A 72,089-nucleotide genomic window follows, 5' to 3' on the forward strand; every position below is an offset into this window, starting at 1 on the left:
ATGACGTAAAATCGTTCCAATATACATCAATTATCAATTTATGGCTCACACAATCACATTTATTGAGCTACAGCAAGGAAAGCGAGCGTTCATTCGTTGCAGTCAAACGCGTTCATTAGTTTCTGAGTGGGCAATTGGATTAACGTTCGTTCGTTGCATCCAAATGAGTTTAGTAGTTTTTGGGAGAGCAGTTGATTTATGACTCACACAATCACACTTCCTGTCGGCTTAGCAATGAGTTCGCGAGCGTTTGTTCGTTGCAGCCTAACGCGTTCAGTACTTTCCAAAAAGGGAAATTGGCTCACAACTCACCCAATTACACTTTTTCCCGCCACTGTATTGAATTCGCATTCATTTGCAGCAGCCAAACGCTTTCAGTAGTTTCCGAGTTTGCCTACACCAAAAAAAATAATTTGCCTTGTTAATTTATGCAAGAAATTGAATAAGCGATGACAAGTGTTTTCAAAATACTGTGACGAATATTAGCAACACTAAGGGATATTATCATCTCAAAGCCGATGCTAAGCAGTGGCTTGTATGCACATCAATAATTCAATCATTATGTCTACACATATGTACGTACACGCAGCGGAGAAGCAACGCACAACCACATGCATAAATCTGAGATACTCACGAAAGTATGCAATGGTTGTGCAAGTGTCGCTCACACATACAAGAGCATGGAGTTTGAGAGAAGCTATAAAATCATGCATCTGTAGTTACTAGTAATTTTATAACTGATAACTAACCAGTAAGTTCTGGAAATAGAAAAGCCTAGAAATATGCAACAATCAGTTTGATTTAAGACGCTATCTAGCGAGCAATAGTTGTGTTATTCTGAAGTACTTTAATATAGATTATTTTGCATTATTGAATAGTGGAGTTATTTATTCAACAGTTTAGTGATTCGAGCGTTAGCAGAAGATTGCAAATAAGGGGAATTGCAGTAAGTTCGTTACAATACGTTTAACTGCTAGTCTAGTGCCGAGTAGAAAGAGATAAGACAAATTAATTGAGGTTAATCGGAATAAAACGGAATGCTACTTAAAAATGCATTTAGCTCAAGAAAGAGTTGAAATGAGAAATTATTTGTTATACTTGAAGTTCTAAGAAGGTGTGGTGCTCACTGGCCCCTACGGTGTTTAAGGGGATGCGTTTCCAATAGCTCACTTTGTCTTACTGTACATATTAGGAACTTTTCCCATTCACGCCTCTTCTCTCCTACGAAATGAATACTTGGGCTAACATTTTTACTATTGCCTATTCAAGTTTGACTAAGACTTTTTCTAAATCAACCACATAACTAATAACTCATTTCACAATTTTATTACTTTTTAATACCATTTATACTGCCCCAAAATTCCAGAACAATACACCAAAACCAATATTCATGGCAATAAAACAACAATAGGAAACTTTGTAATGTGAAAAGCAAATTAATTTCCGAATTGAATAGATGAAAATATGGAGCATTAAACGAATGATAGCGAGAGAGTAATTGTATTTGTTGTTGTTGTGCCACACCAACAATAGAATTGACTAAACGCCACACACGATTGAATCCATTATTAACAGTTCCTTAATAGATTTGACAGCTGTTGTCGGAATATAATTGACAATTGTATTTTGATGGACAGATGAATTTGCTGGGTTGGCTAAAAATTAAGTACTTTTATGTGTATGTGTGTATGAATGTTTGTATGTATGTTAGAATGAATGAGGCAATACGATATGCGGGGAGTTTAGTAATCAATCGAGTGACAAACCATACAACCAATGAAGGCCATCAATTAAATAAGGAGACTTTGGGAAATCGAAAGCGTTTGTATGTGGGTATAACTGTATGGGTTATATCCTTCGTTCTCAATTTGTTCCTTCTAAAAATTGCTGAATGAACTCGTATGTTTGACTGGTAATTCGTAGCACCAGTATCTCATGTGCGAGGAAAAAATCACGCAGATTGGAAAAACACGGCAGCAGAAAACGGTTTACGTTTAACTTTGTGAGTTTGGGCTCACAATAAGAAAAAAGTTAAGAAGGCTGGACTGCCAACATCTACTATAAACATACAATTTTCTCTTCTCTAAAAAACAGGTCATAACTACGCCCACAAAAGTTATGCAATAGTTCCAATGAAAAGTCATTTACTCTCTATGCATTTTCGTTCATCAAACTTTAAACTTCATCAACCATTTTTTTGTTTTTTTTTTTTTTTTTGCTCTCTTGCTCTCACAAAACTTTGACAATTCAACGCAACTGTGTCTGAACCACTTAATGTCTTTGTATAAAAAATTAATTGTGAAGGAGATGCAAATAGAAATGGAATGAAATGTCATCAACTGGATGACTGATATAATGAAATGTAAAGTTTAATTGATTTGCCAAGCAAAAGTTTTGCAGAGGCTTACTAATTTTGCTAAAAAGTTTCTTCAAATAAGTACCACTGCTGAGCACAAAGTTGCCTATAGTCATTTAGCTAAAAAGGAGTGGGCGATTTCGAGGTAAAACAAAAAAAAAAAAATGTGAAGGAGTGTAAAAAATATAAGAATTCAGTTTGTGTTACGAAAGCTGAGGTAAAAGTAACAAAAACTAAGTTAAGATATAAAAAGACCGCGAAATAGAGCTGTATCGATCGAGATTGCTTCACTTAAAAAGGCCGAAAGAGTAATGAGTTGTAAAAAGTTTGCTCGGCTTCTGGATTAATCAGAATGTAACAAAAGGCATCGCAAAAAATTTAATTTATATAATAAGCAAATGCAAAAACACACGCACTCGTATAAGTGATGTAGGTTAAGTTGAACTGGCTGGTCTGTGAGGAACTCAGCGACCAAACTGAAAAACGTGAAGTTTCCAAGGATGTGTGCTTCTTGCTGCGTCTAGATCAGATAGCTGTAACACCCCTAGTAACTAAAGTATTGGCCTGGCAAGCGCCGGGCACGACCAGGAAGCTGCGCTATATCCTGTTCTCCTCCAATCCGCAACTTCTACATCGGCTGTCACTGATTAGGCCTAATTTAAAAGCATGTGACACCAGAAGAGCTCAAGATGCTGGTTAATGAAATAATGCCCTATAATTGTACCAACAAATTTGGTAGATGAAGGAAGGTTTCAAGATCGAGACAGATTCCTGCAGGAACCATAATGGCGACCTGATAACTGACGTACAGAGTGTGCTTAAGTTATGGAGAAAACATTTCTCCCCACTGCTAGCTAGCGAGGGCACCAGATACCCCAATCTACGATGACGGAAAACGCGTTCCGATTGTGACGAAGTGTGAATGGAAATATCCCGGAATTCCCGCCGAGTTGTCCCAGCACGAAATCGACGAGTTGGTAAAAAGCATTCATCAACTCCTCTGCAAAATATGCTGATGATATTGATATTATTGGCCTGAAAAAATGCATAGCGAGTTCCGCCTTCACGTGATTGACAAAGAACAAAAAATGGATCTTGCCTTAAGTAAGGATAAGAAAAAATACTTCCTATCATCAAAAAAAAAAAAAAAATCGGCGTATTTGCGCCACGGCAGCCACGTCACTGTTGACGGATATAAATAAAAGACTGTGAAGGATCCCGTCATTTGGGAACCATAATTAACAGCAAAAACAATGTCATCTTAGAAATTAAACGGAGAATAACTCTTTACAAAAAGTGCTTCTTTGTACTAAGTAGGCAACTGAAAAATAAAGTCCTCACTCGACGAACAAAAATCAGGCTCTACTAGTCGCTCACCATACCTATCTTGATGTATAGCTCGGAATCATGGGCGGTGTAGAGAGAAGATGATGTGGATCTTGGAATGTTCGAGAGAAGAGTTCTCCAAAGGATTTATGGTCTTTTCTGCGACGCCAACGGTGAGCATCGAAGGTGTATAAGCTTTACGCAGATATGACGATAATTCAGCATATAAAATCCCAAAGGCTTCACTGGCTGGGTCATATTATGCAAATGGATGAAGACGCTCCGGCCACAAGAAAGTGTTACAGTCGACATCGAAGTTTGGAAGCAGACGAAGGAGAGACCTCCACAGAGTTGGAAAAGGTAGGCTACTCCCTATTGGAGTCAGTTATCGCGAAACAGGGATATATGGCGTGACTTGTTACCGAACGGTCAAAATCGCTAAAGCGGTTAAGCGCTAATTAGTAATTATGATGCGACACCAGAAGGCAGTGTTCAGTAAGGTAAGAAAACACACCAGTCAGAATACCCATCAGCCATAGCTGATATAATAAAAGCGAGTTAGAGGAGAAACCGACCCAGCATGCTGCTTTTGCTTTGGTTTCAGTTGTGAATTAAACAGTTGAGAACAGACTTGGCTTTGTTTGTGACCTCTATTCAAAGGAATTTATCAGAAAGCTCTCACTTTCATATAATATGGCATTACTAACCAAAAATTCTTTCGAAAAACAGTAAAAAAGAAGGCAAACCAACTTTGGGGCAAATGGTGTCTTCAAAAAGTATGCTGCGCGTCTCCGAGCGTAAGTCGCCTAGCTTAAAAGAAACACGATTTACACAAGTCTAAACACCACACTGACAACTGCCACGAAATGCCTTCTTATGTCACCAGAGCATCATCGCCACCGTGAGACAGGGGAGTATTGCCGGAGAGAATGGCTAACAAACAGTTTCTGATAAATACTCAGAAATTTTGGCATTCTAACAGCCATCTGATTTAGAAATCACCGCCTTATTTCTGAGAGAATTTTCAAGAAAACAGGCACACAAGCGCTCAGCCGTTGGAACCAAATAAGCATAAACAAGCCCTCAGCCCCATCCATCATGAGTCGGAAAAGTCATACGCCAATGTGGGATCTCCTTTTTCGAAATCAGATACATAAAAGTTATAGAAGAGCTCCCAGGAAGACGCGTGTAACTCTGCAAGAAGAACAAGGGACAGACAAAAGAAATGGTTACCGCTACACTCGAACAGGAACCGGAAGGTTGTAGTACCATATTGTGGCGAATATTAGCAGTTCTATACACAACTATGCTGTTAATAAATAAATGTACAACAACAATAAAGCAAGCAGCCACACTTTTGTACATGAACACATCAAAGTAAACCACTTACACACGCCCATAGAAGGCGACGAAGAATATCTCACATACACATATGTAGTCATCGGCTAAGGGCAGAAGTTGTTAGTCACACAAACATGTATATAGCTAAATAACCAAGTATGAACTACAATTATTCTAGAACACATGCTCGGGAAACGTCTAGACCTTAGGAGAAATGGGTGAATGAGGTGACCGAGAGTATAAAAGCAGCGCAAGCTGAAGAATCAGTAATCAGTTTCATTAAACTCGCCTTTAGTGAAGCATGTGAGTAAGTAACTGTTTAAGCGACAGTCGTCAACAACCAACTCCTTTGTCTTTCATACATTAGTCTTAAGAATATTGAATTTGAAATTGAAAACTGAATTCATAAAAAAAACCTACATATGTACCTATTACGTATAAGTACGAATCTTGAACTAATTATACGTACAAATGCGTATTTTATTACATATTTCATATCGAATTTAAGTATTTGAATTGTTTCCATGAGTTGTACTCACGTATGTGTCATGCACTCATAAAATTGTATAACACTTCAGCATATTTCGCCTCTCGGGCAACCCCAACAACCAGTTGACAGACGTGAGTATGTACATACATCCATACATTCATTGCTGACATTTCTTTTTATATTATTACTAGCTTTACCAGGCGCACGTTGTAACGCCCGAGATCGAATGGATGTTGCGTTAGTTTTTCTGTTTTGTTTGTTGATAGTTTAATTTATTGTTCTGTAAATTGAATTGAGTTTTGTACGCATATTTGGTGAAATTTTCTGTTAAAACATTTTATTCTTGTATCTTATTGTATCTTATTTTATATTATTGTATTGCTTTTACCGCCGATGATTGTTGCTTTGATTACATTCCGAAGAAGCATGACTGGTGAGCCAATTTTCAAAGTTGATATATGCGCAGGCATTCCTTTTGGTTCTAAGGAGCATAGAAATTAATTTGGATAATTCACAATTTTATCTTCATCTGTAAATGTGTCGATCGATTTATATTTCGTCACTTCACCAGGAAATTGATTTTGAAAGCGCTCATTGATTTTGTTAACATGATCATTTTTGGGAGCTAAGGTAGTTCTTTCGCATAGCCAGAAAACAAAAACATTTAAATTTAAAATTCTTAATTTTGAAATATGAAAAACTTTCGTCTTGATCGAAGGAACCTCGAGCCAAAATTTGGTGATGATCGAAGTATAGCAAACACGTTTTCATAGGGAACACAAACACAGAATTAGATTTTTATAGAAGATGTAAATAGATTGAAGCTAAACATTTTCTTTAACAGCGGCAGATTACTAAACGTCCAAAAGGCATAACAGCTAAACTCAACAATGCAGGCAAACTTTAGGTGTTAAAATAACTTAAGTTTGTACGGCAGCCATAGTTTTTCCCCATTCCACATTTTACTGGAGGTTTTAGGACTTAACGTCACTTAGCTCATTACCAATTTTTATTATCCCACCATTACGACATCCAGATATATGCTGTATAATATATTCCATTTGTATGGGAGGTGCCACGCCCCCTTTTTCCCAATTCCATATTTTCTTGGTGGTGTTAAGGATTGACCTCAAATAACTCCTTACTGAATTTCAATGTTATGGCATGTATACCTTCAAAGTTATGCATTACTAAATATTCCATTTGTATGGGACGTGCCACGCCCCCTTCTCCAAATTCCGCATTATCTTGGTGGTGTTATACTGTTTTCACATAGACGGCTTATTGAATAATAAAGGCAGTTTTCTACATTAAGACGCTTATTGAGCTCAATCTTCCCTACAAAATTCGAATCTATTATTATTTCATTAGTAGCTAATCGAATGCCTAATGAAGTCAAAAGTACAATGCAACTCTGTTGGCAGCGTTCCGCTTCCGTTTCCGTTTGATACATCAACTACCGGAGCAGTACGATTTTGACATTTGTCCATCGAATTTACAAGTACATGGAATTTTGTTTGTTTGTAGGTATGTCACCATGCTCCCACCTTGTATCGTTCCGCCATGATTGTCTGTCTCATCCTTCATACTAATCGAGCAGTTACTTCTGTGTGAAAGAAAAAATTTACGATTTCATTAGCAGGTGAAATGAGATCATTAAGTTTCTGTGTGAAAACAGTATTAGGGATTGACCTCATATAACTCCTCATTGAATTTCAATGTTCTGGCATGTATACCTTCAAAGGTATGCAGTACGAAAGATTCCATTTGTGTGGGAGGTGCCACGCCCCTTTATATATCGAAATTATTTTTAGCCTACAACCTTCCCGTTGATCGAAGGAACCCATAACCAAAATTTGGTGATGATTGATGTGTGAGAAATACGTTTCCTTAGCGAACACACACACACACATAATTCGATTTTTATATATATATGGCTAAACCGATTTGGGATTTCAAAATCAACTAACCATCGTCTCTTCTTCCTCTTTATTTCCTAAAAATTTCATGGCAATCTGTCGAGCCGTTCTCGAGTTATGTACACTTTTTTTATATATATAGATTTATTCGAAGAATTTATCCATAGGGGTGTCACCAAAATTTTGCTCTTTTTAATTTCATCCACTTGTAAATATATCTTGATATATTCTCGTTACCAATTTACAATTAAAAGTGTATAACTTATTTGATAAAAGTTTTGGATTTGTATTAGAAAACGTACTCGTTAAAAAAAGTATCCCCTTATAAAGTGAAATAATAAAACTTATTGAATAGTATAGCGTTTTCTTTTCTGGCTATAGTGTTACGCTTTTTGTACGCCGCGCAAGGGTTGTTGTTCTATTCTAAAAAACAGGCAACGCCTTTACGGGGTATTTCGTTCTTTTGTGAAAATTGTTGCCTGCTCGCAACGCAAAAGCGTTACACTTTTACTCTGTATAAAATGGCGGTGTGGCAGTGCAACTCTGTGAAACTCTCAATTCGCTCTTGAGTTCCACATATACCCTGTTAATATGAGTGCACAGATAACCTACCAGATTGCGCATTCACGAGTTCAAAATTGCTTCGTTCTGCACATCTACGTCGCAGTTGACTGCTTGAGCGAATGAAAGAAAGAGAGCAAAAAACAAGAGCTAAAAGAAAATGACGTAAGGATTGCCCATAAAAAAGAGATGATCTAATGTGTACGTGCGCAATGCGCAATCTTCTTGTGTGATTTGTGATATGAGTGAATGTGGTGAGATGAAATGTTCTTTGTATGCACCAAAAATGTTGACAATTTTCTGGGGTAGGAGTAACATTATTAAGACTTTGCCATTTACTTAGGCAACAATTTATTTCAGAAAAGAAAACGCTATTAAATAAAAGCAAGGCTGGTCTTGATTAATTTATTAACGAGTAAAATTCGCAATTTGCAAAGCTCGTGTGGATTAGCCAGCTCTGCAGGAAAAGCATCACTCCTATCACCGCCACCATCATCAAAGCGCCGCCATATCACCACCACATCGCCATCACCGCCGCACCCAGAGCAGTCTCATCCCATAAAAGGAAGGTAATATTATCCTGCTTCCCCCTAACCATAGTCTAAATAAAGACCGTTTTGCAATACTGAAATTAAAGTTATTTATTCGACAATTCAGCGATTCGAACGCAGAAGGTGCATAATTATCACGAACTTCCCAAAATTCGTAACAATATCTATACTAACCATCTATACTACTTTTGATTTTCCACAATTTCATAAGATTGCAAATACCTAAATTTAACAGAGCACGACATTAATTAAATGAAGGCTAATCAAGCAGAATTCCGTTTTTGCACGCTTTGAAATATACAAAAAAACAAGTAATGAAGGCTAAGTTCGGGTGTAACCGAACATTACATACTCAGTTGAGAGCTGTGGAGACAAAGTAAGGGAAATCACCATGTTGTAAAAGGAACCTAGGGTAACCCTGGAATGTGTTTGTATGACATGTGTATCAAATGGAAGGTATTAAATAGTAATTTAAGAGGAAGTGGGCCATAGATCTATAGATGGACGCCATTTAGGAATATCGCCATAAAGGTGGACCATGCCTGACTCGAGAATTTGTTTGTACGATATGAGTATCAAATAAAAGGTATTAATGAGTATTTTAAAAGAGCGTGGGCCTTAGTTCTATAGATGGACGCCTTTTCGAGATATCGCCATAAAGATGGATCAGGAGTGACTCTAGAATTTGTTTGTACGATATGATTATCAAATGAAAGGTGTTAATGAGTATATTAAGAGGGCGTGGGCCTTAGTTCTATATGTGGACGCCTTTTCGAGATATCGCCATAAACGTGGACCAGGGGTGACTGTAGAATTTGTTTGTACTATATGGGTATCAAATGAAAGGTGTTAATGAGTATTTTAAAAAGGAGTGGGCCTTAGTTCTATATGTGAAGTCATTTTCGAGATATCTACCAAAATGTGGACCAGCGTGATCCAGAACATCATGAGGGTGATCCATCATCATCGGGGACCGCTAGTTTATTTATATATGTAATACCACGTACGGTATTCCTTTCAAGATTCCAAGGGCTTTTGATTTCGCCCTGCAAAACTTTTTCATTTTCTTCTACTTAATATGGTAGGTGTCGCACCCATTTTACCAAGTTTTTTTCTAAAGTTATATTTTGCGTCAATAGACCAATCCAATTACCAAATTCATCCCTTTTTTCGTATTTGGTATAGAATTATGGCATTTTTTTTCATTTTTCGAAATTTTCGATATCGAAAAAGTGGGCGTGCTTATTGTCCGATATCGTTCATTTTAAATAGCAATCTGAGATGAGTGCCCAGGAACCTACGTACTAAATTTCATCAAAATACCTCAAAATTTACTCAAGTTATCGTGTTAACGGACAGACGGACGGACGGACGGACATGGCTCAATCGAATTTTTTTTCGATACTGATGATTTTGATATATGGAAGTCTATATCTATCTCGATTCCTTTATACCTGTACAACCAACCGTTATGCAATCAAAGTTAATATACTCTGTGAGCTCTGCTCAACTGAGTATAAAAAATACAATAAATACATTCAATGTTTAAAATAAAACTTAGTAGGATAAGAGCAGCTCGTGACTTAGCACATCCAATTCAACCGACATAAGTACGCACTAACTAACATCAGCTGAACACAGTTGCTGCAAATGACTTTAGACAAATATTTAAAGACATCACTGACAATGTGTAATTGCTGCGCTTGTTTACATGTAATGAGAGTTCATCTGCCAAAGTGACAGAGCCATGCACAGCAGGCATTTACCGCAGACAAAGCGAATTTCTAAAACTATTTAAAGTGTAACTGAGTTGAAGAAAGTTTTAAAATTACACACAAAAGTTGCTAGATCCAATATTACAATAAGCTGTGAGAGGAGGGCAGTGCACATTTCAACTTGCAAATAGAAATTATATGAATATGTAACATTTTACTTAAGCGAATGACAACCAACACTTGACTGACAGTTTGAAGTGCATTGCATGCCATCGCATTAGAAATCACTCAAACTTACGTATGTATGTATGTATGTATGCGTGTTGACAAGTTTATACTCCAAGAGTTGGTTGAAAGTTGATGGGACTCAACGATTAATAGCTCCGACACAGAAGCAGTTTTTCATATAGATGAGTTTAACACAAGCTTATGCATTACGAGTAGATTGCACGTATTTTAATGGAGTACGGTAGAATGAGCGACACTGGCGCCATCTGATATTGAAAAGTAGTCATCTCCCAAATTTTGTTCCAAGCATATCATAAGAAGAAGAATTTGAGATTTGCTTTTGCTAAGAGTGTTGGCACACTTTGCAAGTGAAATGATTTTTCCCACTGGTTGGTAAATTTTCTAACATTTTTCGCAATTAAAAATTGCAATATAACAATCGATTATGACACAAAATATGTTAGCAAGTATTTTTGTTGTATAGGGAGAATGTTTATAACAGTGCTTCGCGAAATTTTGTATAGGCAAGGCGTAATAAACTTCAAATGCAAGGTCTGAAGTTCCTTCATATTTACAAACGCAACATCTTGGTTGATTGTGGCGATGTCATTGCAATGCATAAGCTTGTGTTAAACGCATCTTTATGAAAAATGTCATTGTGTCACAGCCTTAAGCAGCGTTGGTTTGTCCCCATCGGTGCTAATAGCATAAATTTGAGTATCTATAGCTGTTCTCGCTTTCCAAGGATACTCGTGAGTGTGTGTGTTGAGTACTTAAAACACACACAAATTTGATAGTTAATTTATGCTCAGTGTCTCTCGGCAGGTGGTGTAGAGTGCGTACTTATGTGTGTGTGTGTGTATACCTTTCATCAAAAAGCCACAGTAGTCAGCAAATATTCTAGTTCATTGAATAGAACTTTGTGAAGTTATTCGAAAGTGATTTCTGACAGAAATGAGCAATGCATATTTCAGCTAACAAGGCTAGATGTCGTATAATTCAACTGGCACTTAAACGCAAACACCATGACAGAACACCTCATCGGGTTAGTGGACTCGGAATATACCTGCGGAAGGTATGCCTGTCGTAAGAAGCGAATAAGCTACCACATTAATTCAAGGGGTTGTCTAACGCAACCCTTTCGAGGAGTTGCCAGCGCAAAATATAGCTTCTCTAACCCAATTGTCAACCTCAACTGTCCGTGCCGAATCCTGTTACTTTAACAATCGAGGCTCTGGCGACCCCGATCGTCATAGATGTAGGAGGTGGAAAGGCGCGATGGGTTCGAAAGATTCACGTGGTCATACTAAATCGTTCTCGAGATGATCGGGCTGGTGCCTTATGACTGCTTGTTACCGCAACGTACTGGAACTGCATCCGGCAAAGGACCATCAACATCGATAACAGTGTCCTTATCGCTACAACAATAACAAAAACCTCACCGGTATTCCTGCAGACTAATGAAGCCATTAATCAATAGACCCACACGGAATAGCTAGGCCGCTGTTAAAACACCTTGGATATAAGTGCATCAGCTACTTGATGCATAATTCTACTTGTCGTTTTTGCTTTTCCATTGCAGAATAGTGAAAAATCGAAAGGATAATCCCGCTACGAGAGCCTTGAACCCCAGCTAACGATGGTGTGTCGTTATAATTTCTTTAGTCAGTAGCGAAGACGTTGGAAACCGTTCAGCTGCCTTAATTTAACACACAAATCATCAGTTAGCCAGCCATCAGCATGGCTTCCGTAAAATGCATATCATCTACACCGCATAATACGCCATTAACACCCTGATAAATTGCGGACTATTTCACTCAAAACTCCATCAGAGAACGCTGCTCGTGGCACTTGACGTGGCGCCAATAGACCATGAATAATCTGAGTGGTCGGCAAGACTCGGTTGAATTTAAGAGCGAAACTTCAAAACCGAGGAGAACTAAACAAGGGATGGCCCAGGGTGGTGTCCTGTCCTGGTTTCTATTTAATTTAAACATATCAAAGCTCCATTTACCACCAGAACGAGCTAGTAGCATATCCTATGCTGACGACTGCATAATAATGATAACTGGCGCTGGCATCTCAATAGGCGAATTAATTTCCAGTCTTTTTGTTTTTTTTTTTTATCACATTTGCGTGATCTGATACTATTTCCGAATTAGTCCACGGTCACTCTGTTTAATAAATTTAAAGAACAGATGACGCAAATAATGAAGATTCACGTCGATGGCCTTACACTATAAGCTATCATTCACCCAAAAATTTTAGGAGTGACGTTCGAATAACACTCTCTCTTTCAAGACGCATGCCTCCAAAATCATATCTAAAGTGCAAAGCCATAACAAAATCCTCAATTCGCTTGCCGGCAGCACAACTTACAAAGCAACTAATTGACTGCTTATGTGATGCGCGTCACCGGTTTGGTCGCCTGACTCAAAAATAAAGCATTGGAAAAGGCTGCAGGCGTGCCAAATACTGCACTCAGATCTCCTCTTAAGAGCTCTGAACATAACATACAAAGTGCAGCAAAAGAGCCAACTTAAACGAGTTTTTGCTGAATTGCCACAAAGCGGAGAGTCCCAACAACTGCTTGAACTGGCCCCGCCTCCCAGAGGAATAAAGAAACATCTACGTAAGCACTACGATGAGATATGGCACCTGCCAACTTAGCCGGTTAACCCAGATAAACATGAGGAGGCCACAAGTCTAATCCACACTGAAAGGGTAAATATATTTGCTAGGTCTTGACCAGTGAAGGTTGTTATCAGTAAACTGTTGCATAAACTAACTAGTATGTCAATTGGTATGGTATTGGTGTTTATAGCAACTAATATGACATCTGTTACAATGCTGATGCTGACAGGTATTATGATGATGCAGAGACTGGCAATTGATAATTCGTAGGACATGCTAATAGTTGCTAATATGGGAAAAACAGTGCCCTAACTAGTTGGAATTTTTGCCAAACTAGTATTCTTTTCGTATACAACTAGTTGGCTTGACTGCTGGGGGGTAACTACCACAAATGTTTGTTCACGTTTTTGCTTAATGTGATAAATTAATTCCAGTACCTGGCTGGTTTTCTCATACTTCTAAGCGTACATATTTATCTACATACTACGAAGTTAACTTTCATTGGCTTCATTCTCTATAAATGAGTTTGGTGTGGCTGTGGATATGTGGTTCGGTCAGTGACATCACCAAGTTATTGATGGCTAAGCACGTGCGACTGTAGCTAAGTTGCGGTTCATTCCACTAAGTATTTCGCTTAATATATTTAATTACCTGATGCAATTCTTGGCTTCGGTTTAGACACGCGCGGCTAAAATATTGTTTATTCAACTTTATAATAACAAAATTTAGCGTTAAAATATCTTGGAAACCAGTTTCGATAATTTGTGTTACCATCTCCGTTTTAGGTTTCCATTTTGTTTGTATGTATATTTTAAGTTTAAATTATTTTATGAAGATTTCTGGTGAGCCAAAAGCTATTACTCGGTAAAAATGTTACTTTAAAGAGAGAACAAGAAGTCATGAGCATCAAATACGTCACGAATAAAAGTACTTTTGATTCAACTAGAGATGACACCGGGAAACCAAAACAGAGGGAACTTTACCAGAAACAAATAATTTTTGCCTTTTTGAGAACAGCTTTGTCGAGTTCTTAACGATAACCGTCAATATCCGATACCGTCAAGTTAGTATTTTAGTATCAGCTGATTAATAAAAGCCAATTTTCATCGTTGAGTCATCGATTTGTTAACGGCTTGTTATTGCCGAGTAGTATGCTTCGATTTCTTATTGGCTCATTGGAGCTCCACCTGTGGGTTAGGGGTTAGAATATGCCCACGGTAGGTATACCGGTCGTAGAAGGCGACCATAATACCATGGCTATCCAATCCATGAGTAAGGTGATTTTACTCGAAAGGTAGCAGGGTGGACGCGGGTATCACCCTGTGGGACCCTAGGCATGGTCTTTATAAAAACTGCTACCGCGATAACAGGAAAAGCTAGTTGTGACCTGATGCACTGCATCGTACGACGTTTGTATTCAGGTCTCATCTCCTGTCCTGGGATGGCCCCCTTGTGGGAGCATCGCGGTGGCTGTTGTTTCAAATAAGAGTTCACTTTATGACACGCTCTGAGTAGACTTGTTTTCCCTTGGGGAGTGCAAACCCCTGGGAATTCGGTCTCTTGCTTGTCACAGCATACCCAATTTCATTGAGAAACTGACCCAGAGGGGCAGATGAAAGATTTGGTCACATGCCATAACTGTGGCAACCGGAGTGTAAACTGTTGAGAAATGGTGAAACGTATGTCTATCGTCAGCCGAAAACAATCAATAATTGTACGAGTGGGCCGGTGCTCATCACGTCTTTTGAGATGTTTGAAGCTGCTTTAGACTGCGTTGTGAATAGGAGGCGTTCGCAGAATGGATGTCCACATCCAAAAAATGTGGTAGATTTGATGCTGTTAAATCACTGCAGTGTGGCCGACTGCTATGCAAAGATGTTGCTGGGGCGGGTACTCGGTACTTACAGGTCTGTGAGCGAAAAAGGTTGGACACATCCTTTTAATTGTGGTAGGAGTGTAACCGGAGTGAAAAATGGAGCATAATTATTGCGTAATTGAGTGAAAATTGTAGTGAAGATAACAGTAGCAAAAATGGAAGCCAAAATGAAGCACAATATGGAGCGCAATGTTTGTCAACGTAGTGCGGTCTTAAGCGATGTCGAGAGACATTGCTGAGGCGGGCACTCGGTACTCACAGGTCTGTGTGTCGAAAAGTTTGCTCACATCCCTTGATTTTAATTGTGATGGAGTATAAGACGGAGCATAATTGGTGCAAGCTCACTCTGTTTGTCACCGTAGTGCGGCCTTTAAGCAATATCTAAGCAAAACCAGCTCCGTCGTCAACAATGTATTTTACATTGTTGGAATACTGAAGGACAGAAAAGGTTGGTCACATTCCTAAATTGCGACAAAACACAATAGCTCAATCTGATTATCTTGTTAATCAGATGTCGAGATATCAAATAAATGAAAGAGGGACACTGAGACAAGCACGGAACTCGCGGTGGAATTGCCGTGCAACCGGGTGCCACTAACCCGAAATGGAAGGGGAGGGTGGATAGTCCTCCCCGGCCAAACCAAAGCTGGTCGACTCGAACACCCAGCTCACCGATTGGTACCAACTTGTTGGGCCGAAGATCAACGGACATTGATCTGTGTTTGACACCGTGAGGTAGGTCTTCGGAGACAGGTACTCACGTTAAGCACTTATTGACTGGCTTATCGGAGCTTTTTCATAACAAAGCGATGAGTCGTAGATAGCAAGCTGACAACATGACGATATAAAATATGTAGAACACCGATGTGAGGTCGGTAACTTTTGAATGTCAAATCGTAAAAAAGCAATAGTTTTGGAGTAAAAGACTTGATATGAGCGAAGTCACTCAGCACATCAAGCCATGGCATGGAAAGGAAGGTGAAGTCAAGGAAAGGAAAGTTATGTTTTGACTAGTTATAAAAGAATTATCGATTTTTTATCAATGTTTTATAAACTTGATAATGATAAAAAGGGTTACCGCTAAATTATCGATTTCTTTTTCCATTAGTTATCGGCGTTTTACAGAAAATGTATAGATCACTTATCGAAAAGTTATCAATACTCAATATAAATATATATCGATTTGAAATCAAAAACTTATTGACTTGTTTTCGGATTGTTCTTTATTCGCTATCGGCATGTTATCGATTTGTTATCGAAAATTCTTGGTTTGATATGGTAAAGTGCTCTGTTTGAAACTAACAAGATATCGATTTGTTAGCAAAAAGTTATCGATGTGTTATTGAAAAATATTCGATTTTAAAGCCTTTCTTGAAGAGGATTGGGAGCAAGATGGGCACCTAGTTCTTTTTCATACTCTTAACCTTCATGGAAGTTTTACCCTCTGTTACCAAATTCATATTTCAGGGCTAGATGGGTATCAGGGTGTCAGGATATATTTTAAGCTATGCTGGAAAACTAGCATCGATCGTAGGCTAGAATTATGTCTACCTAGTCTACTATTTGTATAAAAGAATAGTGAATTTAAACTGGAGTCTAAAATTTATAATCGTAATATAGCTTTATGCGGACGTGATCAGATCCTGCTAATATATGGGATGATAGTACGACTGTATGGCATGGAAAACAATTCAATTATAAACAAGTAAGGAAGGCTAAGTTCGGGTGTAACCGAACATTACATACTCAGTTGAGAGCTATGGTGACAACATAAGGGAAAATAACCATGTAGGAAAATGAACCGAGGGTAACCCTGGAATGTGCTTGTATGACATGTGTATCAAATGAAAGGCAATAAAGAGTATTTTAAGAGGGAGTGGGCCATATTTGTATTGGTGGACGCCATTTAGGGATATCGCCATTAAGGTGATCCACGGGTGATTCTAGACTTTGTTTGTACGATATGGGTATCAAATGAAAGGTGTTAATGAGTATTTTAAAAGGGCGTGGGGCTTAGTTCTATAGGTGGACGCCTTTTCGAGATATCGCCATAAAGGTGGACCAGGGGTGACTCTAGAATGTGTTTGTACGATATGGGTATCAAATTAAATGTATAAATGAGGTTTTTAAAAGGGAGTGGCCCTTAGTTGTATATGTGAAGGCGTTTTCGAGATATCGACCAAAATGTGGACCAGGGTGACCCAGAACATCATCTCTCGGGTACGCTAATTTATTTATATATATAATACCACGAACAGTATTCCTGCCAAGAATTCAAGGGTTTTTTATTTCGCCCTGTAGTACTTTTTCATTTTCTTCTACTTAATATGGTAGGTGTCACACCCATTTTACAAAGTTTTTTTCTAAAGTTATATTTTGCGTCAATAAACCAATCCAATTACCATGTTTCACCCCCTTTTCGTATTTAGTATAGAATTGTGGCATTTTTAAATTTTTCGTAATTTTCGATATCGAAAAAGTATGAGTGCTCATAATCGGATTTCGGCCATTTTTTATACCAATTCAAAGTGAGTTCGGATGTACGTGAACTGAGTTTAGTAAAGATATATCGATTTTTGCTCATGTTATCCTGCTAAGAGCCGAGCGGAAGGACAGACGGCCGACTGTGTATAAAAATTGGGCGTGGCTTCAACCGATTTCGCCCTTTTTCACAGAAATAAGTTATCGTCCTAGAATCTAAGCCCCTACCATATTTTACAAGGATTGGTAAATTTTTGTTAGACTTATGTCATTAAAATTTTCCTAGACAAATTAAATGAAAAAGGGCGGAGCCACGCCCATTTTGAAATTTTCTTTTATTTTTGTATTTTGTTGCACCATATCATTACTGCAGTTGAATGTTGACATAATTTACTTATATACTGTAAAGATATTAACTTTTTGTTAAAATTTTACTTTAAAAAAATATTTTTTCAAGGTTCGAATCGAGCTCAAAGCCAGAACAATAATTTTTTTCTAATGATAATTATTGTTATTTTTTTAATTTTTCTAAATTTGAAAAATTGTATTTTGTTTTTGGAATAGTAAGTAGAAAATTTTTCAGACAACCTGCCATAGCTGCGCAGATAGATCCATTTCGAAGGGTGCTAAAAAAATAACAATAATTATCATTAGAAAAAAATTATTGTTCTGGCCTTGAGCTCGATTCGAACCTTGAATGATTTATCAATAGGCCGATAAAAAAAAAACAATTGAAAAATATTTTTTTTTAAAAGTGGGCGTGGTCGTTCTCCAATTTTGCTAATTTTTATTGGGCATACATATATTAATAGGAGTAACGTCCCTGCCAAATTTCATCATGATATCTTCAACGACTGCCAAATTACAGCTTGCAAAATTTTAAATTACCTTATTTTAAAAGTGGGCGGTGCCACGCCCATTGTCCAAAATTTGACTAATTTTCTATTCTGCATCATAAGGTTAACTCACCTTCCAAGTTTCATCGCTTTATCCGTCTTTGGTAATGAATTATCGCACTTTTTCGGTTTTTCGAAATTTTCGATATCGAAAAAGTGGGCGTGGTTATAGTCCGATATAGTTCATTCTAAATAGCGATCTGAGATGAGTGCTCAGGAAACTACATACCGTATTTCATCAAGATACCAAAAAATTTACTCAAGTTATCCTGTTAACGGGCGGACGGACGGACGGACTAACATGGCTCAATCAAATTTTTTTCGATCCTGATGATTTTGATATATGGACGTCTATATCTATCTCGATTCCTATATACCTGTACAACCAACCGTTATCCAATCAAAGTTAATATACTATGTGAGCTCTGCTCAACTGAGTATAAAAAGTTAAATGAAATACAGCGGTCAGCTTTTGGAGAGATTCAGCAACGAGGTGTTCAACTGTTGCACTTAATGTGATTCCTAACGTATCACCTCTGGATCTTCCCGCACATAAAGCCGCAATTCGGTTGGCGGTAAATTTTCGTGAGCCTGTGTGTGACATTGGTATCCCCAGCAGGCTATAAATTTATACCGGTGACACTAGCACAGTTCCGTTGGGACTTACAGCTAGGCTGCAGAGCACAGAATACCTAGCCACTGTACCTAGTTATCCCTACAGAAAGTCCCTAAAAGCATCCGGGTATTTCGCCCTGACAAGGATTGCGACATTGTCAACATATGTCACTACTTGGCAGCCTTTACAGTAGATGCCTTTGAGAAGTTCCTTTAGGAGTATGTCCGAGAAGAGGTGGGTAAAAACTTCCCGCTGCTGGCGCCTTTCTCACGTCAAGAAAGGCACACAGAACAATCTCTTTGCACTCGTGTGACTGGTTTTTCAATTTAACGACCGAATGGAAGGCTATTTTAGTAGACCTGCGCTTCTCGAAGAATTCTTCTTCGTATGTATAGATGGACCAAGCGCTCCAGCGCCTTAGAAGAGATAACAGAGCTCTACACCGCTCACGCTGGTGGGGAGGGAATGAATTTCTGTACAGCTGAGATATCAGGAAAGTGAGAGGGCATTAGAAACTTTAAGAACTCTGCGCCTCTCATCTGCCATCTACCTCTCTTAAGCACCCCACTGGAGAGGGATTCAGTGAGGGAGTTTTTCTGGGCATCGCAGATTCATTGCCCCCTATTCGCAGAAGCTTCGCCAGGGGAGTTTTGACTCTCCATTATTATGATTTTTAGATATTCACCATACCAATATGAGGGTAGTTTGCTCCTAACATTTTAAGCTTTTGGATTCTAGACCGAGAAGGAGATAAAAAGAAAACATTATAGCGGCTAAACGCCACGGATGAAGATTTACTCTTACAATCTCTTTTCAACCCCTTCAATAGGACGAATTGTTTAGGAAATATTTTTCACTTAGAGTGAATACGTTTAATCTGCAAAATAAATCTCACATCCACCTGGGTTATATCCTATAAACCCGCCTTTAGAGTCAAACTTCCAATTTTTATTGCTTCAAGGAAATTGCCGCTAGTAACGAGCCTGAACATGGATAGTATACATTTAGTTATTATTTTTTGGTGAACGGCAAATTATCTTCGAGAGAGTTTACTTAAAAATCTGTCAAAAATTTATAAGTTTAACCTCTCATGTGAGATTAAGTCCTGAGTAAAACAAGTAACATGCCATTCTGCAAGTGGGCCTAGGTTGCGAGATCTGGCCGGTCAATAAATACCTCACATAGTCTAAATATGTCCACAGTATTATCAGCATTTTTTTGGCCTTTTCAATCCCTTTCTGACCAGGAACAAAGTAAAGATGTATGGTCCGGCCTGTGCGAAGTTTTTCTAATTCTTTTTCTGCATTCCAAAACATTTCTTGATGAAGTACTGTGTGAGATTATTGACTTAACCGCCTCCTGACTATCAGTATATATACTGACGGGACTACAGCTTAACAAATTCCCTGTCCAATGAGTCATATGTTAGTCATAAGAGCGTATTGAAATAAGTTCATGAGTCACATGTGACTCATTTCTTTATACAATTTAAAGACGCTCTCTTGGTGTGAATGTGTCGTTAAATATTTGTGAATTCTATGTGAGCGGATATCAAAAGACCTAAACTTTAGGAAAATGAAATAAAATTTCGAAATTTTTTTCTGATACCTTTTTCTCATTTTCTTCAATTTTTGTACATACCTTTAACTTCAATTAAACAAAAAAGCACACTAGTACATGCTTTTGATATTTTTATATCAATTTACCATTATTGTGATTTGGAAACTTAAATTATTTCTGATGGTCCTATATGTTCACATGTGACTCATTGAACGTGGTAAACAAAATTGTTTTTGCTACGTTCAGGAGTCACATTTGACTAAAAAAATAAAACAGCCAAAATAAGGTAAATATATGTAAAATTATTTATAAAAATAATATTATATAATATATATTCATATTATTCAATTAAGCAATACAAAAAAATAATGGGCGTGGGACATTCTCAAAGCGCTTTGTATGGGGACAAGGAAGTTGTTAAGCATAAAAAAATAAATGTAAGGCGCGATAACCTCCGAAGAGATCTAAGGCCGAGCTTCTCTTCCAATCTGCGTCGTGCTCCTCTTGATTTTCCCTACAAATTGTCCGGACGGGACCTACATGTTTTATGCCGACTCCGATCGGCATCTGCAAGGCAGATGATTTTCACTGAGAGCTTTTCATGGCAGAAATACACCCGGAGCGCTTGCCAAACACTGCCGAGGGGCGAACCCGGCTAGGAAAATTTTCTTCTAATTTAAAAACCTTATTTCTAAAATTTTGATGTTGCTTTGCCCGGGGTGCGAATCCAGGGCATACGGTGTGGTAGGCGGAGCACGCTACCATCACACCACGGTGGTTGTTAAGCATGCTTCCCCTTAATTTCTGCACTGCTACAATTTAAGCCTGATAGATGCTACAATAATCAGCCAGTAGGATCTACTTATATCTACCCGACTCTTTTTATAACCAGCTGTACTTGTACACAGGGTATTAAAACTTTGATTGGACAACGGTTGGTTGTACAGATATAAAGGAATCGAGATAGATATAGGCTTCCATATATCAAAATCATCAGTATCGAAAAAAATTTGATTGAGCCATGTCCGTCGGTCTGTCCGTCCACCCGTCTGTCCGTTAACACGATAACTTGAGTAAATTTTGAGACATCTTCACAAAATTTGGTACACGAGCTTATCTGGGGCCTTGGAACACTATTAAGCACACAAAAAAAAAAACAACAACATCATTTCAAGTGTACAGCTGTGTATGTAATATTCGGATTCATCCGAACTTAGACTACCTTATTTGTTGTTAATACAGAACCATCCGTGTACACAAGAATAGTATGTTCTGCTATTTCTGCAGCCTGTTATCAACCCACCTGCTCAATTGTGGCTCCAAGATCTCTTTCGAAGCTCAGGAATGGCAATATATATTCCGTGCGCCTGACATAAGTTAGTGCTTTACTGCTATTTTAGTGAGCCAAAAGTATTGCACTAACGTAATACTTTAAAACTCGACTAGTCGATTCGCATCATCCAATTACAATGCTTCCCTCGCTAAATACATGAATTTTTAATTATTAAACAAACAACAAAAACAATATTACGCAAGTGCTCGCTCAAAGCATACAAAATTAACCACATTGGCCGGATTAAATTTAGTCAGCTGAGATTTTAATTCCTTCCTGTCGCTGCTGCTGCCCGTCACAGCTTAAATAAATAACACGAAATGCTAAAGTGAAACCAAAATTGCCTGGACACGAATTTTTCGAATAATGTTTCCGTTGAGCGCGAAGCTCATAAAACTTACAGTAAAAACTGTTAATTTGCGTGATACGTTGATACTTGAAAGTGTCGTAGGGCGGCATACGGAATTTATTATATAGAATGCATTTTGATAATTGCCTGGCCGGTCAATAAAGACCTCACATGGACTAAATGTATCTAAAGTGTTACCAAAATTTGTTTGATAACCAAACGGAAGAACCCCTATCAGGTGCCAGGAATTATGTTATAGAATAAGTCTGTCCTTTTGGTAAATACTTGCAGTTTTCTGGGACCTAGCTTAATTGCTGCCTCTAGATTTTTCGGTTCTGCCGCCATTATTGTTGGTGACTTGACCTGGTGGGGGCCAAACACGACCGTAGAACGTGCTCAACCGTTTTCTCCTACAACTCACACTTCTTAAAATTGCTGCCACTAACATATAAACACGTGATTCCAGTTAGGATGCTCATCGTGAGCTTTAACTCTTCTCTCTTCAGGGATATGAGCCACTTTGTAGGTCTTATATCGAAGGTTTCTGCACACGATCTTAGAAATTTTGTAGTGCCGCATTCCTTCCCTTTCCTGCTTCGTGGGGCATATTCAACTCCTGTATCCTTTTGATTTCTTCCAAATGGATTGGGACGTCTATCGTCGACTCAGCGAGTTTTGCACCATCTTTTGCTACCTTAGCTAAGAAAAAGATTAACTTTTGAGACTTCCTGCAAATAGGGCCATCTGACATACCATATTCTATACATGAAAGTTGGCGTGGTTTTCGCCGTAAAATTATACCCATCTGATGGCGCTCCTTAAAAACACTAAACGCCATATAGGCATCAATCTTAGTGGATGTCGTATCGGATATGGATATAAAAAATCGACATTTGGTGAGGTGCGATGAAAGCCCAGCGTGATTGCAAGACCGAAGACCCACCTCTCCAGGAATATACTGAAAGTGGGCAGCGGTGTTTTAATATCCCTACTGTCATTAACTTTTCGAGAGATCCGTAAAATAGCGGTGTAACTCAAGTGGGCTTGTGTTCTCACCGGCTATGCCCGCTTAGTTTTGCTGCCTAACTGATCTGACTCAACGCGTTGATGACCATGGTCCACACTGGATGGGAGCTTGTTAGAAAACAGTAAACAAATGAAGTTTAATTATAAAATGTTCATACGTCGCTAATTTGCGCTGACCCACCTAGCAAACTATTTCTCTCGACAGCTATGCCTATTTCGCTATATCTACGACAATAGAATTGGAAGGAACTCTACAGCTTTCTAAAAAAAAAAAATAAATGTATGTATAAATAAAAAAAGTAAATATAAGGCGCGATATACTCCGAAGGGGTTTAAGGCATAGCTTCTCTTCCAATTTGCGCCGTGCTCCTTTAAATGTTTCCTACAAATTGGTAGGTCAAAGGTGAAGTACAGCAGAGGTAATTTTATCAGAAACAAATAATTTTCGGGCTGAGAAACAACTGATATCAAAAAGTAATTTTTTCCAAGTCATCGGATTCCTATCGTTATTGCATCGATTGAACAAGGACGTGCAAGTCATCGATAAAAGAACAATACAGTCCGATAGCAAGTTGGCAAAACTAATAAGAATCCGATAACTTTTCTATATCAAATCGATTACTTTTGATAACCGACCAATTACATTTTATAAATTTTCGATATATCTCGATAACAAATCGATGATAACAAAGTGGGAGCACTCTGATAAAAAATTGATAAATTTCCGTTTTAAGATCGACAACTTTTTGATAACAAGTCGCTAATTTTACGCTTTCAAATTTATAACTTTTTCATCAAAATCGATAGCTTTTTAGCAACAGATAAAAATCGATATCTGATAATAAAATGGGAGTACTCTGATAACAAATTTATAAATTTTCGCTTTAAATTCGATAACTTTTTGATACCAAATCGATAATTTTTCGCTTTCAAATCGAAATGTTTTTGATATAAAATCGACAACTTTTCGATAACAAATAAATAGGTTTTTGATAACATACAAAAATCAATATCTGATAACAAAATCGGACCACTCTGATAAAAATTTATAACTTTTCGCTTTAAAATCGATAACTTTTTGATAACAAATCGATAAATTTTCGGTTGAAAATCGATAACTTTTTGATAAAAAATCGCTAATTTTTTTACAACATATCAATTATATTTCAATAACAAGTCCATTACTTTTCAATAACAAATCGTTAGCTTTTCAATGACATATAAAAAGCGATATATGATAACAATGTGGTACCACTTTGATAAAAAATTGATAAATTTTTGCTTTAAAATTGTTAACTTTTTGATAACAAATCGATAATTTTTTTATAACATATCTATTATATTTCAATACCAAGACGATTACTTTTCGATACACTATCAATAACTTTAGAATAAAAAATCGATAAGAGGCCTATAAAATATTAGCAATTTTATAAAAACAAGTCGATAGCTTTTTGCTACCAAATCGAAAAGCTTTTGTAAAAAATTGAAAAGATTTTATAAATTGTCGATTATAAGATGGTAATTCTGAAAAAATAGCGAATTGTATTAAATCAGGTACCAGGTTAAGAAATGTACGATATTGAAAATTAAGGCAACTCTCTAAAAGAAGACGACGAAAAGTTTGTTTTATTAACTCAATTGCATCTCCGCTAAAATAAGTAAATATATTGATCAAGTTTTACACGATGAAAAATCCATAATTAATAGAAAAGAAGCTGGGTATAAAATATCTTCGGAGTTTATCTCGCCTTACATTTTTTTTAATTGATAGCTAATTGTTAAAACTCTGAGAAAATACAATATCGTTTCGTTTTAAGATCGATAGCTTTTTGCTAAAAAATTGATAATTTTCAATAATTAACCGATAACTGGTCGATGGAAATCGACAGCCCATTGGTAACCTTTGTTATCGAAAGAAAATTCAAAACACTTCGATTACTAACCGATAGTTCGTATTATAACGAATTTAGGGAAACTCCACTTATTTTACACCTTCTGCTAACGTTCGTATCGCTAAAGTGTTGAACAAAACACTCCAATATTCTGTATTGCAAATGTTCTTTATTAGACTGTTTTGAGAGTACTTCACAATTAAACTTCACTTCGCAACTGATAGTGTGCTTAATCAAAACTGATTCTTTGACTACTCAGCTTGTGTTCTTTTATACTCTCTGATGCTTCATTCGCACATTTCTACTACAATCTAGACGTTTCGCCTGCTAGAACTGCTGTACATATCTCCTACTTAGATATATACATGTATATTTGTATTTTGTGCATTTCTCATAATCATATGCGTGTGTATGTATAGCAACCCTTCAGTTGATGACTACAAGTGTGTGTGCGTAATATCTCTTCGTGCCTTATATATATGGGTGTAAGTCAGACATCGGCGTTTCATAGATCAATTGATCAGAAAAACGGGTTACGCTCTTCACACAGACAGGTTGTGCTCTTTGCAAACCAAATGATTTAGTCGTCGCTGAACAAGTGGCGTATCAACATCGTGCGTGGCTATCGCATGTTTGCGCAGCGAATGTTAAAAATATGAATGAATGTATGTATAATTTTGTTCGCTTTGCATATTGCGCATCAAAAAAATTTAAGTGTTTGTTAGTTCCTGTCGAGCAAGTGACTGACACGAAAACCAATTGGTGCGCGCGATCAATGTGCTCTCACTAACCTATACACTTGCATTTACAAATCTGCCCACGCTTGGTGTAAATGATGATTGATGTGTTTATGTCAGCCATCGACAAATAATGGCACAATTGTGCAGACTCAATTCACCCGTATTCTTATTCTCTTTAGCTTAGTTTTCGCTGAGCATTTGGCGCAGTAACATCGATTGTGTTCGTCGCTCGCTATGTAGACGAATGTTATTAGCAAGCAACAAGAAAAGATCGTTTGTTAGGTTTTTCAATGCGCACAAGCGAAAAGTATTTAATGTTTACCAAACCTTTTGCGCAAATACAATATATTTAATTGTATAAAACTTTTTCTTGCTATTCTGCGCATTAAAGATATAATAATAAACGATCTTGTCTTGCTGCTTGCTAATAAGCAAATGAACTACACAAACTGATGCATCAGGTGATGTGCACAATTATCGCGCTCTCACTAACACATCTGCGTTTTGATTTTGCCGATGCCTGGTTTATGTACACCATGACGTAACGATACAAGGTGGCAGCACGGGACAGCTGATTATAAACTTTTTTTATTTGATTTGATACATCAACTTCCGGCCCAGTACGAATTTGACATTTGTCCATCGAATTTACAAAAACAAAGTACATGGAACTTTTATTTATGTTTGTAGGTATGTCACCATGCTGCTACCTTGTATCGTTCCGCCATGATGTACACAGTGTGGCTCGCTTCAATGTTTTTGTGTTGGGAGTTTATTACTAGTGATGGTAATATTCGTCACACTATATACCTCGTCAATAACAAAGCCTAAGCCTACGCTTATACATACCTCAAACTTACACCTCGGATTCCCCCATTCCGAGAGCAAAGAAGTTTACACAGCAAAAACAATTTTAGTGGTATTTGCAATGATATACACTTTTTTCCCCGGAGAACGTTTCACGTTAGGGGCGGACTTTTGGAAATTTTTTTTTGGCCCAGTCTAATGTACACGTAAATGAATTCAGCAAGAGCATTCATAAATGGAACAAATGCATTCAGGAGAGTGCGGTGAGCTGAATTGGTGTATTGTTGTACTTGTAACAACTAAATAATATTGGAACTGGGGTACTTTCTATGATTATGCATTTATTAAATTTTCATTACATTTATGTGTTTTTGACCTTTTTTGTACCGTAATTTCAACTCTTACTAATTCGACTCTTTCTCGTTCTAGTATCATAAAACGTCAGCGCGCAGTGGAGGGCGAATGAATTATTTGATGTTCAGCAAGCTGTAAACAAATATGAGTTTTGTAAAGTCAACACGAAATGAAATGTACGAGTTATGACTAAATTTTTGTTAGAGATGACAAACAAAAACAAAAAAGGACGTGTGGCACTCGGGGACTGCCACGATAAAGCTATTGCATATTATCAACTTATGCAATTATAATATTTATGCAACATTTTGTTTTCTTTGATATTAATTCAAGTTTTGTCTTTGATATTAATTCAAGTTACACTTTTTAAGCGTGGTGACCGATAAGAAAACAAATTTTTTACTTTTATTGAATAAATCTAGCGTGCAGGTCATCTGGCATCTGGCGGTTACCAGTGCCATCTACAGCGTAGTAGTGAAGATAAATGTACACCAAAGACAACAACAAATATTCGCATAAATAGACCCAATTTTATGTAATCAGCCCGTTGCTAACACCGAAACTTTTTCGAAGCTTTTCGAACCTTTTCGAACCTTTTTTGACAAATATCCGTTACGCTTTTTTTGATTTAGTCGCCAAGCCCGCGATAAAATCTATGCAACAGCTTAAAAACCTAATGCTTCATGGTCATCACCACATCCGCGATATACGTCGCACATTCATCCATTCAAACTTTTACTGGTTAAGTAAGGGTGAGTCCCTTTGAATTGGACTGAGTATTCGTGTGGCAATAAAACAATTTTGTGGCGTTAATCTGCGGACGCATCATTAAAAATGCTACTGCGCGTGTATGTGTGTGGCTTGGTGTGGCAGTTTGAATTGATGATGTGACGCCATTACACCGGAGATCAAATACATACATACATATATAATGGAGGTAGCAATGCTAGCGAACAACTCTCATTTAATAACCATAAAAGTCTGTCGTTTAGTGGTTGCTTATTATTAGCGCTGGCGTTGATTTTGTGGGTCGCAAAGTTAAGCGTACTTTGGTCATGTTTAAATATAAATAAGCGTAAACCAATGGAGTGTTGTTCTGGCAATGTGATTTTTATGACAGAACTGAGGAACGTTAAAATTGACACTGTGATTAAAGAGGGAATTTCTGCGAGTGAAGTACTCTCCGTCTCTTTTCTTCTCTAGGACCTTACTTAATAGCTCCCTGGATATCTTGCAACTATACTGCCCCTGTAGTTTTGACTTTGCGAGAGCAGGTCACGAATAAAACATGATTGCAACTGCTTATAACTGCAACACGCACTTCCTAATTCTGATATTACTGACGGAACTTAATGCTCCAGTGGCTCATACTACAAAAGAATGGAGTCGGTGCCAGTCCATTGTCTTAGAATTTCTAAAGGTTTTCTCACTCTCTATCACAGATGTTTATACACCATGATTTCAGCTCTAATTTAATTTTTCGTCTTTGCGTAACAAACGCAGATTTCACAACCTGAGCTCAAAATTCCTTCCCCAGATGACAGTTGTTGGCGGTTTATCTGCAAGAAAGCGAGCTGTCCCTCTCCAAATTCCCCGGCACTATGATCACGCAATGGTATTAATTTTAGGATCTGAAGGTCCGTTCCTACATCCCTTGCTCGTAGCGCCTTATAGTTATTTGTAAGTCTCGAAGCATGATCAAGCTGTGCGTCCACTTCGAACACTTGCTCTCTACGGCTATACTATCGTCATTTGCTACTTCCGCTACTTATAGATTCACGAGGGTCCTTTTTCTCACTCTCCGTAACTCTTGCTGGTCTCTCCTAACAATTATTTTTTTGCATTTACCTTTTGATGTTATATTTAGCTTTCGCCTTTTTTTAGCTATAAGTAAAATTTCGTAAATAGCTAATTTGAATTTCTCTACCCGAAGTTTATAAATTTATTAAGAAATATTATGTTCTATACATACCAATTGCTCAGTGCAGTTGTCAAGAAATACATGCAGCAACCCCTTCTATGTATTTCTCTAGAATTTTTAAAAATTTTATTTAAACCGGTTAAGAAATTTTTAATTGATGCCCGCACAAAAATTTAGATGAACATTAAATTATATTAAGATTTTGCAATTTGCAGAATTCTTCTCACGTTTGCATGTACGTGTTTAACAAATGATTTTGATTTACCTTTAGCATCGCTTAACAACTGAATATCAATGTCCAAGCATGTGAGCAGCAGGATGTATGACAATTTGTTGGTGAAATGAATCTTCGGTATAAAGCAAGTACATTTTGTTTTCTTGGGGTAACGTTAAATTATGGAAGATATTAAAGAAAGCACAGTGCATGAGACAAATATTCATAAATTCTTTAGAAAATCTTAATATATAAAAGCACGTGTCACAACATTTTCGGCCGCGATGGACTCCTAAACTACTGAACCGATTTTGAATTTGTTTTGCACCCCGTATGCAGTTTGATCTAACTTGAGACATAGGATAGGTTATATCTCAGTTTATAGTCCCAATATTATTTTACTGCAAATTTTTTTATTTGTTTATACGTAATAATAAAATGTTACGTATACGCAGTGGCACTCATATTTTCAGGTGGTGCGGATATACTTCCGTGTAATTGCTTGGTGCTTAATTAAACAACCTGCTTATCAATAAAAAATATTATAGCGAATGATATCAAGTATAGCACGTCACCAGGCCCGGAGATTCTTTAGTTGTGTAGAGGGTAATTTTCATATCCCTGGGTGACTAGGGTCTCGAGATATAGGCCAAAAGGTGGGCCAGTGAATGCGTGAACAGTGTTTATACAATACGTATATCAAATGAAAGCTGTTGATGAGTGCCTTAGCACAGAGTAATATATTATCCAGAGACGGACTGGGACTGGGATTAGGACTAGGACTGGGACTGAGACTCGGAGTGGGACTGGGACTGGGACTGGAATAAAATAAATACCACCCTCTGGGACAGGCAATAAGGGATACAGAAGAATGAGAAGAAATTGAGAGAAGAGAAAAGAGAGAAGGAGATTGAGAAAGGGATAGAATGAGACGAAGATGGAGATAGATGAAGCGAAAAAGACGGAGGGAGGAGTGAATAAAAAGATTAGGAAAAAGTGAAGAGGGGGAAGCAGAGTCAGACGGAAAAAGCTTATTAAAGTGTATGTAGATAGGCCAAATTTAGGGCAGGACAACGTCTGCCGGGTCTTCTAGTAACTTATAAATAAATGATAATGGATAAGTATTTGCGTACTTTGTGAGACTTGAAAATATTTTATCAAACTCGATCTAAGCTACGTTATAAATAAAAACACAAGGAGCAATAACCTCCGAAAAGGTTTTAGGCCGAGCTTCTATTCCAATTTGAAAACAATTAATTAAAATTTTAAATAAAGCTAAATTGTAAACACAAACTAGAGATTCTCAAATGATCTTCATACAGAAACTTAATGGAATCACTGTTTTTTTTTAATTAAATAATTAATTTCTTGTTTTCACAAAGTGTCACTTACTTCATTAATGAACATCCGTCAGCAACCCCCAGAAAAATTTTACGCTTTTTGTAATAGAGAGTGTGACGTATATTAGCAACATTAAGCGATACTATCATCTCTAAGCCGATACTAAGCAGTGACTTGTATGCACATTAACAAATCAATCATTATATTTACCCATATGTCAATACAAGCAGCGGAGATAGATGCCCAAACACATGCATATATCTAAAATACTCCGAAAAGTATGCAATAATTTGTGCAAGTATCACTCACATACACACGCGCGTATGGCTATGCGAGAAGCTATAATCGTGCATCTGTAGTTATAGCTGATAAGTTTATAGCTGATAAATAAGTAGTAGATTCTAGAAATAGAAACGCCTAGAAATATGCGAGCGACACATCACAGAGTATAAAAGAGCGCCACCTGAGCAATCAGTATTCAGTTTGATTTAAGCACGCTATCTGTCGCGCAGTAGAAGTGTTATTTTGAAAGTAGTATAATAAAGACCATTTTGCATTATCGAATATTGTGGTTATTTATTCAACAGTTTAGTGATTCGAACGTTAGCAGAAGGTTGGAAATAAGAGGAATTTCAGTAAATTCGTTACAATAGTTAAAATGGCTATCAGCTCTTTCTTTCTTAACTTTAAAAGCAAATAAAATAAAATGCATTAGCCACTATTTATAGATGTTGCATTTTATCAAATATATAACAGTTTTTCAAAAAGCCAAATTACCTTTTGCTGCAAATAAAAAATTTTGCAGTTTTTCTTGTGTTTTTCAATTTTTTGTAAATTACTGAAAGTAACTTAGGATGAAGACACTACGTATGTATCGAAACAATTGTTTTGCTCTTGCATTTTTAATTTAATAAAGACAAAAACAATAAATATATTGTTTAAACGACTTTAAGGTGTATCAATTTTATATTGTCGTGTGTGTGAGTCGTTTACCGCTCTAAACTAACTATTAGCTTAGGGTTTGTTCTTTACCACTAGCAGAGCTTTGCCACTCTCAAAACTAAACTTCAAGACTAGAGGCTTCACGAACCAAGGAAAAATTAGTTTGGCAAGAGCTTCTTCAGCTTTTTATCAGTAGCAATCGAATATTGTTTTTAATTGGCTTATTACGCAAAGCGAAATTATCGTCGAGAGTTACCGCTTTGCTATCGGCTAATTAGCGCCAAGTCATCAGCTTCTTGTTCGTTTCTTATCCGCTTGTTATCGACAGATTACAGATATTTATCATCCATTTTAGATCGGGGTTTTATCGTTGTCTGTTTCATAACAGATCGATAAGTCGTCGGTAACATATCGATAGCACGCCGATAGTAAATTTTTCAAAGTCGATAGCTTTTCGATAACAAATCAGTAACTTTGTGACACTTACTTTTCGATTAAACGCCGATAACCAAATCTATAGCTTTTCGAAAATCAATAGCACTCCGACCACAATTATACAACTTTCCAATCAGTGATCGATTACTTTTAATAAAACGCAAATACGATGATTTTATTGCTTCCTAACTTTGCGTTATACAGTCGAAAAATTTCGATATCAATACGACTTTTTTTAATACCAAATCGATAAATCTGCGATAAAAATCAATACATCACCCTACTACCCTTATTACTTATTTCTCCAATATCGATAGCAAGTTTATAACACTTTGTCGATAACACATTGATAACAAAACATTAAAACATCTATAACTCGTCTAAAGGAAATTAATGACACGCAAACAAACCAACAATTCATCGATAACAAACCGTGAACACTTCGGTAGAAATTGACTACAAACCGACCGATTTCGGTTTTAGCTTGTTGTTGTTGTTATATTAACGATAAAGACACTCCCACTCCCAGCGAGTTAGGGGGTCAGAATATACCCGCGGTAGGTATGTCTGTAGTAAGAGGCGAATAATATACCAGATTCAAGGGGCTGTGTTCGCAACCCTTCAAGATGCCAGCGCAATATATAGCTTTTCCAAACCCAATTGTCAACCTCACTTATCCGCGGCGAATCCTGTATCACTAGCTCTGACGACCCTAAGCTCCTCATGGAACTTGGGGGTGGAGAGGGAGGGATGGTCTGAAGGTTTAATGTGGCCATATAAATCGTTCTTGAGATGATCGGGCTAGAACCTTACTGGTGCTGTGTTACTGGAGCGTACCGGATCTGTATCCAGCAAAGGACCATCACATCGATAGCGATCCCCAAAGCCTTCGGGGAGCAACCTTATCGCTACAACAACAACAACAACACTCCCCGAAGGTTTTGGGGAAAATGCGCATGCATTTTCACTAATAAATAGAGTAAGCGAGCTAAAATAGTTCAAGGATCGGCAGCCACAAATCCGTTTTAATGAAAAATTATTCCAATGTTCGCGTATGTGTTGGTGAGGGACATGCGCATGGCTTTAGATGAAAACAAGACAAAGCAATTACGTGAAGTTTCAGTGGAAGAAAGTTGTAGAATAGCTGCAAAATTTAAACTGTGATGCAATGCTGGGCGCTGAATGATAAATAATCCCAACATCCGCTACCTTCCAAAGACCTGTTTAATGAAACTGTGTCATCTGAATATGTACATGCATATATGTGGAGGTATATGTGTATATATGTACATCCTTGAGAAAATGAAATCACCGTAGTTATAAATATGTGTATGTGTGTGTTCAAATTTATTTGGCTTGATATTTTTGTATTGTTGTTGCAAAAGTATGCCATGTAAAAGCAGCGGAAACGGAAGTGGCAGCCTAAAAGCAAAATCATGGCTATTGAGCGGAAGCAATGGGAAATATGTTGAAGCAAATGTGTCGAAAGGACATACAAGGAAAATGGCGGAAAAGTGGAGTGGATAATACATGGCTACAGCACAGTATACCACATGCAAGCTTCATAGGTAAATATATATGCAAGGATATATATTAGGCTGGTTGAAAATGGAAACCAAACAGGCTTTGATTAAAGGCAATTAGCGCTCTTACAGACTTTTAGCATTTTTAGTAATTTTGGATGTGTAAAGAGGTAAGGGAAAAAAGGGAAAAGAAAAAAGAGATAGAAAGACAGAAAGAAGAAGGAGAGGAAGATTAGGCTAAGCCGAAAGGAACGATGTAAAGCATCACCATTATCCATAATTGGCGCCTAATCGCCTATGTGGGGGTTTTCGCTTCATAGCTATACTTGGATACCGATAATTGACCCGCGCCAAGGGAACCAAATATGCCCCCACCCTCCGCTCTACAATTCAGTGGAGATTGAAATACTTTGTAAGCCGGAACGTCGTCGTCCAGTCACATAATATGAACTATTCAGCGAAACCTAGGGCTTCCATTCTCATATATCAGGACAGCTTTGATCAGCGACTTGCAGAATGTCATTTTTCGTGCGCCGAGAGGAGACTCTACTTTTCAGTTGCCTTATCAGCAAAAAGAAGCACTTGTTGGTAAGAGTTATTTTCTGTTTGGAAGGTGTAAAACGCAAACAAGAAACTAACATGGGCAGACAGAATAGGCGAAGAAAAGGAAAAAATAGGTTTAGGGGCTTAGAATGTCCCCTAGACAGGCATAGGAGGTAACTAGGATTCACAGATGCAGAAGCATGACGTGGTGGTATTAAATCGTTCCCAGGAAAGTAACACAGTGGTGCTGATTTCCGGAATATAACGGATCAATATTCGCTAGTCCTTAGGCGGTAATACTCCTCAAAACCTCCGGAGAATATCTTTATTGCCACAAACAAAAGAAAGAAAAAGGTTAATAAGAAAAAATATAGTAACGAGCAGAAAAAGAGGAAAGGAGGAAGAAAGGAAACGGAAGAAGAATAATTTGAATAACAACAAGAAGAAAAAGATATTGTAAAGAATTTACTGAAATTCCTCTTATTTGCAACCTTCTACTAACGTTCGAATCACTAAACTGTTGAATAAATAACTCCACTATTCAATAATGCAAAATGGCCTTTATTCCAGTAATTCACAATACTACTATTTCTCGACAGATAGCGTTCTTAAATAAAACTCATTGCTGATTCTCAGCTTTACCTCCTTTTATACTCTATAATGTCTTGTTCGCATATTTCTAGGCGCTTCTATTTCTAGAATTTACTCGTTCACCAGCTATAAATTTCCAGTTATAACTACAGATGCGCGTGTATATGTGAGTGATACTAGCACAAATTATTGCATAATTTTGTGAGCATCTTAGATAAGATATATGCATATGTTTGTACGTTTTCTCTCCGCTGTGTACTGACATATGTGTAGACATAATGATTGATTCGTTTTTGTTAATACAAGTGACTGCTTGCTTTATTGTTGTTATGGCTTTATTTACTTAGTATCAGATTTGTGATGTGAGTATCACTTAGTGTCACTAATATTCGTCACAATATATAGATGAAAAAGTATGAAAAAACGAAGAAGATAAAGGTAAGAGTAAGAGGAAGCATCAGAGGGTAAAGTTGGAAAAAAGTGGCAGTAAGATAGAAGGAAATAGAAAAAGATGAGTGGAAAGCAAAGAGAAAGATCAAAAATAAGTCGAATACGAATATGAAGACAAAAACGATAGCGAGCTAGAAAAAAATGAGCAATATAAAATAAAATGGGGATATACTTTAACTAAACGTTTAATTCATCCTCCGAAGCTGTTGTTGTTGCTGTAGCGATAAGGATACTCCACGAAGGCCTTGGGGAGTGCTATCTATGTTGATGAAACCATCAAGGCCATACCGCCTTCCCACCCTCTAGATACCTGAGGAACTTGGGGTCCCTAGAGCCTCTGCTGTTAAAGTAACAGTATTGGCCATGGGTATGAGAGGTTGACAATTGGGTTGGAGAAGCTATGTTTGGCACTGGCATTACCTTGAAAGGGTTGCGCTACACAACCCCTTCAATCATGCTCCGAAGCTCTTTTGTGTTGGTGATGGTCTAAGTTCAGTTAAAATATGGTAATGGCCTGTTTTCCTGTAATTTTCGTTAAATCAAACGGAATATCATAAAGTAAATTGACTTTTGGGCGTTTAAAGTGGTAATATGGACATTCGGATCTTATGTTTATTTGAAGTCGTCTTAAGGCCTATTGACTTTATGCTTGTTTACCTTATGACCGTTGACCTTATGTCATCCCATCAAATGGACCTATGTGAATACAGCCAATTGTTTACCGCCATTTTTCTTTTTAGTTACTGATATTATAGAAAATTAACAAAATTTGTACATGGTGATGAGTTTCACATCATAATCAGCTAGCTTTTTGGATGCTGAGTTTTGAACTAGAGTTCACCAGAATTCATACAGCTGTTAAGGCAAATAAATGTCCCGCTGCACGCTTTGTAAATTGTTTCTAAGTATTGTCCTATTTGTTTCTACTCCTTTTATACAAAATTTCGTACATTACTCTATACGTTTTTAACCCAAATTACGTGAACTATTTTTAGGCCATTGGCGCGCAGCGGAGCATTCAAACCGCTGGCGGATAGAGGTATCTGCCCGAACACTAGCATGAGTGTAGGTGAAATCGACTGCAAAATTAACACTCGAAAAGCTATTTGAAAAATTGAGATTCAGAAATTCGTATAGTAACTATCTTCATGTGCAAATTTTGAAACTTTTCTCTAATATCAATAAAAGTAAAGAAAAATTGTACAACGCAAAATGAGGTTGTATCACTAATTAAATGCATATGAATATATTGATGTAATGCTGAACAGCACAAGCATTGTCAATAATGTATTGCTATAAGTCCAATCCTACTAATCAAGTTTTGTTGAACGAGCTTAAAAATATTACTACAATTCGGATTAAAAAAAGTGGTGTGATGGTAGCGTGCTTCGCCTATCACACCGTATGCCCTGGGTTCGCACCCCGGGAAAAGCAACATCAAAATTTTCAAAATAAGGGTTTTCAATTAGAAGAAAATTTTTCTCAGCGGGGTCACCCCTCGGCAGTGTTTGGCAAGCGCTCCGGGTGTATTTCTGCCATGAAAAGCTCTCAGTGAAAACTCGTCTGCCTTGCAGATGCCGTTCGGAGTCGGCATAAAACATGTAGGTCCCGTCCGGCCAATTTGTAGGGAAAATCAAGAGGAGCACGACGCAAATTGGAAGAGAAGCTCGGCCTTAGATCTCTTCGGAGGTTATCGCGCCTTACATTTATTTTATTTTTAAGTGATACTCACATCACTAGTATGATGCAAAGTAAATGAAGCCACAACAACAATAAAGCAGGCAGTCACTTGTATCTACATAAACGAATCATTCATTATGTCAACACATACGGACGTACACGCAGCGGAGAGAAAACGCACAAACACATGCATATATCTTATCTGAGATGCGCTCAAAAGTAGGCAACAATTCGTGCAAGTAACACTCACAATTACACGCGCATATGAGAAGCTATAAACGTAGTTATAGTCGGTAATTTTATAGCTGCTAACCAACTAGTTAATTCTAGAATAGAACCGCTTAGAAATATGTCAACGAGAAAACCAAACACTATTAAAGCAGCAACAGTTGAGGCACGAAAATCAGTTTTGTGATTCGAAAGTTAGCAGAGGGTTGCAAAAAAGTGGAATTGCAGTAAAGTTGTTACAATATACTAAGTTGTGTATGAAAGGAATGTTATAAAGAGGCAATACTTAGAGAAAAATTACAAAACGTGCAGCGAGACCTTCAAGTCGCTGAGTGGACAGAGGCATCTGCCCTAACACCAGTATGAATGAAGGTACACTCGAGTTAAACGCTCAGCACTCAAAAAGTTTGCTTTTTTAGAAGATTTAATATGAAGTTTTAATGCAACTAAAGTATAAGCGAATCATCACTTGATGACAGTTAAATGTTTAGCTTAGGGAGGCGCTGTGCTCATATAGATTGCGTTTAACTACACCAAAGCTTGGAAATATTTTTTTAAAGCCAGTCTAATGTGCATGTGTGTAAGTATGTTCTTTTCAGATTTATTGCAAAGTATTTCATTCCGTATTTGTTGACAATTTTTGAAAAAGTTTATATACCTATGTTAGCGCATTGGTGAATATCAAACGTTTCGAAAATGAAAATTCATTCGTGAAATTTCGGCGTGAAAGTAATTTCGACGAATTTTTAAACTTTTGCATTTTTAACGTTTGGCAGAGCACAGAATGCGCGTTCCATTTTTTATTGCAATATTCATCATCTTTTTTGGCATTATTGTTGAAAACTGAGCCGCGCGCTTAAGCTTACCAAAGCCCTTTTTAGTGAGCATATTTTCAGCTGGTTTGCTCGTTTTAGCTTTGCGCTTATATATATATTTTTATATCATTCATGAACATGAAATGGTATATTAACTTTGTTCCGATGTTTGTAACGTTGAGAAATATAGAAGATAGACTCACCATTAAGTATACCGAATTGATCAGGGCGACGAACTGAGTATATAGCCATGTCCGTCTGTCCGTCCGTCAGTCCGTCTGTCTGTTTGAACGCAAACTGGTCCCTCAAATTTTGAGATATCTCAATGAAATTTAGCGCACAAGGACGTATTTTTGTATTATATTAGACATTTGTCGGATCCGGTAGGATCGGACCACTATACCATATATCTCCCATACAACCGATCGTTCAGATAAGGAGATTTTGGCCATTCCTGCCGAAATTTAGAAAGTATAAACGTGAAACTCGGTGATATATATTCTAATAAATCATAGAAGATATCCAGAAAAAATCACTTTGATCGGAGCTATATATAGTTATATCCCATACAACCGATCGTTCAGATAGAAAGATTTTTGGCAATTTCTCCCTTAATTTCCAATATAAAAATGTTAAACTTGGTGATATTTATTCTAATATATCATAGAAGATTTCATATATATATAATATATATCCCATTCAACCGAACGTTCAGATAAGGGGGTTTTTGCCATTTTTTATATTTATCTTAAAATCGTTTAGGTATGTACACCTGTTCACTATATATTTCTTATCTTATACAGCGCATTATTTGGAGATTACGAATGGGATAAGAATATTGTTCAGCCCCATTCATGAAAGGTATGAAGTCTTTGGCACAGCCGAAGACATTCCCGTCCCTACTTGTTTTCTATTGCTAACGCAACTTTGCTGTTATTTGACAATCGATGCGACATTGCAACGCGATGTGTTCATACATGTTGGTGGATGGATGTTTATTGTACAAAGCTTGCAAATATACATCAGTGGAGCACTCGAGAGCTTCGTGGAGCTTCGGGAAGCTATTTGGCATACGCTTACATTTCGTGTGAGCGCAGTGTTAGCGTTTCAGTAAAGAAAGTAGTCAATCAGTTTTAGCTTGAACTTCAAGCAGCAAACATCTCATGGGTGAATTCTGTGCTCAAATATTGTCCATGTAAACCCATACTACTACAAAACAAGTAAGGAAGTCTAAGTTCGGATGAAACCGATCATTTAATACCCAGCTGTACACTTGAAATGCTGTTGTTGTTTGTTCTATGTGCTTAGTAGTGGTACAAGGTTGCGCAAAAATACATATACATATGGTTCTATTCTGAACTCATTTTCGTTTAAAAGAAGCAAAGAGGATACAGAGGCTAACACCAATGACATTGAGCGAGTAATAATGCAGTTTTCCTTCACATATGGGGATTTCCCTACTGCTTATTTTAAAATAAAGATATAACAAAACAATAAACCAAAACACACAAGTGCCATTGTACTAAAAAGCGTTATTACAAAAAAAAAGGGCAGAGTTATTAACGAAGTTTACCAACTTTTAATAGAAATAGCTTCTTCCCTGCATCTATGCACTTTTACAAAATCTTTTATATAAAAGAAGGCGATTTAGTAGATTTAGTGCATTTTTACTGAAAATATTTCCTGTTAAACACCAAATTTTTCGTCGAGTTATGGCTCCAGAAAAGTTGGGAAATGCATTGTAAGAAAGAGGCAGTACCACGCCCATTTTTCAATATTTGAATTTTTTTCCCATATCTTGTTATATGATTGGTACAAAACTATTTTTCGCTAAGATTTAACTTATTATTTTTGCCTACGACCCTTTGTAAAGTCATTTGTATAAAACTGGGCGTGGGCCTTAAAAAATCGTATCCATTTTTACTAGAAATATTTCCTGCTATAAGGAAAATATATGTACCCAATTTTGTTACGATATGTAAATTGTTGTTCGACTTATGGCTCCCGAAACATTGAAAATTGCTTAGACAAAAAAGGGGCGGTGCCACGCCTATTTTTTTAAATTTGAAGTATTTCCTTTTTATTGTTATAAATCCACTTGGGAAATGAAATACCACTGATATAAAACTCTTTTTGCAAAGATATAGCTTATTTTATTCGTCCGCGACCCTTTTAAAAATCTTTTATATAAAAGTGAGCGTGGTCCTTAACCGATTTCGTTAATTTTTCTGCGAAGCATTCCCTATGGTAACGAAAACCTCTCCGCCGAATTTTGTTACGATAGGTTTAACCAATTTTGATTTATGATTAATAGTGTAACGAATTTGCTTGCAAATCCTCTTATTTGCAATCCTCTGCTAAGTTCGAATCACTAAACTGTTGAATAAATAACTCCAATTTGTAATAATGCAAAATGGCCTTTATTAAAGTACTTCACAATAACAAACTGTGCAACGAATAGCTTGCTTAATAACCACACTGATTGATAGCTCAATGAAACTCTACTATTCAAAATAACACTGCTATTGCTCGCTAGATATCGTCTTAATCAAACTGCTTGACAACTCAAATCAAACTGAATTACTTCTTACTCGCCTGCCCCGTTTTTATAGTTTACGCTGCATACTTCTAGGCTCTTCGATTTCCAGAAGTTACTAGTTAGTTCGGCTACAAAATCGCCAGCCACAACTACGTGCACAAATTATTGCTCTCTCTTGTGACAACTCAGATAAGATATATGCATGTATTTGTGCATTGCCGCTCCGTTGTTCGTATACGTATTCACGTCGCTGGTTAGCATCGGCTTAGAGACGATAGCATCGCTCAGTGCTGCTAACATTCGTTACAATAGTATATGTAAAATTGGTTTTATCACAAGTGGGCGGTGCCACGTCCGTTTTAAAAGTAGTTTTCAAATTTTTATCAAGAGTGTTAATATCAGTCCACACGTTAAATTTCAACATTCTAGATGTATTATTTACTAAATAATCACGTTTTTTGTTTTCCAAAATGTTATATATATAAAATGTGGGCGTGGTTATCATCCGGTTTCGCTCATTTTCAATACCTATCTATTCTGTGCCAGATAAGCTCGTATACTAAATTTGGTGAAGATATCTCAATATTTGCTCAAGTTATCGTGTTAACGGACAGACGGAAGCACGGACGGACATGGCTCAATCAATTAAAATTTTTGTTTCGATACTGATGATTTTGATATATGGAAGTCTATATCTCTATCTCGATTCCTTTATGCCTGTACAACCAACCGTCATCCAATCAAAATTATAATACCCTGGGTACAAGTACAGCTGGTTATACAACAATGAGTTTGTAGTCGCAGCTATGCCGTCGTTGTGCACCACTGAGCTACATATTCAAGCGCTGCAAATCTGCAGTGTCCTTCAATTTTTGCTAGGAATACTTTTTTTCAAGATCTCTTCGAAGCTTTGACATTTTTTGAGCGATGTTCTTTTTTTGCACTCCATCTGAAAATCATACATTTGACACGTATTTATCGCTGGCTGGCATGAAGCGTTAGCATTGGATTAGCTAAATCGCGGGTTGCACTGTTATTTGCAAGCGATAACAATGATGCTACTCACTTTTCGCTATGCGAAACTTTCTTTTTTTTACTAATATTCTATCATATCTCTCAATTATTTCGTCCTTCAAGCTTTTGTATGTATTTGTGTTGCGCTAGAGATTATAAGCATGTCCATCAAGCTGTCCGTTAGTTACCATTTACTAAATTTTATAGCTGACATTATTTTTTAGTGCCTTTATTTTTTGGCATCAGCGATGGGATTTACATTTTATACAGATTCATAGCTGCAAATTAATAAGCTGGAGTGCACTGAGTAAAGAGAGTGAGGAGAGGAGTAACGAAGGGTTAAAACTTTTGCTGTCAAATAAGTTCGAGTGAAAACGAAGTATATACCTAACGTGAGCTCTCATATTTTTATAGATTGAGTTAGGTTGAATTAGCTGATCCGCGAGGTCCTCACTAAGGCCAGTCGCACATCCACTGAGGAGGTTCTGGGGAAGTTGAAATAGAAGATTGTTTTAAAATCTTTTCGGATATGAATACGCTTTATATTTATTTATTTTTTTTTTATATGAAAAATTGCAATTTAAAAAACTGAATATAGTACAACTTTCGTACGAACAATACAATTTTTAAATAAAAAAGAGTTTCCGAATAATTATATCTTATTTTTTTTTTTCCTTTATATTAAGTCGCTTTCATATTTGTCCCCTCATTTCCATACGAATTTTTGACCCACGGAAAATTCTTTTTCGGTAACTCCCCGTTGAGCTAGACAATTGATCCTTAGAACATAGTTCAGTTCTGTAACACATTACAATGTAAGTGCAAAAAAAACAAAAAAAAAAAATCCGCTAGGTGGCGCATGGATCGAGATATACAGAAAATTGATTTTAAATTGGAAATTGATTTAAAATGGACTTTTAACTAACTTCTCGGTGATCCAGGGTCTTGAAACTTATCACATAGTTTGCGAGTCGATGGCACTACATTTAGTGGAAAACAAAATGCCTCCAGGTGGCAGAGGAATCGAGATAAACGAAAATCCCTGAAAATGCCTGAAAAAACGCAGGGAATCTTGCAATCGATTTTTGATCAAAAAAATTCCGCTAGGTGGCGGAGGAATCGGGATATTGAGAAAGTTAATTTTAATTTGGGAATTTTCCAATCCATTTTTAACTAAATTCGTGGTCACCTAGAGACTTGTAACTTGGCACATAGTTCGAGAACCTGTGACAATACAATTTGTAGAAAACAAAGTTCCGCTAGGTGGTGTGCTCATTGAGATAACTACTTACTTAATTGGCGCTTAACCATCTAAACGGTTATGGCCGTCCAACAAGGCGCGCCAGTCGCTCTTTCGCTCCACCAACCGGCGCCAATTGGTCACACTAAGGGAGTATAAATCGTTTTCCACCTGGTCCTTCCAACGGAGTGGGGGCCGCCCTCTACCTCTGCTTCCATAGGCGGGTTCCGATAGAAACACTTTCTTGGCCGGATCATCATCTTTCATTCGCATAAAATGGCCTAGCCAGCGCAGCCGCTGCGTTTTAATTGAGATAACTACAAATCCCTGAAAAACGAGGGGAATTTTGCGATCGATTGTTGAGTAACTTGCCGATGAGCTAGAGACTTGGAACTTGGGCTGTGGGTCAGAACCCGGTGACAATGCAAAATTTGATCAAAAAATGCCGCTAGGTGGCGCACGGCGGCCACCGTGGTGTGATGGTAGCGTGCTCCGCCTATCACACCGTATGCCCTGGGTTCGCACCCCGGGCAAAGCAACATCAAAACTTTAGAAATAAGGTTTTTCAATTAGAAGAAAATTTTTCTAAGCGGGGTCGCCCCTTGGCAGTGTTTGGCAAGCGCTCCGGGTGTATTTCTGCCATGAAAAGCTCTCAGTGAAAACTCATCTGCTTTGCAGATGCCGTTCGGAGTCGGCATAAAACATGTAGGTCCCGTCCGGCCAATTTGTAGGCAAAATCAAGAGGAGCACGACGCAAATTGGAAGAGAAGCTCGGCCTTAGACCTCTTCGGAGGTTATAGCGCCTTACATTTATTATTATTTTTTTTATTTTGGGTGGCGCATGGATCGAGATATTAGGAAAATTTATTTTAAATTGGGAATTTTTCAGTCTATTTTTAACTAACTTCGCGGTTACCTAGAGACTTGTTGTTAGCACATAGTTCGAGACCCGGTGACAATGCAATTTGTAGAAAACAAAGTTCCGCTAGGTGACGTGCTCATTGAGATAACTACAAATCCCTGAAAAACGAAGGGAATATTGCGATCGATTTTTGATTAACTTGCCGATGAGCTAGAGACTTGAAACTTGGGGCGTGGGTCAGAACCCGGAAACAGTCCAACATTTGATCAAAAAAAAAAAAAAACAAATCGCTAGGTGGCACGAGGATCGAGATAGTAAGAAAAAAAAATTAATTAGGGAATATTTTAATCCATTTTTAACTAACTTCCCGGTTACCTAGAGACTTGAAACTTGGCTCTTAGTTAGAGGCCTGGTGACAATACAACTTATAGAAAACAAAGTTCCGCTAGGTGGCGCGCTAGTCAAGATAATTGCAAATTTTTTAAAAGTGGGGGGAATCTTGCGATAGATTTTCGAGTGACTTCCCGATGAGTTAGATACAGGAAACTTGGGCCGTATGTCAGGACCCGTTGACAATGCAATATTTTATCAAAAAAATTCCGCTTGGTACCGCATGGATCGAGATATTGAGAAAACTAATTTAAAATTGGGAATCTTGTAATCGATTTTGTAACTTCCTGGATATCTAGAGCCTTGAATATAGTTTAAAACTCGGTGACAGTGCAATGGTTGATCAAAAATTTTGAGCTGCGTAACGCAAGAGTCGAAATATTTAGAAGATTAAGCCATACCTTCATGTTTAGCATCCTGAGGGTTGCAGGCGTTGGAGAATTCCACCTCGTTGAAGGCTCAACTCAATGCACGTCCTTGCATACTTTGAGGCGTACGCAGCTTTCACCACGATTCTTTTAGACTTTCAGGCATATGTGAATATCACCACGATTTTCAGCTGTGTAAACTAAGTAGCTGACGAACGAGGTGGAATTTTCTTGTTATGATGCGAGGTGGAATTCTGTTGTTTTCGCCAGTGTTGTCAGCGAAAATTCCACTAATTCTATTAAATCTTGCTATTTTGAACAAATAAATAAATTTAATAATTTTCACTAAGGAATTACTTAAATTACCAATCAAAGTTGCAATTGCCTTTTTGTAGGCAGTACTAAAAATTTAAAATAAAAAGATAATAAAAAGAAAATGCTTAGGACTACCTTTATATAAATGGACCAAAAAATAGAAGGTAATTTTTCCTTTAATACAGACATAGTTTTGTTGAATTTTGACTAAAAAACTTTAACAATAGCTCTTGTAAAAGAATTTTGGGATTTAAAATTATAAAAGTATTGGCGTGTTTAAATTTTAAATAATCAGTTAATTAATCCTAAGTACATGGTGTGCCTTAAATTGAAAGATTGCGCCCAACCTTTATCGTTCTAGATCCCAAAATTCTTTTACAAGAGCAATTGTTAAAGTTTTTTGGTAAAAATTCAACAACGCTTGTCTGTATTAAAGGAAAAATTGCCTCTTATTTTTTGGTCCATTTATATAAACGTAGTCCTTAAAATTTTTTGTATCATATTTTATTTTGTTATTTAAGCAATATTGACACAAATCTTCGGTTTCGTTTTTTGCAGATATTAAAAGTTTCTCTGAAATTTCACTTGACTGACTGTAACTAACGTAATTAGTTTTCTCTGTTTCTATATTAGCAACAAAAGAGCAGAGTGTATGCATCTCTTCATGTTCTTGCACGTGCTCAGACACCTTAAATTATAGGTAGAGTGTTTGTGTCTAGTAGAATCACATGTTACTGAGAAAGTACTTATTTTCTATGTATACAACAGAGCAGTTGCTTTAAGGCCAGTGTTGCCAGGTTAGCCTTTTCGAGGCTAGATTTAGCCTTTTTTTTACCTTTAGCCTCGAAATTTTGGGTTTAGCTTCGTGACTTTTTTCTAGCCTTTTTTACTCCGAATGTATTTTTAATAATTTCTAAAATAAAATAATTTCAATAGTTCCTGTGAACACCTAATACCTAATACTATGAGTTCTCTACAAAAGATTAATTCTTTTCTGCTGAAAATTCGTTGAAAGTTTCAAAGCCAGATGTATTTTCTTACTTTGAAAAAGAGAAGTATAGTTATTCTTCAAGTTAAATAGCATTAATAGAGCTACAGTGGCGAAAACTTATTACTATACAATGGAAAAATGTACACTCCATCATGGAATTTTGATCGGAAGTCCGAGAAAATAAAAATGCATTAAACGAACCTCCTTTTTAGAACTTGTCGAAATCATATTTAGTTTTTTAGTATTACCACTCAGTAGCGCGGAGGTTGAAAGAATTTTTAGTGGCATGAAAATTCTGAAAACTAAATTAAGGAACAAATTAAAAATTAAAATGCTTAATGCGCTGCTTAATATTAGATGCTCGTTAAAACGCTTATCTAAATGTTGTAAGGATTTTGAAATTACCGATGATCTCATATTTATGGTAAATAGCCAAACTTTATACGCAGACTTAAGCTCTTCTGATTCTTCAGACGGGGAATATTTTATATAAATAATTAGTTTGGAATATTTTTTTTATGTATATACACATATGCAATCATTTAAAGCAGGCATGCTTAACGAACGAAACGATATCATTTCGTTACGATAATCAACGTTAATAAACGAAACGAAATGACTTCGTTTCGTTTATTAGCGTTGATTATCGTAACGAAATGATATCGTTTCGTTCGTTAAGCATGCCTGATTTAAAGTAATTCCATGTGCTAGTCAAGGAAAATGTGCCTGATATATTTTGAAACAAGAAGCTATGTTTATAAGTTTTTATTTACAAATGTGTAAACTAAAATATAAAAAAAAAATTTAATAAATTTACCAAAAAAATATCTGGCCGTTTTTTAGCTTCTTTTTTTCTAAAGTTAGATTTTTCTAACCTTTTTTTTTTTCTTGTTTTGTCATCACCTGGCAACACTGTTTAAGGCAGTAGTTGGCAAACATTTAAATGTAAGTGTATTAGTGCGAGTTAGAGCATGAGCATACCAGTAGGAAATTAAATTTAAAATGACAACGGTATGTATTAAAACAGTTTCTCAAACTCTTTTTAAAAAATGATTTTTGATGCAAAAATATATTGTAACATTTCCAAGTCCGATTATTCATCAAACTTGGATTGTCAAAACGGCTTGGCATGGCAAAAAGCGCCAAAATAGTAGCAATCACATATGGGTGTCGCAATCAGAGAAGTGCAGAGTGTTTTAAAAATATGTGGCTGACTTAAAAAAAAAAACATAAATTTTTTATTCATTTTAATTTTTTGACTATTTTGTTATCTTATAACTTTAAACTAGCAATTCTTGTATATTTGTATGTTTGTATAGCCGAACGATCTCGGGAACGGCTCAACCGATTTAAATGAAATATGGCACAGATATAATGTATCTATCACCTTCTTAGACCCTCCACCTAGGTGTTGCTTCTCAGAATGTTTCACAAGGTTGCCACCTATTCGAAGTTAAAAAAAATTGCATGAGATATGCCGACATGAGTATCAAACGAAAGGTATTTTACTCCGCATTACAATAGGGACATTTTTGAGTAGGGTTATCACTTAGGGTTGGGGTAGTTAGACGAAATAGTACTCTACTTACTTATATTCTATTAGAGCTTTAAAGGAGAAGATTAAAGTTAAAAATGTTCGTAAAAAATCTTACACATGATTCGACTTAATTTTCTTAATTTCACACACGCTAAGAAAATTGAAATGCAATATCAAGGCAACGTGGCAAGTTCTAGCAAAATATATTTAAATGCAAATATGCAATGAATAATTGCAATTTCTCACAGATTACTATTAGAAAGATTTTACACCATAGCAAAAAGATATCTCACCATGGTAATTTGCTAGCGTTGAGAACTAGAGGCATATGTTCAACTTGAAAACGACATCCAACCATTTAACTACTTGCCAACAGATGGCGCTTAGGGAACTAACTGATAGTTGTCATTCGTGAAATTTACAAGTTTTTGGAATGTAATAAAACTGTTACATTTTCATAGTGTATATTTAAAAAAATTGTTTGAAATTAATAATTCGGCGCATGAAGATACTCGAGAAACGTCGCCAACACAACACCCTACGCGTGCTGCAAAATCGAAATGCTTGGAAAATATAACAAAAACTATAATTGAAGAAACAACTTATTCTTCTAATGTTGCCAGAGAGCAAAATTGTTTGCGCAAGGCGAAACGGTTAGCTCACGAATCATTGGAGGAACGTACGCAGCGTTTGGAGGATTTGCGTCAACGTGCGTCCATACGCAGGGCCACTGAAAATATCGAAAAGAGGTACCAACGGCTTGGGGATCAGTGGTAGCGCACATTAGAAAGAGCAAATTCCGAAAGTGATGAGCAGCGTATACAACGTTTGCAGAAATTGCGGCAGCGTGCGTCACAGCGAAGGGCTCACGAATGTATCGCGGACCGAGAACAACGACTTGAGAATCAGCGGCAGCGTACATCAGAAATAGTAAACTCCGAAACTGGCGAACAGCGTACACAACGTTTGGAGGAATTGCATCAGCGTGCGTTACAGCGCGTCAAATATAAAAAAGTAGAGTTTGACTAATGATGACATGTAGAACAAAGTATGTTATGCGGCATATTGGAAGATTGCCAAGCAAAGCTTGGTCACCCAGGTACTGTTACTTTAATTTAAACATTCTATAGTATTTTGCAGAGCGGAAATTTAAGTTTTTGTTGGTTCAGAAAAAAGTGAATTCTGAATGAGCCTGCTGCAAGTTTTATTAAGATAATGTAAAACAGGTAAAGGTGTTTAATTTCGGGTGTAACCGAACATCATATACCCAACATGAGCTTCAATTGTACAGTTCATTCCAGATAAATTACTTTTCTACCTAACACATGGCACCGCCCATTTAAAGGAGAAATGTCTCCCAATTTCCTCTTACAATAAAATACGGTAAGTGAAATATCATTGGTACAATAAAGATATAGCTAATTATTTTGGTCTACAACACTTTCAAACTTCTTTATATAAAGTGGGCGTGGTACAGGTTTCGTTAATGTTTCTTCGAAGCATTCCTTATAGTAAAGGCAAGCTCTCTGCTGATACAATCGTTAATCGGTTTCAGATTAGAATCAGCCTTCTTAGTATCGCATATCAGGTCCTGTCAAGTGTATTGTGTCAAAGATTGAAGCCCACCGTGAATCGGCTAATTGGACATTATCAGTACGGCTTCAGACCTGGTAAATCTACCATCAACCAGATTTTCACAATGCGCTAAATCTTATCACGAAAAGGAGTTGCCTATTTGCCGCCGTGTCGTTTCCCCGCAAAACTTATACGGTTGTGCAAAATGACGTTGAACAACACCATCAGCTCAGTGCGCACTGGCGGACTTTTCCGAGCCTTTCGAAACTAAACGAGGTTTCAGAGAGGGTGACCCCCTATCGTAAGATTTCTTTAATTTGATGCTGGAGAAAATTATACTAGCTGCAGAACTTAACCGCGCTGGAACAATATTCTATAAAAGCGTGCAATTACTGGCATATGCTGGTGACATTTATATCATCGGCCTAAACATCCGCGCCGTTTTTTCTGCTTACTCCAAACTGGAAAAAGAAGCGGTAAAGACGGGTTTAATGGTGATTGAGAACAACCTATTCTGGATTCACATAAGCCCGCATACCGAACTTGGTGAAGATATCTCATTATTTGCGCATGTTATCGTGTTAATGGACGGACATATGAAGAGGCATGATTTAATCAAATTTTTTTTCGATACTGACGATTTTGATATATGGAAGTCTATATCTATCTCGATTCCTTTATACCTGTACAAGCACCCGTTGTGTTACCAAAGTTAATATACTCTGTGCGCAAAACATGCTGAGTATTAAAAATTTATTGTTTGCCTATAACAAATTTAAAAATCCACTCTCAACATGTTTAGACCATGAGTTAATTACGGAAATTCCGTCTTAACAATTGTGTTTCCCGATCATAATATTTCTCAAAGGCAATCTTCACATCTGCGCGACGCCTATACACAGTGGTTGTTCGTTGCTGTCTCGCCAAAGATGACTTGATACGAAACTCTCTCATTTTTTGCGCTCTCACGAGGGATTTATCTCAAATTTGAGCTGGCAACCATCACAGATAAATCCCTCGTGCCAGCTGAAGCGGATGCCAGAACAAATAATGTGCCAGCTAAAACGAAAAACGGGCCAAAAATTTGGGTAAACTTTAGTCTGACCTTCAACTGTAGAATAGCGTTCAAAACTTATTGGAAAAAAGATAAAAATATTTTTTTAATGTAAATATTATTAGTTCGAAGGCGGAGGGTAAATATTATTTCCCATTCAAAAGTTATCGCTAAAAACAGGTTTTGTAAATAAGAAGTCCCGATGCAAGCAGGTGATTTTGATCACAGAACCCGGAAAGTCAGACATGTAAGATAAGCCCTATCCACGAAATGATGTTAACTATTATATCCTTGGTCCAATTTACTCAAATTTCAAAAGAAGATTTAGGTTTCACTGTGAGTTAAATGCCTTACAATATTTGATTAATTAATTTAATTAAAATGTAAATTTTACTTAGATTTGTTTATATTTAACTCTAACTAGCCGTATTATTGTAAAAGAAATGAATATTTTTCGACAATTATTTATTAAATGGTTGAAGCTATAAAATGGCCATAATGTTTGGAGTGGCATCATTGACAAATGTTATAACAAATGTGTATTTTGTCAGCGCTCTCTCGAAACAAAGACTCGCAAATCTATTCATCTATGGTCTCGCTAACGACTGAACGATGGAGTGTAGGAATATGTTTGAAGCAAGTCTGGCTCAATTGAGCTATGGCTCCCAAACCACTGTTTTAAGGCGTGCACACGCAGCGTTACCACATAGTCACTCGTAAAGCGTACGTAGTGGTATCATTTTTATACTCAGCTGAGCAGAGCTCACAGAGTATATTAATTCTGTTCGCATAACGGTACCTCGTAACAGCATAAACTAATCGAGATAGATATAGACTCTTCCTTCCCTCCGTCCGTCCATCTGTCCATAAACACGATAACTTGTGTAAATTGTGATGTATCTTAATGAAATTTGGTGTGCAAATTCCTGGGCACTCATCTCATTTAAAAGTTTTGTAAGCTGTAATTTGGCAGCTGAGTATGTAATTTTCCGTTACACCCGAACTCAGCCTTCCCTACTTTTTTTAAATTGACAAAGACCTATCGACCCATATGTAATCTTTAATAACTTAGGAATATATGGAAGATATTTGTAGCTCAGCTGTGTTGGTACAAATGTTGGAGCCAATTATCCAGTTTCGTATGCTTTGTTGTTCTTGTACCTTTAAGTTGCGCTCAAACAATCTTTATTGGAAACAATCTTCTTTATATCTTACCAAATTACATTTTGCAAATAATTGCATAAAAAGCAACAAAGTTACAAAATTATTCTTCAAGCATTGGGCACATTTATTGCATCAATCCTTTTGCATAAAACTCCAAATATTTTTTTTACCTTCTATCTTTTATAAAAACTCGGTCATCATTAAATCTTCCCTTTGCATACCTATACGTTTGCATTGTTACGTATGTTCGCACGTTTTAAGAATATTAATTTATTTTTGAGCATATGCATCTTTTCAACTTCACATTTATATTCCTCGTTGCCGCATGCTTTTGTTACGGTCACATTGTTCCATGCAACATTTCACATTTATACAAACACAAACTGCACATGCTGACAACCATTCCATCCAAGCAACGTCTTATCTTTTCAACCATTATTTGTCCTGCTCACCAAAATTTTGGTTGCAGTTTTTGGTCTCTCAGTTCCACTTTTCATTTATTTATTTTACTTTTTCGCATTTCTCAGGAAAGAGAAATGTGATTTTTAAATAAAAAAATTTTTTCTGCATTGTGAAATCTCGCTCGATTTACTTTGTTCTTTTACTTCGTGCTTATTGCTATGACTACGTTTATGTATTTGTTTCTTAAGGTGATCCTTAAAAATCAAAATAATGACGTTTCTTCAGTCTTACGCCTCTAATGGTGACACGTTGGTAGAAGAGGTAATGAGGCATCTGCCAATACCAAATCGTATTTTTCGGATCCGTGTACTTTTCCGGATGCCCGTAATTTTCGTATTCTTTCAAATCGGAGTAAGTTTTTGAAAGCGGATACTTTTTTGGATCTGAGTACTGTTCTGAAACCGGATAATTTATCGCACCTGCGTTCTTCATTATACTGTTAAGTTACTTGCACTCGATCGCCGTCGTGTCCGCCATGTGGCGTTACCTTCTCAATGCTTTTTCAGTTTAGGAGGGCGCCGCTTCCAAATTGTTGCCATTTTTGTTCCGGTCTTTAGGGGGTCTTCTTTGCCAGAACATCAAATAATTGTTTTGTCCCAATACAATAGAAAAACTTATAACTGTGTTTAATTTAGTTTTAATTTATTTTAGAAAAAATGCGAACGATCTCGAAGCCGGTCAAATTGGAATGGCCGATTCGTTTCTTTCTCTATATATTATTTTCATTTTATTTTTGTGACGTGGGCAAAGAGGATAAATAAATAAGAGCCACCAGTCTGCTATGAGTGGCGAGTAACTCGCTGGAAATCAAAAAAATTGATGTCTAATATTTTCTGTGAGGGACATTTTTAATTGTCTCGCATTTATCCATGCCGTGTAGGCCCGTTATGCAAATGTTATTTTTTTAATCAATTAAATAATTTGGAAATTTATACACAAATACCCCACGAAATGTATAGCTGACATTTATGCACATCTCGCCAAAAAAAAAAAAAACTGCGATTTCCCTAACGAATAGCATTACGCAAAGTAAAGTTATTATACTTATCCTATTTGACGTGGGCTGCATTACAATATCTTACCTAAGGGCTTATTTTTATACTCAGTTGAGCAGAGCTCACAGAGTATATTAACTTTGATTGGATAACGATTGGTTGTACAGGTATAAAGGAATCGAGATAGATATAGACTTCCATATATCAAAATCATCAGTACCGAAAAAAAATTTGATTGAGCCATGTCCGTCCGTCCGTCCGTCTGGGCGTTAACACGATAACTTGAATAAATTTTGAGGTATCTTGATGAAATTTGGTATGTAGGTTCCTGGGCACTCATCTCAGATCGCTATTTAAAATGAACGATATCGTACTATAACCACGCCCACTTTTTCGATATCAAAAATTTCGGAAAACCGAAAAAATGCGATAATTAATTGTCAAAGACAAATATAATTCAATGTCAAAGACGGATAACGCGATGAAACTTGGTTGGTGGGTTTATCTTATGACGCAGAATAGAAAAATAGTAAGTTCTTGGAAAATGGGCGTGGCACCGCCCACTTTTAAAAGAAGGTAATTTAAAAGTTTTGCAAGCTGTAATTTGGCAGTCGTTGAAGATATCATGATGAAATTTGGCAGGAGCGTCACTACTATTACTATATATGCGCTAAATAAAAAAGTCAAATTTTAACAAAAATTTTTATATCTTTACTGTATATAAGTAAATTATGTCAACATTCAACTCCAGTAATGTCGTGGTGCAACAAAATACAAAATTAAAAGAAGATTTCAAAATGGGCGTGGCTCCGCCCATTTTCATTTAGTTTGTCTAGAATACTTTTAATGCCATAAGTCGAACAAAAATTTAACAATCCTTCTGAAATTTGGTAGGGGCATAGATTCTATGACGGTAACTGTTTTATGTGAAAATGGGCGAAATCGGTTTAAGCAACGCCCAGGTTTTAAACACAATCCACCGTCTGTCCTTCCGCTCGGCCGATAAAACGATAACTTGAGCAAAAACTGATATATCTTTACTAAACTTAGTCCACGTACTTATCTAAAGTCAATTTATCTTGGTATAAAAAATGGCCGAAATCCGATTATAACCACGCCCAGTTTTTCGATATAGAAAATTACGAAAAATGAAAAATGGAAAAAAAGGATGAAACATGGTAATTTGATTGGTTTATTGACGCAAAATATAACTCTAGAAAAAACTTTGTAAAATGGGTGTGACACCTACCATATTATGTAGAAGAAAATAAAAAAGTTCTGCAGGGCGAAATCAACAGCCCTTGGGATCTTGGCAGGAATACTGTTCGTGGTATTGCATATATAAATAAATTAGCAGTACCCGACAGATGATTTTCTGGATCACCCTCACATTTTGGTCGACATGGCGAAAACGCATTCACATATACATCTAAGGGCCACTCGCTTTTAAAACCCTCATTAATAACTTTAATTTGACACCCATATCGTACAAACACATTATGGAGTCACCTCTGGTCCACCTTTATGGCGTTATATGGAAAAGGCGTCGACATGTAGAACTAAGGCACACTTCCTTATAAAATACTCATTACCACCTTTCATTTGATACCCATATCGTACAAACAAATTCTAGAGTCAGCCCTGGTCCACCTTTATGGCGATATCCCCAAATGGCGTCCATCCATAGAACTATGGCCTATTCTCTCTTAAAGTACTTTTTAATACCTTCCATTTGATACACATATCATACAACCACATTCCAGGAATACCCAAGGTGCATTTTCCTACATGGTGATTTTCCCTTATTTTGTCTCCATAGCTCTCAACTGAGTATGTAATGTTCGGTTACACCCGAACTTAGCCTTCCTTACTTGTTTCTTTACAATACTATTATTTAGGATCCGTGTGGTTATTCAGAATCGGTTATTTTTCACCACTCGATCCTTGGACTTTTTCAGATCGGCGTACTTCTTTGCAATTTGGCACTTTTCGGATCCGAGTACTATTTTAGTATTCTCGGTGCCCGGAAGGCGATTATTGGCCTGAAATAAATTTCGGTGAAGAAGGAGACCCACGTACAAGAACTATTAGAAAAATGTCTGAAGCTGACGGACTATTTGCGGTTTCCTTCCAAAAGACGTAATGTACCATAAAAAGCTTTATCTTAAGAATCACTTTCGTTCCAAAAGAGTATATATAGAATCACTTTCAATTCAGCTCCAACTTGAGATTATTACCATAGCAAACGTTTTGAGGACTATGACTAAAGCGAATGCATCGTGAACTTATCTATTCTTATTTGGAAAGTGGATCTTCGTCATGTTCTCGAGCGCCTCAACTCGACTACTCTCGCTGACTGTATGTTATGGCTTTTCCGAAAAGCAAGAAAACTTAATATTCCAGCCACGGTCAATCTCACCCAAACCGAAGTGAATGGAGCCAAAATTTAATTCATCATCCACACTTAACGACATTTTTATGGACACGCGATAGATGTGATTCAAAATTCCAGAAGTCCACATTCAATCGCATGTTGGATAATTATGGAATAACGAGCCCCTTTATGTTATGCTCTCTAGCCATCTGCTAAACATAAGCTAATCTCACTAACATACATGTGTCTATCGCAGTTCTTGGAAATATGTTTTTTCTTATCTTTTGTATTCTCAGGGCCAAGTGTTTCTCGCTATGAAGACTGAGGAGCTAATCCGTGCGTGAGAAACCACCAGTAATATAATCATGCTTCTACATCGGAACCGTTGGCAAGGCAATAAACCGATTCGATGCGCGAGCAGCGCAACCCTACGTTCATGCGAAAACGCCAAAAATCAGTGGAAAACCGGTTGGATCGACAGCAATATGAAACGCAATGGCGAATGGTAGCAAAGATAAGCGAGGCCTTCAATTTGGTCGGCGCCGTTCAAAACTCAACAGAAAGGGAAAATGTATAAGGCATGCTCGGCAAACCGTCTAGCTAAGACTTCACCGCTTTATAAGTCTAAATAATCCATAATATAGACCAAAATTGTTTATGGCATGTCATTAACCATGGTGCTGCGTTTGATTTGTTTAATACCACCCTAATGTACACATGCAGCCTACTTCACATGTGGTGCAATTTCGTTTTTTTACTTTCAATGAAAAATATCAAATTTCAATTTGCTTGAACTTTTTCTTCATAAATGTTTTAAGTACAAATAAATTCTCTTGAAAATATGGATAAATCAAATTAAACGCTGAAAATAGTCTGATTTTACCCAGTTCTGCTTGTGCACAGGATATCAACACACTAATCGGATAACAGAAAGTTAAGACCTCCACTGATTTGGGGGATCACCATCTGTTTCGAGCTACCGATTTACCAATACCAATTTACCGGTCCCCACCAATCCACTCCGCCGTCTTTTGCGACTCGTCGGTTTACGATTCCACCAACCACCGCTTGCTCGAGAATCGAGTCACAGATTTGCCATCACAGATTCACTTACATCCACCGATTCGTCATCGGTGACAGCAACCATCATAACCCCCACTCTACCGATCGAAAATACACTTGTCCGCTTTAAACCTTGTCACCGTCAAACACAAGGCTTGCCGAAACGTAGTCGCCGTTAACCGATTACGCCAGACGCTGTAATGTGTCCTTCAACCGATGCAAATTCCAACGAAACCCAATCACCGTTCACCGATTACACCGGCAGCTGGACGTTGTCCACCGATCTTACGCCTGTCACCACTTCCACCAATCAGCGGTTGGTTATATTTCACCCTCCAATAATACTACTAGATATAATTCTCCGCCGTGGTGTGTATGTGTGCACATCTGAACCAAATACCACCAACAAAGTAACGTGTATTAATTAAGAAAGGAATAGGTGTCTCCCTCTCGACTCTGGATTGACTGAGTCCTTCGACAAAAACCACCCCTAAAGGTTGTAAGACATAGACATCATCTTCGAAACTCCGCGCTTCGTCCGTGCCTTTAAAAAATTTATAAAAAATCGATAACACTTCGATAGCAAATCGTAAACCAACAGATAACAAATTGGTATCACTTCGTTCATGCATCGACAAGCTAACGACATTATAATATATGTATAGTTTTCCGATATATGTATAATCGAAAAAGATCCATAGTTTTTCGACAAAAACCGGATAACTTATCCATACCATCTATAACGCATCTTTAACTTTCCAGAGGCGTAGTGTGAGGGGGAGGAAGGGGGTATCTTGCCCCGCACGATACTAACATGGGGCGCCAAATGGTCCGCAAAGTAGAACTTCCTGGATTATTTGTCTTTTTATTATAACTGATTTCTGGAAAAGAAATATTTTCCCCATGCGCAAGAAAACTTCACTACGCCACTGTACTTTTCTCAATTATGACGGAGGTAGTACTCTTCAGATGTTTGCATGAAGTGTTCTAATTTGTTGTTGGAATGCCTAATCCAATCGCCTTCCACAAGCTTTTGTGATTAAACCGTGAAAAGACAAATGGAATTTGCGCATGTGTTAATGGGGATTTTGTTTGCCTCACAAAGGGTGGCACGTTATGGTGCCAGAAAATCAGAAAATTGTAAAAAGCTACAGCTGGCGTAGAAAAGTGCTTCGTATGTGAAAGAAAAGCAAAAGCTTATACATACAAAGAGTACTTTGTCTGCTGCACGGCAATGCATGAAACAAAAAAATTTACCTCGAAAACTAAAGAAAGATTTAATCTGACCAAAACGTTCATTCATACTCGTACGTACGACGGGAGCAGAGGTTGACAGCAGTTATTGCAGTCTGTTGGTCATTAGACTGAACACAAATTGGATACACTATCGGCTAAATGGTTGCGGATGTGGGCATTGCTTAGCTAAGAGCATGTTCGCACAAGTTTACAACAACAACAACAAACAGCGTCAGTTGCAGCAACGCTCGGCAATGCGATAAATCCGGCAGGCATGGACGGTTTTAAAGGATATGGGTTTGCTTGAATTGATGACGAAATGGATTGAAGGTATTGCTGCTTGACTGATTCATTGCTGTCACTGCATCTGCAGTAAGTAAAACAATAAGAACATCTACTTGTATGCTTAAATGGTTTAAAAAGGGAAACAGAAAGCATGAACGGCAGCACGACAGGACAAATAGCCAGCAATCATCGCCAGCAGCCAAATAAATTTTCAACAAAAAAAAAAAAAAAAACAAGAACAACAAATAGGTTTTTCATCAAAATCACTGCAACCCTGACTGATATGGCACACATACATACAAACGTTTGCGTAAATGAGCTACGACTTCTGAATGCTGTTTCTGACCAACAGAACTGACTTTGGCTTGACCAACAGAACTGACTTTGGCTTGACAGTTTGACCGTAATCGCAAATGCATTTATTTGATTTGCTTCGTTTCTGCTGGTACTCAGAATGATACTTTGTGTCATTGCGCTTATGCAGCATTCATATCCATCAATTCATTCCTTTGTGAAATGCGAAGTCAAATTGGATTCATACATACATGCATACTCGTAAGTGGATATTAGTCATTTGATCCTTAATGTGTGTTTTTTTTGCTTTCTTTGTTGGAGCACAGCACAGCAACTTTGTACTTTATGATGCATTTTTTGCTAAGTTCTTGATATGCAGTTGGCATCGAAACTTGAAACCCCAGCAACAAATTTTCTTAATAAATATAAGCACTCTAGCCTTCTTACTATGTTGGGCTTTATCCCGAAAAGGACGGCTATTGTATGTCGAAAACTGCTCCCTACACAAACTTCACCCCAGTCATTCCCCCGAGAGAGGATTGGGAAGAGGATTCGTCTTTTGTCTAGAGCTAAATGAAAGCCGCAAGTTTAAGTTGGCGGATCAATTCAGTGTATTCCAAGCGGAAGTTGCTGCGAGTAAGGATGTGGTGAATGAAATGCTACTATGGTTGGGGAATTCAACATCTACTCTAATAGCCAAGCGGTTATCAAGGCCTTGAGTTCAACTACAGTGCGATCGAGGGTGGTCTGGGGTGCTTGGCCTCGATTGCGGTAATTAAGATTATCGGGGTCCCGGGCCATAGTGATATCCCGGGCAGCTGTCAAGCGTATCTCTTAGCCTGCATCTCTACAACAGAACCGGATGAATGTGGCTGTATGGATTTTGGGATTCCGCTGGCCACCTGGGGTTTGCTCCTCCATAACTGGGCCTCGAGTCAGTTCAGAGAACTTTGGGCGGTATGATCTTTCTGGGCGGAAGTGGATGGCAGGAGGTCTGCCGAAATAAATGGGTTGCCTAAGGCGCACCTGTCAAGGGTCTTTGGTGTTTTGACATGGCACTGTCCAAGGGGTATCCATGCGGAACGTCTCAATATACTGTAGGCCCAATCCTGCTGCAGCTGCATGGAGGATGATGAGGTGGCATCAACAAATCACTTTATGCTTGATTGCCCAGCTTCAGCCAAAACTAGGCGAAGGTACTTCGATCGCGACTCACTTATATCTCCCGAGAATTTATCCAAGGTTTAGATGGGTATCATACAGAGCTTTATCGTTACTACCCAAAGATTGTCTAAGTAGCTATATCTACGTCACCGTTATTTTACTGTGTGTGGTATCACAACGGACCTACGTGTTGTCCAAGTGAGTTTCCCCTATCAGGGCAGCTACCGCCTAACCTAACCTAACCTATAGGTCTTATAATAACAATAATTACACCTGTGCTGTCGGATACTTCCCAAACTCCTCTGTTGTGCCATATAATCTCTCTGCTCTCACTTTTTGTATGTACGCTGGGAATGCTCGGATAACACTGTGGGTGCGCTTGCATCAGAGCACGAATTAGTTCGACTAGCAACCCCATAGGGACTAGTGGCATTCGCACTATACTAAAAGTTCGTATCCTTCATCGAAAACGGCGCGAAACTGTGCCCGCCCCCCCCCCCCCCCCCCCCCCCCCCCCGTTTTTTTCGTTCTTTTCCCGGATGCTGAGTAAAATTGCTACTGATAATACTCAATCAACACTTTTGGAATTTCGGTTTTGTTTGCATACTAATTGGGTAACGAATACGGCCTTATTTGCGCTTCCTGACTTCTATAGTTTTCTTTAAAATGTAATTGGTTGCGTGCGTAAGCAACCTGATGTTTCGTTACGTTGTTCTTGTGCACTAATCGATATGTGGGCATGGTTTTTATACTTTTATACTCTAGAGACGATCAGTAGGTTAAGATTGATTGTCTTATTGTACTTTATTTATTGTATTCATTATTGCCAAAAGTAAGAAATATTATGCAGAAATTCGCAGAAATGTTAATTGGGCTCACTAAAGCTCAATAAACTTTGGTGAGCAACGGGCCATTGCCAAGTCTCTGTAAATTTCACTGTAAGTCAGAACTTGGAAAAATTACCTTGTTCCTGTTGTTGTTATTGTGGCGATAATAACACTCACCGATGTTGAGGATCCTTTGCCAGATGTAGATGCAGTATGTTCCGGTATCAAGCATCTTTGGGGTACTAGCCCGACCATCTCGGGAACGATTTGGTATGACTATCACATCCATTATGAGCTTGGGATCGCCAGAACCTCAAGTGTTAAGGAAACCTGATTCGCCACGGACAGGTTGTTGACAATTGCGTTGGAGAAACTACAAATTGCGCTACACGACCCCTTGACTCAGTTTGGTATTTTAGTCGCCTCTTACGGCAGGTATACCTACCGCGGGTATATTCTAAGCCCCCTAGCCCGCTTACTGTAATAAAAACGGACTTTCATTCCAATCAGTCTCATAGGGGACTATATCAGCGCAACGTACCAGTTTTTGTCTAATTAAAGTTCATTTCCCAGTCATAAATTGCAAAAGATTTTCAATATAAATTTGTAAGCATATATAACCCATTCGGCTTTATGCTGACTGCATAAAAAGCTATAAATTTAATTGACTTTGAAAGCTGCTATACACCACCACAAAGAACTCGGTTTACCTCTTACTCAGTAAGCGTTCGTACGTTATTAGAATATTCATAGCTTACACATTAACCAAGTCATTACAGTTAGTTAAACACAAGGGAAAATACAAGAAGGAAGATTACTTACAATGCACATAGGATACATATATACATATGTATATACAGAGAAACCCCTTCTAACGAACACCTCTATTAGAGGGACATTCTTTTGGTAGGCCAGTTGTTCATGGATTTAGTTTGAGGTACGGTTTTTGGAACGAATTGCTCTCCGTCAGGCGGACACTTTCTTGGCCGGTTGTGGATACTCATCACTATCACTAATATCACTAACATCACTTCACCACATAACAAAATCGCTTTGTCTGTCACTATGTCCCTTTGAATGCTTAAAACTTTAACCGATAGATTGTGGCGTCTGGCCAGGCGAGAAGGCTTTATTTTCGAGAATAACTTTACTCCTACCCACCAGATCATGAAGAGATTTAGAGACTTTTTAAGTTTAGAGGCGGTCTTTATAATAATTCGGAAATCGATATTTTTTTCATTTTATTTTATCTTTTTTTTGTACCAAAGTTAATTATGTCACATTTTAGCATTGTCGTCTGGCTAGACTAACATATTTTTAAGCTTATAAGACCTCATATTTCGCATTCATTTAAATATTTATCAATAAAAAGTCAACCTTATTTCTGGGTAATCAAAGTTTAAATATTTGTGGATAAAATTCAAAGTGTTAAATTTCGTTTGGCCAGACGACAACGCTAAGGTGTGTTGAATTTACTAACCGCTAATCGGAGGTTTAAAACTACGCAACGATTTTTATGCCGTTTTTTTTAGTATATAGAGTGATTGATTGCCGATGCGGACGGCAGCCCATTAAACCTAACCTAACGTACGCTCTTTGGACTTAGCTATGCCCAATCTTTTTTTTTTTATATAAAGACCTTGAAAAGACACATATCACTGGTTTTGAATAGAAATATTTTGATGTAAATTTAAGTCCAAGAAAGAGTTTATCCTCTCACAGTTTATAATATAGACCCAAACAGTTTAAAAACGTCTAAAACTTTTTGGTTTTATTGCTAAACTTTTCATCGAAAATTACATTTTTCAAGTGTGTGAACTAAAATTAAAGCCAATATATCTTAGAAATTGTTTGAAACTTTTTAGTAGTTATAAAAGTAGCATAAAAAGCTTCAAATTAGCAGTGAACTTTGTTAGGTTAAAAAAAAAATAATTAAAATATTTGACCGTGTGAGTGTTCGTTCAAGAGAGGTTTCACTGTATATCGACAAAACAAATCCTTTTAACTGAAATCTCATCTATTAGTATTACTTACACTCCATACCTATCTAATTGAATAAATTGAATATTTTCTTCTCAACCGAAACAAAAGTAGAAGCAGTAAAAAAGAAAATTGAAAATTTAGCAGCAAAAAATTAAAAATTATGCTAGATAGTGCAATTTTGAATGCAAATAATTTGCAAATTTAATGTAAAAAAAAAGAGAAAAAAGTGTTGAACAAAAACAAAAAAAAATCTGGAATTTAGTTATAGCAGGAAAATTTGAGGGCATACAAATATTGAAGCGCTCTTTCTGTTGAAATCTCGGCTTACCTATACATTGCTGGTCAGAAATTATTCTATGCATAAATAACTTTTTCCTTCGTAATTGCGTGAGTGGTTGAAAGCTAAGTACACACATACACACAAACACACTAACAACTTGCTACTTACGCTATGCTACTTTTAATTCTTTTACAACAATAACAACACATTGTCTGCTAAACAAATTTGCGTCTTTTTTATTTTATTTGTATGTTCAAAGAAAACGTGGGAAATTGAAAAAGTTTTATGTATAAAATTCTGTGCGATATAAACATGCGCTAACAAGAAGAAGCCAAAACAAGTAAGGAAGGTTAAGTTCGAGTGTAACCGAACATTACATACTCAGTTGAGAGCTATGGTGACAACATAAGGGAAAATAACCATGTAGGAAAATGAATCGAGGGAAACTCTGGAATGTGTTTGTATGACATGTGTATCAAATGAAAGGCATTAAAGAGTATTTTATGAGGGAGTGGGCCATAGTTCTATAGGTAGACGCCATTTAGGGATATAGCCATAAAGGTGGATCAGGGTTGACTCCAAAATGCGTTTGTACGATATGGGTATCAAACGAATGGTGTTAATGAGTATTTTAAAAGGGAGTAATCCTTAGTTCCATAGGTGGACGCCGTTTCGAGATATCGCCACAAAGGTGGAACAGTGGTGACCCTAGAATTTGTTTGTACAATATGGGCATCAAACGAATGGTGTTAATGAGTATTTTAAAAGGGTCTTAATTCTATAGGTGGATGCCGTTTCGAAATATCGCCATAAAGGTGGACCAGGGGTGACTCTAGAATTTGTTTGTTCAATATGGGTATCAAAAGAAAGGTGTTAATAAGGGTTTTAAAAGGGAGCGGTCGTTGTTGTATAGGTGGTCGCCTTTTCGAGATATCGCCATAAGGGTGGACCAGGGGTGACTCTAGAATTCGTTTGTGCAATATGGGTATCAAACGAAAGGAGTTAATGAGTATTTTAAAAGGGAATGGGGCTTAGTTCTATAGGTGGACGCCTTTTCGAGGTATCGCAATAAAGGTGGACCAGGGGTGACTCTAGACTTTGTTAGTACGATATGGGTATCAAATGACAACTGTTAATAAGTATTTTTAAAAGGGAGTGGGCCTTCGTTCTATAGGTTATCGCCTTTTCGAGATATCGCCATAAAGGTGGGCCAGGGGTGATTCTAGAATTCGTTTGTGCAATATGGGTATCAAACGAAAGGATTTAATGAGTATTCTAAAAGGGAGTGGGCCTTAGTTCTATAGGTGGACGCCTTTCCGAGATATCGCCATAAAGGTGGACCAGGGGTGACTCTAGAACGAGTTTGTACGATATGGGTATCAAATTAAAGGTATTAATGAGAGTTTTAAAAGGGAGTGGTGGTAGTTGTATATGTGAAGGCGCTTTCCAGATATCGACTAAAATGTGGGCCAGGGTGACCCAGAACATCATCTGTTGGATAACGCTAATTTTTTTATATATGTAATACCTGCCAAGATTTTAGGGGTTTTTTATTTCGCCCTGCAGAACTTTTTCATTTTCTTCTACTTAATATGGTAAGTGTCACAATCATTTTATAAAGTTTTTTCTAAAGTTATATTTCGCTTCAATAAAAGAATCCAATTACCTTACCATGTTTCATCCCTTTTTTCGTATTTGGTATAGAATTATTGCATTTTTTTTATTTTTCGTAATTTTCGATATCGAAAAAGTGGGCGTGGTCATAGTCGGATTTCATTCATTTTTCATACCAAGATAAAGTGAGTTCAAGTAAGCACGTGAACTAAGTTCATTAAAAATATGTCAACTTTTGCTCATGTTATCGTGTTAGCGGCCATGCGGAAAGACAGACGGACGACTGTGTATAAAAACTGGACGTGGCATCAACCGATTTAGCCCATTTTCACAGGGAGAGTTAACGTCATAAACTCTATGCCCCTACCAAATTTCGAAAGGATTGGTTAATTTTTGTTCGACTTATGGCGTTAAAATTATCCTAGACGAACTAAATGAAAAAGGGCGGAGCCACGCCCATTTTGAAATTTTCTTTTATTTTTGTATTTTGTTACACTATATAATTACTGGAGTTGAATGTTGACATAATTTACTTATATATTGGAAAGATATTAAATTTTTTGTAAAAATTTTACTTTAAAAATTTTTTTTTTTAAAAGTGGGCGTGGTCCTTCTCCGATTTTGCTAATTTTTATTAAGCATACATATAGTAATATGAGTAACGTTCCTGCCAAATTTGATCATGATATCTTCAACGACTGCCAAATTATAGCTTGCAAAATTTAAAATTACCTTATTTTAAAAGTAGGCGGTGACACGCCCATTGTCCAAAATTTGACTAATTTTCTATTCTGCGTTATAAGTTCAACTCATCTACCAAGTTTTGTCGCTTTATCTCTATTTTGTAATGAATTATCGAAATTTTTCGGTTTTTCGAAATTTTCGATATCGAAAAAGTGGCCGTGGTTATAGTCCACTATCGTTGATTTTAAATTGCAATCTGAGATGAGTGCTCAGGAACCTACGTACCAAATTTCATCAAGATACCTCAAAATTTACTCAAGTTATCGTGTTAACGGACGGACGGACGGACGGACAAGGCTCAATCAAATTTTTTTCGATCCTGATTATTTTGATATATGGAAGTCTATATCTATCTCGATTCCTTTATATATGTACAACCAACCGTTATCCAATCAAACTTAATATACTCTGTGAGCTCTGCTCAACTGAGTATAAAAAAAGCATGCAAACAGGTAAGGAATTAAGTGCGTAGTTAGATAAAAAAAATTATAATAATAAAAAGTTAAAGTTTCTAAAGCAAAAATGTAATTTTTTAATAAGAAACTTTGATCTTAAATTGAAACATATTTTAATAAAATGTGTAACCGCTTTGATTATGATATATTGGGTGGTGTACTGCCAACCTGGCTACATCAAACTTGAAAGTGGATTGCTTCGGAAAACGGTTTTCAAGACTAAATCACCTGCTAAGCTCCCGAATTTATTTTAGAATAAAGTTTAGCTTGGAACACTACATATTGAAGGGAAGCTTAAATTTTTTCAGATATACAGAGATATGTTTGGCTTACTAATTATGTTAGGTGATGCCCACGGGAGTGTAGGTAAAAAGTAATACGCGTCGTATGAGTAATATTCCGCGCTGGAAGTATGCAGACCTTAGCTCTACCATCAACCGGGCTTTCACGATACGCCAAATCCAGGAGAAGAACGAAAATAAAAGAATCGTCAAGCACCACATCCGTGAGAGAGATGAGAGTACACACTAAAGAAAAATTGTGTAAACTTACCGCTATTAATGTAGGCAACTGTTTACCTATTATAATAGCAGCAATTTTACGCACAAAACACGCGTAAAATTAAACAATTTATGTGTACGAAGTTTAAACATTAAATGTTTAGTCATGCGCAAATTTACGCTTTATATGTTTAATAGCTTAAACACCGAAGTTGTAAACTTACACAGTATTACCCATCGATGTGTAATTTTCAACTTTAACCCTACACTATTCGAAATATACATACGTGCAAGGGCTTTTTGCAATTTTCACTTGGTTTTGCTCCAGTTAGATTATTTTAACTATCTTTTTATAAAAATATATGTCAATATATAATACAAACATTAAAAGTAAATGTTTATGTTTAGTTGTATTTTTGCGATCAGTTCGATTTTGTACTTGTATTTTTTGAGTAGGCTAGTCTGATCTAATATTTCCTGGTACAAATAAAGATTTATTTTATCTTTCGCCCGACGTTTCGCTGAATATTTCAGCCTCTTCAGGGGCTACACTATTTTTATTTTCAAATAAATAAAGAAATAAAATGTCACAACACATAGGAGTTAACATGAAAACATTAAATTACACTTACAACAACATAGGACAATATGAACATACATATAAATGTAAAAAATCGGTACCACCCTGCCTGGTAGTCTTGTCATTACTAATTTATTTAATCAGGCATAGCATATATGCAGCGGCGATATTGTCGCTGTCCTCCTTTCTGTTCATCGTCTTTTGTCTATTGTTTAAAATGTGTAAGCTTTCAAATGTGTATCTCACCATTTCCCTTTTTTCCTTATCAATAATTTTAGTGTTCGTGAAATCTGCTGTATGGCCACAGTTTAGTATGTGCTGTGAGAGTGCCGTGCTCTGTTTTTGTTTTTTAATATCAGTTGCGTGTTCGGCAATTCGAACACCTAGCGCCCGCTTTGTTGTCCCAATATATGTGTTATCGCAGTTCTCGTTCTCCTTTCCTTTACATTCTATTTTGTATATCACGTTGTTTTGTTGTTGCTTGTCAATTGGAGTCTTTATTTTTGTATATAATTTGGACAATGTATTATTAGACTTGTAAGCTAGAGTGATGTTTTGTTGTTTAATTATGTTGTGATCGACTATAGGACTTAGCTTAGGAATGTATGTCACACTGTGGTATTTCTTAGTGTCTGTTGTTGCTGCGTCTGTTAATTTTTTTTGAGCTGGTTACTGGTTTTCATGATCGCCTGGTTGATCAATTCGCGTATTAGGTGGTTGGGGTAATTATTATTTCTTAAAATGAAATGTATCTTCTCTTTGTTGGCGTCATGGAAATCTTGATGGCTTATGGTTAGTATTTTATTTATCAGATTCTTCGCTGTGTTGATTTTGTATTTGGTTGGTTGGGAGGAGAAAAAGTTAATTAGGCGGCCAGAGGACGTTGGTTTTGGGTACCAATCTAATTACCAGACGCAGCAACAACAGACACTAAGAAATACCACAGTGTGACATACATTCCTAAGCTAAGTCCTATAGTCGATCACAACATAATTAAACAACAAAACATCACTCTAGCTTACAAGTCTAACAATACATTGTCCAAAGTATATACAAAAATAAAGACTCCAATTGACAAGCAACAACAAAACAACGTGATATACAAAATAGAATGTAAAGGAAAGGAGAACGAGAACTGCGATAACACATATATTGGGACAACAAAGCGGGCGCTAGGTGTTCGAATTGCCGAACACGCAACTGATATTAAAAAACAAAAACAGAGCACGGCACTCTCACAGCACATACTAAACTGTGGCCATACAGCAGATTTCACGAACACTAAAATTATTGATAAGGAAAAAAGGGAGATGGTGAGATACACATTTGAAAGCTTACACATTTTAAACAACAGACAAAAGACGATGAACAGAAAGGAGGACAGCGACAATATCGCCGCTGCATATATGCTATGCCTGATTAAATAAATTAGTAATGACAAGACTACCAGGCAGGGTGGTACCGATTTTTTACATTTATATGTATGTTCATATTGTCCTATATTGTTGTAAGTGTAATTTAATGTTTTCATGTTAACTCCTATGTGTTGTGACATTTTATTTCTTTATTTATTTGAAAATAAAAATAGTGTAGCTCCTGAAGAGGCTGAAATATTCAGCGAAACGTCGGGCGAAAGGTAAAATAAATCTTTATTTGTACCAGGAAATATTAGATCAGAGTAGCCTACTCAAAAAATACAAGTAAATGTTTTTGACTTTACGAAAATTTCGCGAAAAATTTCAAGTTTTTACTTAGAGTTTTTTAGAATTTTTTCGAGTATGCAGCATTGAATTCTAGTAGAATGATGTGATAACCTTAAGTCGCTAAAATTTTTTTTTTATTTGTTGCCACTTTTTTAACGGACTGCCACATTTTCTTTCATACAAACTTTTGAACGTAATATTTTTATAGTCATACAAAAAATTGTCAAAAATCAGGAAAATTTTTACCGGCTTAATATTAACACATCACTGCACTAAAATTGAATGAGCTGCAAAACTGCATACTCGTGTTCTAAAACTCTAGTAAAATCTTGAAAATGACGAAATTTTGTCCATAAAGTTTTAAACTGAAGATTATTTTGCCTATTATGTGTTGACATATATTTTTATAGAAAAGAGCAAAAATAATTTAGCTAGAGCAAAACCTGTGAAAATTGCAAAAAGTCCCTCCCCTTACATATATTTCGACCAGTGTATAAACACAATAAATTATCAATTTTCTTTTCTAAAGTTTAATTCAATTAAAATCTACTAAATATCAGATTTTAACCCATGAGAATTTCAATAAATAAGGAATATATATACTATGGTGTCACATTTTTATACTCAGTTGAGCAGAGCTCACAGAGTATATTAACTTTGATTGGATAACGGTTGGTTGTACAGGTATAAAGGAATTGAGATAGATATAGACTTCTATATATCAAAATCATCAGTATCGAAAAAAAAAATCGATTGAGCCATGTCCGTCCGTCCGTCCGTCCGTCTGTCCGTTAACACGATAACTTGAGTAAATTTTGAGATATCTTGATGAAATTTGGTACGTAGATTCCTGGACATTTATCTCAGATCGCTATTTAAAATGAACGATATCGGACTATAACCACGCCCACTTTCTCGATATCGAAAATTTCGAAAAACCGAAAAAATGCGATAATTCATTGCCAAAGGTGGGTAATTTAAAAGTTTTGCAAGCTGTAATTTGGCATTCGTTGAAAATATCACGATGAAATTGGGCAGGAACGTTACTATTATTACTATATATGTTCTAAAAAAAAATTAGCAAAATCGGATGGAAAACACGCCCACTTTATAAAAAAAATTTTTTTAAAAGTAAAATTTTAACAAAAAGTTTAATATCTTTACTGTATATAAGTAAATTATGTCAATATTCAACTCCAGTAATGATATGGTGCAACAAAATACAAAAATAAAAGAAAATTTCAAAATGGGCGTGGCTCCGCCCATTTTCATTTAGTTTGTCTAGAATAATTTTAATGCCATAATTCGAACAAAAATTCACCAATATTTCTGAATTTTGGTAGGGGCATAGATTCTATGACGATAACTGTTTTCTGTGAAAATGGGTGAAATCGGTTGAAGCGACGCCCAGTTTTATACAAAGTCCACCGTCTGTCCTTCCGCTCGGCCGTTAACACGATAACTTGAGCAAAGGCCGTTATATCTTTACTAAACTTAGTCCACGTACTTACCTGAAATCAGTTTATCTTGGTATTAAAAGTGGCCGAAATCCGATTATAACCACGCGCACTTTTTCGATAACGAAAATTACGAAAAATGAAAAAAAATGCCATAATTCTATACCAAATACGAAAAAAGGGATGAGACATGGTAATTTGATTGGTTTGTTGACGCAAAATATAACTTTAGAAAAAACTTTGTAAAATGGGTGTGACACCTACCATATTATGTAGAAGAAAATGAAAAAGTTCTGCAGGGCGAAATCAAACGCCCTTGGAATCTTGGCAGAAATACTGTTCGTGGTATTACATATATAAATAAATTAGCGGTACCCGACAGATGATTTTCTGGATCACCCTGGTCCACATTTTGGTCGATATCGCGAAAACGCCTTCACATATACATATAAGGGCCACTCGCTGTTAAAACCCTCATTAATACCTTTCATTTGATACCCACATCGCACAAACACATTATAGAGTCACCCCTGGTTCACCTTTATGGCGATATCTGGAAAAGGCGTCCACATATAGAACTAAGGTCCACTCCCTCTTAAAATGCACAGTAACACCTTTCGTTTGATACCCATATCGTATAAACATTCTCGAGTCACCCTTGGTCCACCTTTATGGCGATATCTCGAAAAGGCGTCCACCTATAGAACTAAGTATCACTCCCTTTTAAAATACTCTTTAACACCCATATCATACAAACACATTCTAGAGTCACCCCTGGCCCACCTTAATTGCGATATACCGAACAGGCGTCCACCTATAGACCTAAGGCCCACTCCCTCTTAAAATGCACAGTAACACCTTTCGTTTGATACCCATATCGTACAAACATATTCTAGAGTCACCCCTGGTCCACCTTTATGGCGATATCTCGAAAAGGCGTTCACCTATAGAACTAAAGCCCATTCCCTTTTAAAATACTCATTAACACCTTAAATTTGATGCCAATATCGTACAAGCAAATTCTAGAGTCAGCCCTGGTCCACCTTTATGGCGATATCCCTAAATGGCGTCCATCCATAGAAATATGGCCTACTCTCTTTAAAAATACTCTTTAATACCTTCCATTTGATACACATGTCAGACAACCACATTCCAGGGTTACCCTAGGTTCATTTTCCTACATGGTGATTTTCCCTTATTTTGTCTCCATAGCTCTCAGCTGAGTATGTAATGTTCGGTTACACCCGAACTTAGCCTTCCTTACTTGTTATTAATACGGTTAATGTCTTCCAATAGCCCTAACATTCATAAAAGTAGTAATTTAAAGTGTTAAAATAAAAATATTGGGTTTGTGCTTTTTGCGCATACAATGCATGTTTGAAAACTTTTCGTAAATTGCATATATATAACCCACCTAGTGTTTGAATTTTTAAAAGATACACATAAAGTTTAAACATAGATTTGAAGTAAGATTTCTATGAGAGGAATAATAAAACTAAATAGAAATTATATACATAAATGTTTATAACTTGCAAATTCTGAGTGGGTTATAAATGTTTTATACTACATATAATGCTTATATAGATATATTTTGTTTCCCGGTAAATATTTGTTTCAGAGAAAAACTTTTTGAATTATTCCAAATTTGTCAGCTTACAGATTAAGGAATTTACTCTTTGTAAATTGTTAATATTGTTTTTTTTTTTTAACCCGCGAAGAAGAGGGGTAATGCTTATATAAAGCCTACCATGAATTCCATACGAAATTTCTTTTGAATAAAGTATATTAAAGTAAAGTAAAATTTAATAATTTGTTGAGTGTTCGCTAAAACATTGTAGTCATTACTTGCTGTAACAATAACTTTTTCGATTACTATATAAGTAAAAATGTTTTCCTTTGGCATGTCGTATCCTGAAAAAATTACATGCATTATTACATTTACAATTTATGTACATATATACGATATATCTCACCAAGAAATGCATTGACAGTTGCGCATGTTGAAAATTTCGCTATCATATCATCTTTGGTGGTTCCAAACTGAAATATAATTTTTATACTCAGTTGAGCAGAGCTCACATAGTATATTAACTTTGATTGGATAACGGTTGGTTGTACAGGTATAAAGGAATCGAGATAGATATAGACTTCCATATATCAAAATCATCAGTATCGAAAAAAAATTCGATTGAGCCATGTCCGTCCGTCTGTCCGTTAACACGATAACTTGAGTAAATTTTGAAGTATCTTGATGAAATTTGGTATGTAGGTTCCTGGGCACTCATCTCAGATCGCTATAAAATGAAAGATATCGGACAATAACCACGCCCACTTTTTCGATATCGAATATTTCGAAAAATCGAACAAGTGCGATAATTCATTACCAAATACGGATTAAGCGATGAAACTTGGTAGGTGAGTTGAACTTATGACGCAGAATAGAAAACTAGTAAAATTTTGGACAATGGGCGTGGCGCCGCCCACTTTTAAAAGAAGGTAATTTAGAAATTTTGCAAGCTGTAATTTGGCAGTCGTTGAAGATATCATGATGAAATTTGGCAGGAACGTTACTCTTATTACTATATGTATGCTTAATAAAAATTTGCAAAATCGGAGAACGACCACGCCCACTTTTTAAAAAAAAAATTTTTTTAATTCAAATTTTAAAAGAAAAGTTAATATCTTTACAGTATATAAGTAAAGTATGTCAACATTCCATTCCAGTAATGATATGTTGCAACAAAATACAAAAACAAGTAAGGAAGGTTAAGTTCGGGTGTAACCGAACATTACATACTCAGTTGAGAGCTATGGTGAAAACATAAGGGAAAATAACCATGTAGGAAAATGAACCGAGGGAAATCCTGGAATGTGTTTGTATGACATTTGTATCAAATGAAAGGCATTAAAGAGGATTTTATGAGGGAGTGGGCCATAGTTCTATAGGTGGACGCCATTTAGGGATATAGCCATAAAGGTGGACCAGGGGTGACTCTACAATACGTTTGTACGATATGAATATCAAATGAAAGGTGTTAATTACTATTTTAAAAGGGAGTAATCATTAGTTCCATAGGTGGACGCCGTTTCGAGATATCGCCATAAGGGTAGACCAGGGGTGACTCTAGAATGTGTTTGTACGATATGGGTATCAAATTAAAGGTATTAATGAGGGTTTTAAAAGGGAGTGGTGGTTGTTGTATAGGTGGTCGCATTTTCGAAATATCGCCATAAAGGTGGACCAGGGGTGACTCTAGAATTTGTTTGTACAATACGGGTATCAAAAGA

This window comes from Eurosta solidaginis, chromosome 1, assembly GCF_040869045.1.
Source record: "Eurosta solidaginis isolate ZX-2024a chromosome 1, ASM4086904v1, whole genome shotgun sequence".
NCBI lineage: Eukaryota > Metazoa > Arthropoda > Insecta > Diptera > Tephritidae > Eurosta > Eurosta solidaginis.